Genomic DNA, 72,089 nt, shown 5'->3' with positions numbered 1-72,089 from the left:
AAAGTAAGAGGGAGTTGGAAAAAATATGAAGTTTAATGTTCAAATGAAAAAATCCAACTACTAACACTTGTGAATCCTTGAAAAATTATATCTTCCAATATGAAGATAAACAAATTTCTATCACAAAGTTTGAAACTTTATGTTTCCAATCAACAAAAAATGATTAAAACAACAAAGTTCAACATAAAATTCATAAAATTTAGTAGCTTTTAAAGTTTCAATCACTTAACATAATTTAAGATTGAATCTTTAGCACTTTAGAAGCCTCAAAAACAAAAATTTCACACTTAATGCAATAAATTTGCAATTATGTGAAAAATAAAACCAAGCTTTCAAACACAAATTACCACCAAGTAATCATGCCTAAAGAGGTTAAAAAATTTTATATAAAATATGTATTGAACCAATTACATAACAACCATAAATATGCAATTCATTTTCAAGGTTAGAAAGACTTAAAATTTTCGTAAAAGTAAAAAACCCCTCGAACAATACATTTCTGGTCGTTTTTTGGCTACAACCCGAGCCCGAAAAGATAAAATCATTTCCAGAACGCCTTTTCCACCCAAAATTCAATATTTTTCGGTCGAAATCTGGGTTTGAAAGCTGAAGTCAGCTCTAATACGAGGTTAAAATGGATAAAACGAGCTACTAATCTAAATAGCAACTTATAACCAGAGAAATTAAGCCATAAAAATACCTTAAAAAATATGATAATAAAAATAAACGAGCGGGGCTCCAATACCGATGTTGGAGTTTGGTGTGTCCTACTCACCGCGGAAAAACCCAAGCCAAGGATCACGCTCGCAATAATTAATATCACTAATGCATAAAATAAACACAAAAGGGGAAAATAGGAAATATACCTTTGTCTTGTGCTTCGCCCGACCAATTGGGCTCTTACTTGAAAGCAAGCCCCGAAAACATGAAGACCTCCAACGGAAATCCACCCGCAAAACGACTACCGACTTTAAGGTCCGTTGCTCCGGAGTTAGCGAGGCCTGACCAAAGCCCGAGTATTATATGAGTTCAAGGGTTTTTATAATGGAAATGCCCTATTAAACTCCTATTCAAGCAAAGAATTCTCAAGCCATTCTTTGGATATTTATAAAGAAGGATAGCTTGTGAATTCCACTCATCTTTCAATGTGGGACTTTTTCACAAATAGATCCCACATGGAAATATTGATGAATTCAACCCTTAGTTAAATAAACCAAGGAACAAGTAACAAGTGTCACATGGTTAGGTGAGGACCACTTTCCCACTTGGTCCCCAAGGTAACTCACATGCATTGTGAGCTAACCATGTGTCACACAATCTTGATCCCCAAGTTGGGTTCGATTGGGCCACTTTCTTTTGGCCCGTGTCCATGACCCGTCACCCGGGTCCACGACCCCTTGCCACACGTGCCGCCACCGTGGCGCGCTACCACTTGGTGGCTGCCAACGTGGCGGCTACCACATGGTGCTGCCACGTGGCACGCTGCTATTTGGCGCACTCTTCTAGCATTTCATGTGGCTTGGATTTTACTTGTTACTTGATGCATTTTCTCTTCTTACCAAATCCTAAATTTTGGCTCAAAATTTGAGATTCTCCGACGCTCGGTTTTGACGCTCCAAGCTTGAATTTTCGACTTCTAAATATTAATTACTCGGGCGACTCATTAATTTCTTCCGAATTAATTCTTCGTTTCGGTTCGTTGCTTGGGTGTGACGCGAAGGGTTCAGTCAAGATTAAGCTGTAATATTAATTAAACATTAATATTACTGATCGGAAGCGGCCTTCACGCAGGCATTCCGATCACTTGACCTAACTGAATATATTAGCTTTCTAATAATTTTGATCTCACTATGAGAATAATACACTTGTTCGAAGGACACCATTCCTTTCAAAGGGGAACTACATTAGACTCTATGGCAAGAAAGGGGGTCGGCCTCAGATCCTAAAGACTCGTCTAAAGACTCAGACTCGGACTCGGACTCGGACTCGGACTCGGACCCAGACGATTCAGATTCATCAAACATAGGACCTTTGCCAGCGGTCACTTCCAACTTCTCTCCACTTGGCGTAGTGATCTTCACCATCTTGTGCCATCCCTTTGAAACATCATCGGTCGGGGCGATTAACTCAGAGGGGTCAAAATCTTTGCTTGATATGACAGCTTGAATAAGATAAGAATCGTCATTCTAGACAAGCTTGGGTTCATTCTTTTCAAGTCCAAAAAGAAGATTTATGTTCATATCATCAGAGCTTGGACTTGCTGGTTTCTCAGTTGTGAAGAACTCATCACCTTCATTGACGAAGTCAAAATCAAGGAACGTCTCGAAACCTAGCTCACGCTTCCCATCGTGGACGAAAGGCTCAGGCAATTTATAGCATGGAAAGTTTTCCCCTTCTTTAATGTACTGGCCGTTGAGAGTGAAGGGGTATGGATCCATGGACATTTCCGTCTTCATGGTTCGAGCATTATTGCGAGCCTTCATTTTCAGGAGATCTTGTTTCATATCTTCTTTTGTTGGCTTGAATCCCAAGCCAAAGGTATCCTTCTTAGGTGCACCAGGATGGCCCCAAAGTTCATCCATTTTGTTTTTGAGTCCGAGGGTTATTCCAGGGAAATGCCCTTGCTTCTTCATAATGGCATTAACATTAGTGTTCAAATAAGGATCAAATTTAAGGTGACACTTCTCCTCTTCTTCGATCATGAGAAAATCATCTAACGAAAATCCCTAGAAGACTTCATCTTCCTCGTCATGTTCGACATGGACGATGGGAGTATCAATAACTTGAATGCGCATGGGGAGGCATCAATGGTGATTGGAATCCCACCAACTATAGCTTTCACCTTTTGGTGCAACGACGATGGGATCGCCTTTAGTTCATGAAGCCAAGGACGACCTAACAGCAGATTAAAAGAAGCCTTGATTTCCACCACCTAAAACTTGGTGCGACGTTCAATGGCTCCAGTAGTTATATTTAGCATGATAGTACCCACGGCTTGACGGCGAGTATTATTGTAAGCACGAATCCCTTGAGTAGAGGGGATCAATTCTTCATCTTTTATGCCCAACTTCGTTGCAGTGCGGAGTGGGCATACATTGATTGCGGAGCCATTATCAACCAGGCTCATTAGAACATTCATCTGCCTACACACCACAATGAGGTGTAAGGCCTTGATATGTTGGTCCCCTTCCGGGGGCAGATCCTTGTCAGAGAAGGAAATCATATTATTGGTACTTGGCAATTCAGTAGTGAGAAAGTTGACCAGTCCTTGAGGAGTCATATCATTATCAACTCCTATTTTCACCATAGCATTCATCACAACCTTTCGATGCTTGTGGGAGGTAGCCAAAAGCTTCCATACATTCATTTCCACCTTAGTCTTTTGTTAGTTTTTTATCACATCGTTGTCCACAGGGTCGATGGGATCAACTATTGGTTGTGATTGCGGTGGAGGTGGAGGTGGAGGTGGACTAGGATGTTGCAACCGTCCATTTTTAGTGAGAACCTTAACCTCAAGGTCTTCCCAAACATCTTCACTAATGCCAAGAGATGAACAGGCTTTATCTTTGAGATAGACGTCTTCATCGTCACTATCCCAAATTCCATTCACTTCTTCACAGTTTTAAACAAATGCAATTTTTGGTAGAGGTTCATTCACAAGTTGAATGAGTATTGACGGATCAAAGGAGACTTAATCTTCCATGATAGCCAAAGCATCAAAAAGTGGACCAGTTTAAATATTGGGCTTATTGCCCCCTAGAGGGACAAGAAGTTTATTAGCATCAATAAGGTCTTGGATTACATCCTTCAACCTCCAATACTTTTCAGTAGTATGACCTTTGCCTTGATGAAACTTGCACTAAGCATTGGGATCATAGCTAGCAGTTCTCTGGTCGAGGTTCAGGAAAGGGTCCAATTGGCATAATCAGTCCTTGACTATGCAACCAATCAAAAGGAGCATTGTAGCTCATTCCCAAAGGTGTGTAAACCCTCCTTTGCCTTTGGAATCTCTTAGTGGGAGCATTAAGAGCTAACACATCATTGACATTGACGTTGTTGGTAGCTTGGGCTTGGAAGACGAAGAAGAAGGAGTGTCGTTCTTCTTGTTTTTCCAAGTGTTGTTGTTGTTGTTTCTACCAGCAGTCTTCATCAGTTCATCTTCGATATTTATCCCAATATCGTACACAGCTTCGAAAGTATTCAAAGGCAGAAACTTCAAGTGCTGCTTGTACTTATCAGTTAGATTTGCAATAAATAGGCGAACCATCTCTTTCTCCTTAGGAGGATTATACACCAAGAGTGCAGCTGTTTCTCTCCAACTCCTTAGAAAAGTAGTGAAGCCTTCATTCTCCTTCTGTTTGAGAATGGAGAGTTCACGTTCAAAAGTCTTGGCTTGGATGTTACACTTGTAAAGGTTCATGAAGCTTTCAGTAACATCCTTCCAAGTCGCAACATGTTTGGATTCCAGATAGTAGAACCACTGTTGACAGGCATGCTCTAAGGAAAGAGGGAACACAGTAGGGAAAAGTTTCACATCTAATCCCTTAAGAGCCATGGTCGCAGAAAAAGCCTTCAAGTGGAATAGCGGATTATTAGTAGGCTTGAACTTGGGAATGTCACCTGTGAAAAACTTTTTGGGAAGTTTGTCCCTTATGGACGAAGAGGTGAAAGGTTGCTCCACATAGGTGAACTCTTTAGAGATCTTACTCATCTGTTCTTTGATCTTGTCCATTGCACCGGCAGTGACATTTTTTTTATTGTCTTGCTCTACCGTGTTGACCCTGATGGTGAGTGTTTACATCATGTTAGACAACATCTCAATGGTCCTGTTAATGTTCTCAATATCCTCCTTAGTAGCCATTGGTTGAAAGTAGACTGGAGACGGACTTTGTGGAGATGACTGTGGTGGTTTCCTTGTATGCCTCTTTTGTATAAGAGTTTGTTGAGGTATTGACTCGAACCGTAACAATCTACCCCTGCTTCTTGACCAATTGCTATGACATCGAAACAAACACACCTTTAATGACTAGACTTAACCTTGACCCATCCAGAAAAGAAAAAGTGAATTTTTTTTTTCGAAATTTTCTTTAATATTCTAAAAAAAAGTATGGGAGGATACCATCCGACTTACTCCGAAAAAAAAAACAAAACAAAAAACAACACAAGACCATCCTAAAGTACGGTCATAAAATGGTGCACGACTAAAGTAAAAGTGTGTAAACTTGACACGACATGTGAGTGATTAAGTGAGTTTATGGACACGTGTTATGACCGTACAGCTAGACATGACATCAAACCAGACATACGAACCACATAAGCACGCATAAAGACAAAAAAAAAGCAGACTGGACAAACCTCCTAGGCACCGTGTCACGGTGCTGACTATCGTGACACGGTATAGTGCACCGTCAGACGAGACATTGCACCGTGTCACAACATTGCACACCGTGGCGCGGTAGGCCTGCCGTGACACGGTGCACATTTCCAGGCCTAAATTTGCGTAATTTCTAGGTTTTAATCAATTTTAAGTCCGTACTAATTACTATGTGGAAATAAAAATCCCCGGTCATAGGTTAAACAAAATGAGCAAACACATGTGGTTTAGCACCAAATAAACAATGTAGCATTTAGTCACGATGATGTAAAAAAGAGTTCGCAACCTAAGGTTAAGATCTATGTTAAACTATTAGTCAAGATTTGGGTGTCAAAAGAGTACAATGGTTAAGAGTTTGGACGCGTTAGCAAGGAAGCCTCCCTTGAAGGTGTATGCTAACGGGCGGCTCCGCGAGTTCGTGATGAAATCAAACTTGACTCCATGGTTTGGGTGGATTTAATAACTGGATGAATCCTTATTGCCATGAGCGTTTTTGGGTTGATAGAGCTCAAATCCCCCGAGGCTAAGACGTATGTAGAACACACACGTTTTTTCAAAAAAACGAAGGAAGTTGACTATGAGAAATGAAAATAAGCCACTAGACGGATTTAAAGACTGTTGTGATACGGCAGCATCTGTCGTGGCGCGGCAGTCAGAAAATATGAATGGTGCCCTATTTTCCTTCGTTCGCAATCAAGTCATTCAATTTTTTCCTACGGGACAGACCTAAATGCGACGTTTAAACGTCTATGCTTATGCAAAAATGCCAAATTAATCACAGGAATACTTTTCAAGAATCTTTCAAGTCTCATCCACTCATCTTAATTAAATACCGATCACTCAAATCGATAAATATCCAAGAATCCTCTCAAGTAGGGTCGCCAAATTGTAGGCGTCGTTCGAAGTGCGCCTACGTTAAAGCATGTGGTGAATATGTTTGGCACTCATAGAAAGTAGGAATTGACATGATGATTAGGGACAAGAAAATTAGGGAGTCGTAAACAAGTTTTTAAGGAACTTGTAAACCGTTCACGGATCATTTAAGGCAACCACGAATAAAGGGACAACGATAGGCAACAACGATTGACCCGTGAAGGTTACACCTCATTCATAATCCATGATATTACTAACTCCATTTGGTTCGGAACCACGAAAGGAGGATCGGGGATGATGGTACGAAGTGAGTCATGGAGTCACATTTTACCGTATTGGCCTATAGTGAAAAGTGATTCCAGCGATCTCAAAGGCATACAAACAAAATATTCAATTTGCTCCAAACTATAATTATGCTAAATTGGTTGAATATTAATGCAAAACATAATTCTAAAAAATTTGTGATCACTTGATTTAACAACAAGATTAAAAAGGAACCTAAACCGGTCGTCCAAATTATCTTAAGCGTGACTTTCAATTACATATTCCCTTTAACATGCAATATGGTGATCAATAAATATAATAGAATAAACATTAATACTGGAAGCAATTTAACAATAAATCCAACAATATTAAATCGTTAGAAAAATAATAGAAATAAAAGGAACATAATTCTTACTTTGATTCTGTTTTCTTGCAGCTATAAAATAATAAACGAGTTAGTAACTTCAAGGAAAATTAATGAAACAATAATTAAATTAAATTAAATTAAATAGAGTTGATTTGGGGCCAAACCCTCAAAAAGTTCTACCTTTCACGCCTTGGTTTAAGGACAGGACCTCGAGTAAAGTATGGACTCATTCGAGTGCTTGAAAAGAGAATTTTGAAAGAAAAAGGGTAGGCTCGTGTTTAGGCTAGAGCATAGAAGAGAGAAAAAGAGAGTTAATTGATGGCCCGTACATAAGAAATGAGGTGGTATTTATAGGGAAAATGAGTAGAGGGAACACACGAAACCCTAAAAAAATAAAAACCCTAAAAAAATAACACCGCGACACGGTGCCAGGTACCGTCACACGGGGGAAAATTGTGTGACGTGGGAAATAATTACGTGATGTGAGATAAAACACATGAAGGGTTTACGTGGAAAGGACACGGAGCTTCCCCGTGGCACAGCACTAGCACCGTGTCACGGGAATGCACACCGTGGCACGGCATTGAGCCCCGTGATGCGGAGCTTTTTGCCATGACGTAGGAACTCTACGTTCGTTTTTCCATCTAAATACATTCTAGCCCTAGGTACGGCCTCTACTAGCTCTAGCTACCTTTTTCACAATTTCATCACCAAACAATATATGCAATGTGATACCTAAAACTAAGTTAGTTGATTTTATTTACACGCATTGATCACATAGGAACTACATTGCAAAGTCATTATTCTTTATTTAATTCAAATTCGTGAAAAGAACAAAATAAACAAGATTTTCCTTGGCTTAAGTGATTAACCAACAATTAATTATTCAATTCTATTCTTTTTTAGTGCAAGATACTATGTGGAATTAATTAATTAGAAATCCTTTTAAAGTGATCAAACAACACTAATTAATTAATTAAAGTTGTTTTAAACAATAAAATAAAGGTGATTGATCTAAGTGCTCGGGAATTTACCACTTCTCTTTGCTAGATCTTCGTTTAAAACACTTACGGATTCCTTCTTGTTTGGGAACCTCCAGCGTATTAACAAATAATAAAGGGAGTGAGTGTTTAGGATAAGAGGGTTTGGTAGCACACAAGTTCACAAAGTTTCTGCCAGAGTTTCAGGTTAATTTCTGTCTGTATGAGCCTCGTATTAAGCCCCTATTTATAAGAAATGGGTATGATTAGGGTTTTGAACATTCTGCCGCAGCAGGTGTCGCGCGCATCTAAATGGGTTGCGCGCGACAGCCGAGCGCAAATGGATAAGTTGCACTGCTATAGGCAGTGCAACTAATTGTCTTCCGCGCGGTATTATGGTAAGATCTGATTTCATATTTTTATGAAATTCTAAATCTTCAACAAGCGCATCACTGGTAGTTGCGTGCGCCAGACCTACGCGACTCATTGAGATGCGCACGGAGTTATCTACGGCAGCATTAATTTTAACCTAGGCGCCTCTAAATCCTTCATTTTAAGTGTTTAAGCTCGGGCTTAGTTGATTGGACCTTAATGCTTTTGTTTTTGGGTTAGGCTAGCTTATTTTTATGTTCTTGCAATTCAATAAGTTATCCATAAGTGTTCTTCACGTTAATGCAACACGAAGATGGTTTTATTTATCGTCATTGCATTACAGGAGGCTAAAAGTAGATATATATATATATGTATATATATATATATATATATATATATATATATATATATATATATATATGTATATATATTAAAAGATAGATATAAATGAGATTATGAGTGATCGATCACCTTTATTATATTTTAGTTTCTTTTTTCTTTTCGTTTTTTTTTTTTTGACAAAGAGAACTAACAAACAAAAAACTAGAAAGTTAAATAAAGCAAATCACGGCGCCTAGCTGCCACAGCAAGAAAATGAGAATTAGCAACCGAAGCCCTTGAAACCTTTCGAACATGAAAAGTAGAAAAGGAGGGCAAAATATCCTTAATTTCCTAAATAATCCAAACCACTGAGATATCAGAAGATCCACTTTCTAAAAGCTGGCGTTGGATAAGCATACAGTCAGTAAGACGGCTAATCCGCATAAACCACACTGGCTCGCATGCCAAAGCCCCCAGAAGGCAAGCCTGCAATTTAGAATGAATTGCAGAACTTGCCATACAAGCCCAGGCACCCCCTCCCACAAACTAGGAACAATCGGGATCCCAAAAACACCATCCGGTACCGGCATTATAATTCTCCCAATCCTAGTCCCCATCAAAAAGCATAACAATATCACAGGTCTCCTGAAGATTACCCCGAAGAGCATGGCCCATAGACTAGCAAGAGAACCTAGGGGGAAAACCAATATAACAATCTAATAAATCCCGAGCTTTTCTACTTCTGTTACACCAATCACAGCAAGATCTAAAACCGATAAAGCAGAGTAGACCGCCGATCAAAACCGCACATTATTCCTGGTTAGCCAGATGGCCCAACAAATACCGAAGAAATGATCTAAAGCAGACTAGTTCTTTGTTGTAGCATAATCGGAAATAAGACCCGAGAACAATATAGGAAAAGCTTGAGGACAACTAGGAAAGAGTAGTGAATCTATAGGACAGGAATGCCACATTTGACACTAGAAATAATAATCCCGAAATAAGTGTTCCACCGACTCAGAGGCATCGTGGCATGTAGACACCCATTTGTGTCTCCCCAAAACCAAACCCAGTGATGAATTCCTTTTATGTCATTTGATTATTGAACAAAGCGAAAGTGTGAAAAGTGTAGTGATGAGGATGTTTTTATTAAAATATCTCTTCTTTATGTTTTTGAAAATATTTCTTTTCTTACCCTATTTTTGAAAAACGTGCATTCCAATTTAGTTTGGTTAATGATATGGGTCCAATAATGGTGTATTTGGATGGGGCTTAAAAAGACCTTTCCAACGATATATTATAAGCCCAATTCCGATGAATGATGAGAAAGTTATGGCCAAAATACTAAACTGGGCTCAAACCAGATTTTACCTACGACTCAATGATCATGTGGAGGGCCCAAAGGTTTAATCCTATTTCTAAAATAATTAGGATTAATTAGAAGCTTCTATAAGTTTCTAAAATATTTTAATTATCATTTTTGAAAAGAATTTGAGTTAAATAAAAACTTTCCTTTTTTAAAAACTTTTCTTTTCTTAAATCCTAATTCTATTCGAAATTAAAGATGTTCAAAGACAGTCAGATTTTATTTTCGTGCCTCATAATCTTTATCCAAATTTTATATGGTTGCATAGATCTTGAAATTATCTTTCCAATGACATATTATAATATTAAATCCGAGTTATAACAAAAAAGATATGAATGAGATATGAAACTCTATCCAAAACTGACACCATCCTACTATTTCGGCCATATATTTTTATATACAAAAGATTTTAATTTGATTATAATTGGGTTGAAAATTACACTTCAAGAGCTTTCCAACGACATATTATACGCCTTATTTAGAGTTCTGGATCAAAAGATATGATAAAAACAAAATCCGCAAAAACTGTTGTCCATCGAGTTCTATTTCGATTTGAATTCGGATTCTCTTCTTATTCTTCGACCCTCTTTTTTTCTCTATAAATAGAGGTCATATGTCCCCTTTTTCAATCATCAGTTCTCATCAATTCTTATTTTTTCTAATTCTCATCAACTCTCATCAAGAATTTCTTGATTCTCTCTCTTTTCTAAACCAACCCTTTTTACAAACATAATTCCTCATACATTAGCACCAGACACACCTAGCATAATTCGAAGTTGCCTTCGCCCTAGACGTGAAAGAAAGAGGTACGAGGCATCCAAGTAAGTGCTTTAATTGCTTTATTGATATTATGATATAAAAATCATGTCTAGGTTGTTATTTTGATTCCTAGTATCATGTTAGGATGCTTTTCTTAATATGATGTTTAGGGTGACAACAATAAGTTCCTAGTGTCATGTTTAAGGTAAAGAATATAATGTCAATTATGATTTCTATGATGCCTTTTATTGTTTTTCTATTTGCATGTTAGTATCATGATAGGGTTAAAGCTTTTATTTTTATTGCTTAGTGACATGCTAGGGTTTGTTATTAATCTTATTAGTATCATGCCTAGGATCTTGCTATTATTATGCTTTAACATGAATATTATGATTATTTTAATTATTATTTTTATAATTGTTATAATTTATTATGATTATTATGTTGCTTGATATTATATTTTACAGTTATTGCTTGATCATGCCTTTTATGCATGTTTAAAGGGAATTTGTACTTGTAATCACGCTTAATAAGATAATTAATAATCTTGTTTAGGGTTAATTTGATTATAATTTAAGTGATCGCCAATAATAGTTTTCTTTGTGCATTAATATTCAACCAACATAGATAAACAGGTCTAGGGTTAAACTTATTGATTGCATGTTAGTCAGAAAGCGCACATGAATACGATCAGAATAAAGTAGAGGCCTATTATTAGGGCAGGTTCAATCTCTTTTAGGTTGGATTTGTACCTTTATCCCCGAACTCTATTTGTTTCAAAACCTTATTGAGTTAACGATCTCTTGGATCGTTAAGGGGTGTAACCTTCACCCTGTGAACGGTTTACAAGTTCCTAAAACTTGTTGGCGACTCTTTTGCTCTATCTTCTTTCCCTTTGGACGCCACCGTACTTTAGTGTATGATCACAGTGGGGTTCAAGCTAGGGGTAATGCTTGAAATATTCCCTACAGTTTTTGGCGACTCCACTGGGGAGGATTTCTATTTTAATTCCTGAAATTTATTTCGGCAATGATTTAGAATGAGTGGATGAGACTCGAAAAGTTCTAATTATTTTATGTGCGTAATTTTGATTAACATTATTGTCATATGCATAAAAAAGATCTCATTGGAAAGACCATCCGTAATGAGTTAAAACATAGGATTTTTTACACGTAGGAATTTTGAGGAATATCTTTCACAACTAGGATCGAAATAATGCTGCCCGAAACTGGAAAATTTTATCGAGCACAGAAAGCTGCTGAGGCATGTAGGAACTAGTGTCAGGAAACAAAGTCTAGCGCCACTTATTTGACTTTAACGCCAGGCGACAGCTTCTGTCGCCAGGCGCTAAAGCCAAATTGTGGCGCCGGCCTCTGTTTGCTGGCACCAAGTTCTTCCAATACCGAGCCAGAAATATGCGTTCTAATTTTGACCAGTTTTTAGCACTGTTTGCTCGATCCTACTTCCTGATTAAGTTTTTCTCACTTTTATAAAACCCATATGTGTTCTACATATGGACATAACCCTCTGGGAATTCATGCTCCATTTACCTGATTGAACGCTCTGTGCAACAAAGGGTACATCCGAGAATGTTGAATTCACCAAACCATGGAAGCGAGTTTTTCTTCACTCGCGGTGTCCCATCCACTCGCGCCAACCCTTCACGGTTAGGCTTCCACGCGGTGCATCCGGACAATTAACCATGGACCCTCTTTTGACTAACCCATATCCCAAACTTTAGAGAACTAGAGCCATGGTTAGGTTGCAAACTCATTGCATCATATTGTGACTACTTGTGCATTCTTTGCTTGTGCATACTCTATGTGTTTTTTCTAACCGTTTGTTTGACTTGTGATTAAATCTTAATAAACTTATTAATGACTAAAGGACTATGATTAATTAATTAATTAATTAATTTGAGCTAATAAATATACCTAAAATCGAGTCATAGCTCCTTTAAGTCAGCCCGGATTTTTATTCCCGTATACTGCACAAGCATCAACTTGTTTTGGTCATAGCCGGAGTTCTATCAAGAACTACGAGTCGTACAGCTTATGGGTCTGTAGCCCCAAGTTTTATCTTTAATTTTGCGTTGGTTTCATCCCAATCAGAGTCGCAGATCAAAAGTTATGACTAAAATACCACAGCCTCTCTAGTTTAATGCATATACGTGAAGTCTTAACTTAGTCTTTGCTTGAGTCTAGTCACATAGTCTAGCCACATGGTCATGACCCGAGTCTTAACATTTCACCTACACTCACTAGTCTTAGCACACACTTTGAGTATATATCACCATGACCATGTCTTAGGTTCATGCATGAGTCGGTTTTTTCCGTCATTTGAGTTGGAGGTACATTCTATTCCTAATTTTCCACATCTCTCCATCTACATGATTTCTCCATATCACCACCCTCATTTCTCTACCTTCTTCTATCCATTGCATGTTGAATAGAGTTTGAGTCAAATAATTAACAGTCGATATCCCTAATTTCCCTTCCCACGGTACTTGGTCAAGGAGAGAAGGGCGATTAATCAAGGACAACACCTTTGTTCAAGTCTTACTTTTTGATAAACCGATTCGTCAAAAGAGGAAAGCTAAGAAGATAATGGCAACTCAAGAAGAAGTCAACGAACTCAGGAACCAATTGGCTGATGTGACTGAGGCGTTGAAGGCTTTAACCCTCAAAATCAATAACCCTGTGAAACAACAACAAATGCACCTCATGCAAGAGAGCTTGAGTGAGCTATCTAGTGACTACAAATTTCAAGGCATTAGTTCACAAGGGGTCTCGGTGGACAAGGAGCTTCTTCCGCAGAAGTTCAATTCCAACGACATTCCGAAATTCAAGGCAACTGACAACCCTTATTTTCATCTAAGAGCTTTTGAAACAATAATGAGTATTAAGGGTATTGATAAGAAAGTGTTTCCCTCTATATTTTCTCTATCTCTTGAAACCATTTGCCAACAATGGTTCTTCTCCCTTGACAAAGAAAGAACCTCTACTTGGGAGTCAATAGTGAACGCTTTCATTGATAGGTACAAGTGCAATATTCAAGTTGAAACCGATTATAGACAACTTGAGATGCTAAGACAAAAAGAGAATGAAGGTTTTACTTCTTTCTTTAATAAGTGGAGGGAAACTTCCGCTAAGATGATTGAGGTGCCCTACGAAAAAGAATCTGTGAGGATGTTTATCAAGAATCTCCAAGAGAAGTATTCGAAGCATTTAAAATATCAACATAATTTGAATACTTTCAAAGCCATTTATGACATCGGAATTGAAATCGAAGATGACCTCGCAAAACAAAAAGCTACTAACAATAGTAACCACAGTGGCTGGAAAGGAAAGAAGAACGACAATCATTCTTCTTCCAAAAACGCCCACTCTAGTAATAATGTTAGTAGCTTTGACCATAATGGTGTCTTAGCCATGGACGATCAAGGATCTAAAAGGAAACCAAGGAGAGAGTTCACACCCATTGGAATGACCTATGATGTTGCTTTCGATCGTCTCTATGATCGAGGGTTAATCAAACCTATTGGCCCTACCGAGGATCCAACGCCAGAAAATCGATCTTTGAGATGGAATCCCAACGACTCTTATTGCAAGTACCATCGAGGACGCGGTCATACTACTGATGAATTCTACAGGTTTCAAAATCTCATTCAAGATCTCATAGAAGCAAATAAGATCTCATTGCCTCTAGCTAACGAGAAGACTGGGTGATGATGAAGCATACGACACAAGACAGAGGCAAGCTTCAACGACGAGATTTCATGACCTCTTTTTTCTATTTCTTTTTTTTTTATTTTTCCCCCAATAAGTCTAGCATAGGCACCTTTCTTTTCCCTTAGATTAATTTTGTAGAATCTTTCTTTTTTCCTTTTAATAAAATGAGTATTTATTTCCTTGCATATGATCATTACATTGCATTAAAAATAAAAAAAAATAAAAAAAAATAAAATAATCATTGTCAAGCTAAGCACAAGGTATACCAATGATTTGAGGCACCCCTTGTAGCCACATCATATTGTCTTTCACCTCTCTAATTTACAATCCTTTCTCCATAAACCACTTTGAGCCTCGTCTAACGATAGACCTGTCATTTTTCAACCTATATCTACTTAACCTTGGGGTAAGGCAGTGTGCAACTTATGCAATTTTTTTTTTTTTAAAAAAAAGCTTGTGTGATTTCAAAAGATCAAAATAAATAAAATAAGCAATAAAAAATAATAATAAATAAAAGTGTACAAAAGGGCAAGTGTTCCAATGTCTTTGATATGAACACGTCTCGGATTGCGTCTCTTATCGAGTGCTCGGTACCGTGCCTGAGAAACATGAATTCCAAGTGATTGATAGACCGCATGATCGGGATTTCCCACACTTATAAAAATAAAATAAATGCTAAAGCAAAAAAAAAAAGAGAGAGAGAAAATAGAGCTAAAAAAGAGTAGAAAGCCTCAAGCTAAAAAAAACAAAGATTCAAAAGCAAGATTGCACACCTTGGGGGCTTATCTAGGGTCTTGAGCCTTTTACCCCCTTCTTCTTCAACCTTTAGCCTAACCACGTTACAACCCTTAAAAAGACCTTTTTGAGGTATACACACACTTGTGCGAGGTTCGGCTAGAGCTACGTTCAGCCTGATTCCTAACGGATATGTAGGCAACCTCACATCGAGGTGCGACCGTAATAAACATGCATTCATATTCACATTCACACATCATGGTCATATCAAGGGATCTCCAATGATCATCCCTATTCATGTATAGCTAGACTTGGGGGCTTGATCCCTACATCATTAGCTTACCTAGCCTAAGATTCACCACCATTTGACTCTTTTAAAAAATAATATCTTTCCACACACTTAGCCCTTGCGGCCTAACTTTAGTGTCACTTTCACACACTGCACAGATACATGACCAAATATACTTTCCCTTAGGAACCCTTTGTCATGAAATCTTAACACAACGTTAAAGCATGTATTGTCATATCAAAATCACTCATCAATCATAATCATCATTGCATCGAAGTATGAAGTGCTTAGCCTCCGTGCCTAAGTTACCCAAATACTTTCATCATGGAGTCAACAATTGAGATAACCTAGGATGAATTAATTCATTGCAAAACATTTGACTAAGATCATTCAACATGCACCTTCAAAAACTTCAATTCTTTTACGCGTCTTTCTTTTTCGGGAGAAAGTTGGTACCCTCCACAAAAATGACGAAATTTTTTTTCTTTTTTGCATTTTCGAGTCCCGCGATCACAATACAATGCACACACAAGTCATGTACACGTTGATTCATGTCATGATATCACCTTGATTTGAGTAACACATGTGTCAAACACTTTGAGTCGAGTCAACCTCGAGTCAATCACAGCGAGTCAAGTTCATACATTGAGTCATGACAAGTCATTGAGTCAAGAAACACTAAGTCTTAGGTCAACCCTAAAGAAAGATAAGCAAAGTCCTATGGTCAAAGATATAAATGCAGGTGCATCCCAGCAAGTGAGGACATTCCTGGATTTTTTTCGAAAAAAACCGTGAATATGATACAGGAGATTCCTCCAAGATAAGAGGAGTTACATGGATCAGTAAATTAGAGATGAAGAACTTTAATTTACAAAAGATTTGAGCGGATTTGGTTGAAAGGAAACGACTAAGCTCAAAGTTCGGAGCAAAACCAAGCAACAGCGGCAGCAAGTGCAGATTAGGGAAGACCCGACTCTAGCACCAGACGACAAGGCTGTTGTCTGGCAACAACATCTGGCGTCTAGCAACAGAGTTCAGCGCCTGACTCTAGATCCCAGCGTCTGGCGACAGAGCCAATTCTTGACACCAGAGATATTTCAGCAGCGACAGAGCTTGAAGCCTCTTAGAATGGTTATTTCGACCTCATACAGCAATTTCGGGTTCCTTGGTACGCCATTTAGCCCCTCTAAGCAAATTGACATTATTAGTAGTCGGCTCGATTACAATCGTAGTAAGTGATTGACCTGACAAAAAATCGTCTCACTTAGCTTAAGCGCCTAAGCATTGGCTCATTACAAACACCAAGGCATCGGTTTAAAAGCAAGCACTTAAACGACAATATTTCCAAATACGGATTGCCGCGCATTCTTCTTAAACGACAATATTTCCAAATATGGATTGTCACGCATTCTTCTTAAACGACAATTTTTCCAAAAATTAGATTGTCATCCTCAACTGACAATATTTCCAAAAATGGATTGTCGTGCATCTTCTTCAACGACAATTTTTCCAAGACTGGATTGTCATCTCTGGCAAAGTTTCCAAGCGTGGATTGTCGTGCTCCTTCTCTGTTTGGAAATTTTTTCCAAGTTCGGATTGTCATCGCTGGCAAGTTTTCCGAGATTGGATTGTCATACACCCAGTTCCCTATGGCAAAAATTCCCACAGGATTGTTGTAGGTATCTATTCATCATAAATTTCGGCAAAGGTTCCTCAACATGGATTATCATTCATTTCAGTAAGTGGCAAATTTTCCCGAAGTGGATTGTCGGTCGATTCTTTTTTGTAAATGTTCCAAGACGCGGATTGTCAATTGTGGAAATATTTTCCTAAAAGGATTGTCGCATAGCGTTGGCAAATTTCCAAGGTGGATTGATTTCAAGAGTTATATTCCAAGATGTGGATTGTCGATCGTAGCAAAGTTCTTATGATAGATTGTTACGAAGCATTGGCAACTTTTCCCAAATATTCGATTTTGGCAAATTTTCCGAGATATGGATTGTCGCTTCATCGTAGCAACATTTCCAATGACGGATTGTTACGTAGCATTGACAAAATCGGATTGTCATACATCATACAAGATTTGTATTGGCAACTATTCCCAAAGAAAAGAGGATTGTCATCACAGCAAAAGCACCGACATACTGGTTCACAAGCAGCAAAGCACCGACGTACTGGCATAGCAGCATTAAGGATCAACAAGCAGTGATCTTTTCGAAGACTATCACGGTGGAAATTGGAGGCAATTACATGCGTAGCAGTCTTCAGGCGGTATTCTCTAGCTTGCGGAAGATCGTCACAACAAATCGGTTACTTCTAGAGACGTGTGCTCGACGGTGCAAGATACGCGTTTCTTAACTCTTTTATCTGTTTAACTAACGCTAGTTTGCAGGTATCGACATTACAAGAATGATTTAGGATTGCAGAACTTTCTGAATCATTCTCCGTCCCTATCGATACTTTGACTTTTGTTTTCAAAACTTGCGTTTCTCCAAACTCAATCAAAGTGGGGGCTTCTTTAGACACCCATTTGTATCTCCCCAAAACCAAACCCAGTGATGAATTCCTTTCATGTCATTTGATTATTGAACAAAGCGAAAGTGTGAAAAGTGTAGTGATGAGTATGTTTTTATTAAATTAAAACATCTCTTCTTTATGTTTTTGAAAATATTTCTTTTCTTACCCTATTTTTGAAAAACGTGCATTCCATTTTATTTTTGTTCATGATATGGGTCCAATAATGGTTTAGTTGGATGGGGCTTGAAAAGACCTTTCCAACGATATATTATAAGCCCAATTCCGATGAATGATGAGGAAGTTATGGCCAAAATACTAAACTGGGCCCAAATCGGATTTTACCTACGACCCAATGAACATGTGGAGGGTCCAAAGGTTTAATCCTATTTCTAAAATAATTAGGATTAATTAGAAGCTTCTATAAGTTTCTAAAATATCTTAATTATCCTTTTTGAAAAGATAGGATTAAAGAATTTGAGTTAAATAAAAACTTTCCTTTTTTAAAAACTTTCCTTTTCTTAAATCTTAATTATATTCGAATTTAAAGATGTTCAAAGACAGTCAGATTTTATTTTCGTGCCTCATAATCTTTATCCAAATTTTATATGTTTGGATAGATCTTGAAATTATCTTTCCAGTGATATATTATAATATTAAATCCAAGTTATAACGAAAAAGATATGAATGAGATATGAAACTCTATCCAAAACTGACACCGTCCCACTATTTCGGCCATATATTTTTATATAAAAAAGATTTTATTTTGATTCTAATTGGGTTGAAAATTACACTTCAAGAGCTTTCCAACGACATATTATATGCCTTATTTAGACTTCTGGATCAAAAGATATGATAAAAAAAAAATCTGCAAAAACTGTTGTCCATCGAGTTCTATTTCGATTCGAATTCGGATTCTCTTCTTATTCTTCGACCCTCTTTTTTTCTCTATAAATAGAGGTCATATCTCCCCTTTTTCAATCATCAATTCTCATCAATTCTTATTTTTTCTAATTCTCATCAACTCTCATCAAGAATTTCTTGATTCTCTCTCTTTTCTAAACCAACCCTTTTTACAAACATAATTCCTCATACATTAGCACCAGACACACCTAGCACAATTCGAAGTTGCCTTCGCCCTAGACGTGAAAGAAAGAGATACGAGGCATCCAAGTAAGTGATTTAATTGCTTTATTTATATTATGATATAAAAATCATGTCTAGGTTGTTATTTTGATTCCTAGTATCATGTTAGGATGCTTTTCTTAATATGATGTTTAGGGTGACAACAATAAGTTCCTAGTATCATGTTTAGGGTAAAGAATATAATGTCAATTATGATTTCTATGATGCCTTTTATTGTTTTTCTATTAGCATGTTAGTATCATGATAGGGTTAAAGCTTTGATTTTTATTGCTTAGTGACATGCTAGGGTTTGTTATTAATCTTATTAGTATCATGCCTAGGATCTTGCTATTATTATGCTTTAACATGAATATTATGATTATTTTAATTATTATTTTTATAATTGTTATAATTTATTATGATTATTATGTTGCTTGATATTATATTTTATTGTTATTGCTTGATCATGCCTTTTATGCATGTTTAAAGGGAATTTGTACTTGTAATCATGCTTAATAAGATAATTAATAATCTTGTTTAGGGTTAATTTGATTATAATTCAAGTGATCGCCAATAATAGTTTTATTTGTGCATTAATATTCAACCAACATAGATAAACAGGTCTAGGGTTAAACCTATTGATTGGATGTTAGTCAGAAAGCGCACATGAATACGATCAGAATAAAGTAGAGGCCTATTATTAGGGCAGGTTCAATCTCTTTTAGGTTGGATTTGTACCTTCATCCCCGAACTACCATTCATGGTTCAATACCTATTGGAGTTAACGATCTCCTGGATCGTTAAGGAGTGTAACCTTCACCTCGTGAACGGTTTACAAGTTCCTAAAACTTGTTGGCGACTCTTTTGCTCTATCTTCTTTCCCTTTGGACGCCACCGTACTTTAGTGTATGATCACAATGGAGTTCAAGCTAGGGGTAATGCTTGAAATATTCCCTACATGGCACAACACACACACTGAATCAATGGGAATGCCCTTTTGTCCCAGTAACTCTGCTGTAGGAAGAGCATTATGTAATATTTTCAAAGTCAACATTTTTCGGAAGCACCGGTAAACCCCATAACTTTTTCCACCACGCAGGCAAAATTGAAGAGCAATGCAGGGGAGCAAGCCATCCGGGTATATTTCTAGTAAACAAAGTCATCAATATTTTGTAACGGGCGTTCCAAACTAAGAATTGCCGAAGCAACCGAATTGGGGAGCAGTTGTCTAACCTGAGATGCATCCCAAGCACCAGAGTCTGGAAGTAATAACTTAGAAACCACCGAATCACGATCCTGCTCGGGGATACAGTCCTTAAAAATAACCCGAACACTAGGCACCTAGCAATCTTGAAGAATACTTACATTCTCACCCGAGCCTACCTTCCAAGCTAACCCCTTGGATAAAGCTGAATCTCCCTCTGCCAGACCACGACTTCCCCAAGAAGATTGTGGACAAGTAATAGTAGGATTAGAGGAAAATAAAGAAGGATACTTAGCTGAAGAACTCGAGAAGCTAACAATTGAGGATTCAATCTCATACGTCAAGCCTGATTAGCCAACAAAGCTAGATTAAAGGAACGAAGCTGACGGATACCTAAACCCCCTAAGCCTTTAGGGAGATGCACCACCGCAGAAGAGGCCAAGGTCAAACCCTTGGAATCTTTGTTGGTTCTCCACCAGAATCGAGTAAGAAGCAATCCACCCGATCACAAATAGTAGAAGGGATCTTGAAAAGTGAAAGAACGTGATTAAAAGTGGCTACCAACACAGAATTAATAATAACCAACTAGGCAGCAGCTGACAAGTGGAGAGACGCAAACGAAGACAATCGTTGGGCCACCTTGTCAACAACAAAAATAATAATTTAAATCAAACATCATTTAATCAACATGTGATTGTCATTCTATTTTGTTTTTTTACAATAGCCAACAACATGTGATTGTCATGCATTCCTGAAGTAATATTTGGGAAATACATACATGTAAAATCACTAAAGTTTAGAATTAGCAATAATTCTATAGTACTCGTTTGAAATAACTACCGCATTACTGCATGTATCATCTGCCTTAAATAAAATATTTGTCATTTTAAGTTGCTCTCTAACACAGTTTCAATATCCCCTTATCCTCTACATTCTATAAATTGAAAAATAAATTTTCTTTAACTAACCAAATTAAAATAAGCATGCAATCAAATTAATTACTTGTGATGCTAGTTGAATTAATCTAGTAAAGCCTAAAACAGCATTGAATATATGTTTCAGGGAATATCACCTCATCGTAAAAATCATATCTCATTGGCAGAGCAAGAAAATTCAATCAACGCCAGGATATATACAATACCTGCTGGAAGAACGGAATTTATTGCTTAAAGAGGTAATATAATCACTTCTAACTGTTGGAATATTTGCTACAAATTGTTAGTGGTTATTTGTTAACTCATAATATATAGGAATATGATCTACCAAGTAAGTTGTGGGTTAGTTTGTTTTAGTGGGGTCATAATAGTAGTGGGTTAATATTAGCATGATCATTGATCATGGATCATGTTCCTTACTTATAGGTTTATAAATTAGTTATTTTGCACTATATATATGTTGCTATAATGTATTTCAATAGATTGAATACAACTTTTATTATTCTTTCCCTTCTCTCATCTCTATTTATTATTTCAACATGGTATCAAGAGCTTCATGTTAGATCCGGGAAAGGAAAAGCCGAGAAGAGAAGGGAAAGAGATGAAGCCAAAAAAAACAAAAAATAAAAAAAAATAAAAAAAAAAAACAAGAGAGAGAGAGAGAGAGAAGTAATGCAGCTTGATTTTATTGTTTATGAGAAATATATGTATTTTCGAGTGAAAATTTTGTGAGTGTTGTTTTTTTTATTGTGTTTAACCATGAAAGTAATGGTTGGTTTGGTGTGTTAATGGATTCCCTTTTAGCCCATGAAAAGGGATTTTAATCCTGTGAAAAAAAGGAAAAAATTGTTTGAGGTATAGATCACAATTTTTACGGGTGTGGAAGTCATAATCAATGCAGAAACAAATTCCAAGATAATACCATAGTTTATTTGGTATGATGCAAGGGGACATGGTCATTGGAGGATAATGTCAAAGATAGGTTAATGGGGAGATGTGCTCAACTGAATGTAAGTTAGTGAAAATGTTCATTAAAAAGATCGAGTAATTTATGAGAAGCGCATCAATAAAAAAAATGTTGAGGATTGTTTATGTAACACCCTAGAAATTCCTTTCTTTTAAAATACCTGTTGTGCCCTGTTTAAAAATTTAAATAGGAATATCTAAGATATTACCGCCACCGTGAAAACGGCTAAGGCAACCATCAAAGACACACAGCGGAATACTAATTTCAAAACCATTCAAAACAAGTCAACTTGAAAAGTCAACCAACGAAAGTAAAGTCAAAACCAAAGTCAAACGAAGTAAAATAAAACCATCCTAAAACTTGGAACGATTGTAGGCCCTTATTAAAACCAAATCAACTTTAAAACTTTTGCGTTAGTTATGCATGATAATAATATCATAAATAATTAAAGCATTAAACACATCATATACTTATAGAAACTAGCATGATTCGCTCTTCACTCATGCCCATTCATGAATATGCTTCATCACCTGAAAACCTCCTCTCTACTTGTCCCCACTACTCGCCATTAGAAAATGGGTCGTCGTAGGGCCAAAGTAAAGACATGGCCAAACACACAAACACACACAATCAACAAAGCTGAGTACATAAGCGTAATTAAACACACTAACATGCTTTCACCTATCAACACACACTTACCTCATTGAACCTGTTTACAAGCACACACAACAATCAACAAGACACATTAACTAGACACTAAATAATTCATTTAGCGTTGATTACGCATCGAACGGGTTTCCAACTATACCACCCCCAAATAAATTGAGGTTAACTGACACGGGAGCTAACCTTGCCAGCAACAAAACCACTCAAAGGTGGCGGAATTCCTGCGCATAATAATAAATAAAAAGGAATGTACAACGTCCTGTACTCCATTACAAATTATGGTTAAATATAAAACCCCATAACTCCCCCCATTTTTCATACTCAAGGTATATACGTTCCAAGAGTTTTGGTGCGTAATCTCTTTCACTTTACGTTATTTACATGTTATTGGACTTGGTGATGACTCTCAAAGCATAATAAATCAATTAACCATAATTATTCAGTCAACCAAACATACCAATTTAATTCTTGAATAATTAGAGCATCTCCAATGGGAGTACTCTACTTCCATACTTTTTCCCTCTCTCTCCCATTCTCCTTTTGACACATCATCTACTTTTTCCTATACCCCACTTTCCACTATCATAATACTCTTCATCTTCCTCCTCCTCCATAATTTCCCACAACAAGAGGATCCTCTTGTCATACTCTTTTATTCTCTATCTCTTTAATATATATATATATATATATATATATATATATATATATATATATATATATATATATATATATATATATATATATATATATATATATATTTGTCACTACATTATTGTACCTATTATTATATATATCACTACATTATTGTACCTATTATTATTTAGTATTAAATTAATTTTGTTTAAATTTTAATTATAGTAAAAATATTTGTTAGTAAAACGTAAACATATAGTTAACTTTCTAAGATAATAAAATAGTAAATATTTGTAAAATAGTATAATCAAATAGTACGCTTAATTTGCATTAATAATAACATTCATTAATAGCTGAAATAATAACAAACCAACATGAAACTAAAAACAACAATAACTAGAAAATAACGACATTAAATTAAAATTAACATAAAAATAAAAATAATGATAACAATACCAATCTCCTTTTCTTACACACATTGTTTAAGTTTAATTTGGTCCTTGAAACTTTCTCCAAACATGTTCAACCAAATCGTTTTTCAACGACACATGTATTTGTTTGTTGTGAAGCTCTTCCCTTTTGCCCATAAATCTGCTTAAATCTCGATCCATGTACTCGTATCTTCCGCGACTAACAAGGATGGGCCCGCGATTAGCGTTTTCACTTGATGAACTAGCTAGTGTCTCGGGTTGTTCTTCCGCAAAATCAATACACGGATCTTGATAATTTCGATACATATGACGTTCATCTTCTACAATCATGTTGTGCATTATAATACATGCCATCATAATTTTCCATAATAATTCAGGGTGCCATGCCAAAGCAGGATATCTTATTATTGCAAATCGAGCTTGAAGTACTCCAAATGCCCGCTCCACATCCTTTCTAGCACTTTCTTGTTTCATAGTAAAAAGTTTATGTTTAGCAGTCTGGGGAGCAGTTATGGCATCAATGAAACCAGCCCATTTCGGATAGATACCATCCGTTAGATAGTAACCCATATTGTACGTTTTTCCATTTACGTTGTATTGAACTTCTGGAGCTCGTCCAGTTAGTAAGTCATCAAATACCGGTGATCGCTGCAAGACATTGATATCATTATTTGACCCAGGTGTCCCGAAAAATGCATGCCAAATCCATGTATCCCAAGAAGCAACGGCTTCTAAGATTACAGTTGCCTCTCGAGATCTTCCTTGATACATGCCTCTCCACCCTGCTGGACAATTTTTCCATTGCCAATGCATACAATCAATGCTCCCAAGCATGCCAGGAAAACCACGACTTTCTCCTTCACAAAGGAGACGATACACATCATCAGAATTTGGCTTCCTCAAGTAAACTGCAGAAAAGCTAGTAATAATTCCGTCAACAAAATGAGTAAGACACTCTCTTGCCGTACTTGCACCCAACTTGAGGTACTCATCAACATGATCAGCCGAGGTGCCATATGCTAACATTCTTATTGCCGCGGTGCACTTCTGCAAGTTTGAAGCACCAAGTTTCCCAGTGGCATCTGCATTTTGCTTAAAGAAATCGTCAACTTCGGTTAAAGTATTCACAATGCGCATAAAAACTGGCTTTCGCATGCGAAATCTTTGTCGAAATTTTACATCATTATAGAGTGGCGTGGTACTAAAGTAATCATCTACCAAACGTTTGTGAGCCCCTTCACGATCTCTTGGCACATAGTCCCTCGATCTTGGTCGTGAACTCTCAGTTGTGGGTTGTTGAACAGCAGAGGTAACCACTTCTCTTATTACATCCTCCACCTCTTGTATACGTTCACTCTCCTGAATGAAATCCATCAACATCCAATCATATATTTCATCACTAGAACTTGATGAACCTGAACCAAAGTCAAAGTTCATTTTTTTTTTGTGAAACTTTGAGTGTTTTTACAATTTGTGCAAAAAACAATGATATTTTCACAGAAGGAGAGTAAATATATATATGGAGTATAATGTGAAGTGAACTTATATTGTGAAGTAAACTTATAATTTATCAAGTGAACATAAAATCACGGATAAGATATTGTTGGATATAGAAGATAAGAAAGTAAAAGTTAATGGTTGAGAATTACTAGATATCTTCTGAAGATAAGAGTGAAGATATCTTATCCAAATATGTTGGATTTCAATTATATGAAACAATAAGACTAGTACAAGTAACGTTAGGTACATCATCATGATATGTCAGCAATTATATGATAGGACATGACATATTGTAATGGTAAAGCTTACAAGATTTTTTTTTATTTTGTTTTTAATTAATATAAAAATTAATATATTTCACATAAATTAATTAGAGCAATATATTACAAAGAATCTTAATTTGAACTAAACAACATTATATAAATTAACTAAATATATATTACAATAACAACAATGGAATATATTACAATACAATATCATTTAAACAATAAAATTGTAACAATTAGGATATAATTATTCAACTTTTTATAACTAACACTAAATAAATCTACCCCTAAACTCATTTTTCAACTTCCGATACAATTCTTCATCATCGCTATCACGATTAGGATTTGTCGCTAGTATGCTGAAAATTCTAATTTTTGCCTCCTCCTCCTTTTGTCGTTTTCTATCTTCACTTCGCTCTTTGATTAAAGAATACATCCTTTCTCCTTGTTCATGTCTCTTAAGGTTAGACTCATCAAGAGTAGAGGTCAAACTATCAATGTTGACAAAAGAAGAAGTAGCCTTCTCCTTACCTTTATTTTTCATCTTCTTAACCCCATAAGGTCGATTTTCTTCACTATCACCTATTAAATACTCGGACTCTGATCTTTTACTTCCTCGACTATCAGAAGGTAGTAGCATAGTTCCGGCACCCCATTTCTTTTTTTTCCTCATAATTTGCCAACAATGTGTCAACACAAAATGTTTACCATATTGTTTGTGAAAACTCTCGTGAGCATGCATTTCAATATCTTCCTCCGATTCTCCACTTTGTGGTGGGTTACGTCGGATTAATGAGTAACATCCAACCCATTTTCCAACCAATTCATTAATATGATTCCACCTAACTTGCAAAGCTTTCTTGGTCCTTTTACTAATTTTCCAATCGGGATTTTCTTCTCTTGATTTGTTGTAGAGAGCTTCAATGTTATCCCACAAATTAACTTTTGTTTGATAAGTACTCTCTCCGACATCTCCTCCGGCATTAATATACCCGGATACTAGCGCTTCATCGTCCTTTATGGACCACCCCTTTGATCATACAATAATATTCAAACTAATTAAAACAATACAATACATAAAGTAATAATAAAACTAGTTAGCCATAATAATATTAATTGATTATATGCACTATATAATGTAATAATATATCTCTTAAAATAAATCTTAGATCATCTAATCTTTACAAGAATGCTACACTACTGTAAGTTTTGCTAAAGATTCTTTTTATTATTATCATTTACAAAAATTCTTTTTATTATTATCATTTACAAAAATTTATGTGTACAAGTGAGAATAGTATATTGTTTGATGGGTTGTAATTAAATTATCTATAATAATGTTCGTTATTGCTAATAATAATTTTAAAAAAACAATCATACCTTAGGTTATTGCTAATAATAATTTTTAAAAAACAATCATACCTTAGGTTATTGCTAATAATAATTTTTAAAAAACTATCACACCTTAGGTTATTGCTAATAATATTTTTAAAAACTATCATACCTTAGGTTGTTGCAACTCATTCGTTTGTTGCGACACTTTTGCTTGTGACGTCTTCTTTGCTTGCTTTTGCGTTTTTTTATTGTTAACGATGACATTTGGTTCTTCGGGAAACAATTCGACGGCAACATCTTCAATTTCTTCAAGGTGGCGTGCCGTCCTAATTTCGGAAGTTGGAGTTGCATTGCTACTAGCATCTCCTCCCGGAGAACATTCCATTTGTTGAAAATGTTGAGACATTGGAAAAACAAAATTTGGATTTTGTGAAGTGTTATTTGGATTATTAAGGTTAGATTGAGTAGTAAATAATTGTACCATAGCTTGAAATTGAGGATTATTAAGAAGATTAGGATCAAATTGGAAATTATTTGGTGTATTTTGTGAGTTTGCACTATTATTATCCATATGGGATTTTCTTAGTTGAGAATAATTAAAGGAAAAAAGTTAATTAGTTGTGAGAAATATGGAATATGTAGGAATAGATGAATGAAAGTTAATTAGTTGTGACAAATATATAATGTAAAATTTTTTTACCGTTACAAACTTACAACAACATATAAAAATTACTACAAATTCTTCTTGTTTGAAATCCCCTAGAAACTAGCCGTTTCAAATTTTTTTTTTTTTTTTTTATTTTAAAATATATATATGTATATTTTGATAAAGTTCCGTTTGCATTGTTGACTGGGTAGAGTATTGCAATGTTGTTTATTTTTTTTAAAGTACTGCATTATTGTTGTTGTACTACAAATTAGAAAAAAAAAAGAAGAAAAGAAGTGGGCCAACAATGTACAAGTGTCAAACATTAATAGGATAGTTGGGGGGTCCACTATACAAGAGTACCATGGGAGTACTACTCCATATTTGGAGTATGCTTCCAAATACTCCTATATGGAGTACTTTGGGTAAATTTACCACAATGGGAGTATCCTCCCAAATTGGAGAAATATGGGGGTAGAGTACTCCCATTGTAAGTGCTCTTAGTGACCAAATATTTTTTAATGTTGAACCCTTTTTAATTCTACCTCAGTGTCAAAGACACCTTAAACGCATAAAGCGCCAAAAATCCTATCCCTCGGTGTTAAAAACACCTTAAGTGCACAAAGGCACCAACATACAATTTATCCCTTGTGTACATAGACACTTATATAGCTCTTTTCTCATGCTTAAAGCATCAATAAAAATTATTTGAACCATAATAAAATTCCTTTTCAATATTCCAAACATAATTAAACATGTAGTTTAATTAATCATGCATTCTAACATGCCATAAATAAAAGTGTGGTTCAAACACAACGTGCCCAAAATATAATTTTCCAATCCATAACCATCACAAATAATTCATGCTTCGCAATTCAATCACCAACACCATTAATTCACAATTCCATACATAAACCTTAGCATGATACTACTTGTAATTGATTGAAATCAAGCCTAGCATGATTTTACATCATCAAAATATGCTAAGTACGCGAACATACCTCAAATAAGCCCTTAAAGTAGTCGATTACACTACAACAATTCCCAAATTAAGTCTCCTACATAAATGGACAATAATACTATATTAATTCTCCTTGTATACACAATTTCCAGCAACTTAAATTTACTTTAGACTACTTAAAATAATCTGAAACTTATTTTAAAACCCCTAATTAAACTCATTTTTAATGGCTAATCACACCCTTTTATTAAAATCACAATTATACTACTTTAAATAAAATTCCAGCATTTTAAACTAATCAAAAACCCTTTAAAACATCATCAAAATACATCTTTATACTTAAATTATCCATAGAAACATTAAATTATCTCTTACCCCTTTTAAACTCAAGGATAAAATTTAAAGCATAAAAAAAAAAAACTTCGTTAAAAATCAAAAACTGCCCGAAAATCATATTTAGAGGCTGAATTTTTCCATGAGAGGATGGTGCTAACTACCAAAAGTAGTGAGTCTTTCTTAAAACGTTGTTTCCACATGGAAAACACTACTTTTATATCAAAATCGGACGAGTTCAGAACCTGATCAGGATTAAAACGGGATTAATATTAACGAACGGAAATCTAATTATTAAAACATGAATTTACGTGTTCAAAATAATCTGGAATTAAGCTAAACTAATCAGTAGTTATAATCACCAAAATTTCAAAACATCATTACTATAAAAGCTCTAAATCAATTGTTCATAAAAACCCTAAAATCATGATTTTCAATAATTAAAAACCCTAGGTTATAAAATTTACAAAATCTGAAAATTATGACATTTATAAAATCTGAAATTATAAAGTTTAATCATCAAAATACAATTTGATACTAATTAAATTAATTTCAAACAATAAAATCAAAACCCATAAATCAATAATTATAATTACACAAATTAATAAAACAAAGGAGAGAGAAAATAAGACTAACCTTTTTGTGTGGGAAATTTTTGGGGATTCATGGGGTATTTATAGAGTAGAGAGTGTAGGGTTAAATTTGGGCTTATAAAAATGTGGGCTTGAGTTATGGGATAGGGCTTAAGTTATGGGTTTTGGAATGGGTTATTCCAATAAGAGTATGTATGAATAATTTACATTGCCCAATAATTAATAAACGTTTGGCCCAAAACATATTTTACTTTTATAAAACTTTATATTTAAAATACTTTAACCCTTTAAAATATTCAATTAAAATACTTGAGCCCTTGACAATACATTTTATTAATACTTAAATACTTTATAAAAATACAGGGTATTGCAGTTTATGCAGAGAGAAGTGTTCCGAGAACATCATGTTGGTGATAATGTGCACCCGCAAAATTTTATGGGTGATGAGATGTGCATCACAGAATGCTATTAGAGAAAAAATAAATTTCGTTGAGGTTAAGCGTGTTGCAATCCAATTTGAAGCAAGGGGGTGTGTTCATGGGCGGATCCAGGGGGGTTCAAGGGGGTTCATTGAACCCCCAGATTTTTTGAAAAAAAATTATAAGTTTTGGTTTTTTTTTAAAAAAAAAAAAAGAAAAAAGAAATAAGGTTAAAACAAATTTTTGTGAAGTAAATAAACAAATATGTAACTCTGGCACATTGGTAAGGGAGTGACTAATAGAGTAATGAGGCTCCTCTTGATAATAGGTTCGAGACTAGCCACCCTCATTTTTTATTTTTTTTTTTGCCTTTCGATTTCTTCCGTTTTTCTTCATGAGTTAGTCCATAGTTGGGTCAATAATTTTAGGAGTAGTATGTTGGTCATTTTGTTAAGTTAGAGAGTCAAATGAATTTAGAAGTTAATGAGTTTATTTAGTGGGTTTAATCATGGCATTATACTTTCAGTTTTTTAGCTTATTATTTGTTGTTTGTTAGCGTACCTATATGGCTCTTGTATTTGGTGAATTAAGCATGAAGAAATATTATTGAGTTCTTTATTTCACTTGCTTCATTCTTATCTAATATTATTATTGTTTTTATCCTTTAGTACGTATTTGTTTCAACAGTCCTCTTATTCTTCTACTCCTTTTAATTCTTAAATCTTTATTTGTTTGTAAATTAGTGATAATTAGATTAATTATTGATTTGTTTAATTAGTTTTGATATATTGTTGACGTACAAATTGAATTTAGAAACTTAGAATTTAAAATTTTACTTGGCCTTTTAATTGATAATTAGAAAAATTTTACATTGTCAAATTTGTGTTTATTGGGGACTTGGGATTTTTGTTTTTCCGTGTAATATTGATTTTTTGCAATATAATTATAGATTTATCATTTATAGAAGTAGTAATGTTTTAGCACGCTTTCAAAGTATAAAACTCGAAAAATGCTTTTGTAGGTTTTTTATTTATTTATTATTTTGTAACTGTTTAATCCATCCATTTGTAATAAAAAATTTGAACATATATAAAATATTTAAGTAATATGTTAGCATCTTTTGTTTTTTAAGATTCCGAACCCACAGTTCGGAATTCCTGGATACGCCACTAGGTGTGTTGGAATATTCGCTTTAATTTGTTAGTGGTAAGTTAACTCATAATGTATAGGAATATGCTCTACTAAATAAGTTGTGGGTTAGTTTGTTTAAGTGGGGTCATAATAGTAGTGGGTTAATGTTAGCATGATCAATGTATATTTCCGTGTGCAATTTATATGCTAACTAGATGAAACCCGTGTGATGCACGGCTTGTTTAAATATTTTATAATAATTTTTTTAATTTTTTTATGTGCTAAAATTTGCTATATATTTAGATAAAATTAGTTAAATCAAAAGATAATATTTTATATTTAATTTATTTAAACTTAGAATTCTCATTCGCCAATTTTCCTTACATGATATTTGAATTATTTAATTCTAAAAGAAATAAATAATAACTTATTTAATTGGCTACAACTAAAATTTATAATCCTACATGGCACGCTAAGAAAATTAAATCCTATGTGGCCCTCTAAAAACACAGGAAAAAACTCCTCTTTATAAATGTATACTAGTTTGTGCCTGTGCAATGCCTGGATTGGAGAAATACTTCCTACGTTTTGAACTACTTCCCATGCTCCAAAAAAACATATAATATAAAAATAAATTTAAATTATAAATTATTTAATTGTTTTCTACGTGGCCTGGCATGACATTGGAGAAAAAATGCTAAGTATAACTGTCTCGTGGTCTAGCTAAACATACAAAGTAATTTATTTTGTACCTATGAAATATTGGTATTTTATATAGAATAAAACTCTAAACAAACAATTTTATCCTATAAATCTTTTCAAATTTTATTGAAAATAAAATTATAAACTAACCTTTTTTATCCTACAAAATCTATCCAAGATTTTATTCTAATAAAAAAATACTACTTTTTTATTCATAAAAATATATCCAAACAAATCTTACATGTCATATTTATTTTTAATTGTTGTCTATGTAGAGTGACACTTGGCGAAAAGTTGAAACGTCAAGTGTCGGTGCCTCGTGACCTGGTTAAAAGTTTAGCTTTATAAAATAGTTATTAGTTTTGTGCCCGTGCGATGTCCGAATTGTTTATTAAATTTTAAGATAAATATTTAATCTATATATCAGATTTTAAAATACATCATTAATGCAAAATTAATTAGGAATTGATGTGCTTTTATGACGATTAGTAGACATGTAATGACTAATAATAATGTTGGTGGAAATGTTAGATTTAAAAATTAACAAAAAATAAATTAAATAAAATAAATGTTCAAAGCCTGTAGGGTTGACCCGAACACAAAACTTTGGGCAAGGGTTGAACATTTCTTGTCTCGTAACCTGAAATGAGCCAATCCAAGATAAATCATGGTCCGACCCTAATTGACAGGTCTACATAATTATAATAACTGATTAGTATATATATTATAAATGTATGTTTTAGGTTTTGAAGTTTGAACAGCTATCTTCGCTCCAAAAAAAATTATGATATGGAAAATAAATTTATATGATAATTTTTTAGAATTATAATCTTATAAGTTTTTTTTAATAAAATGATAATTAAATTTGTACATCTGAAATATTTGTATTTTATCGAAAATAAAATTCTAAACTAACAATTTTATCCTAAAATTATATCCAAATAAAATTCTAAACTAAATTTTTTATCTTATGAAGTTTATTTTAATTGTTGGAATTTCAAGTGTCGTTGTCTCATGACATGTGTAACAGTTTAGCTTTATATATTAGTTATTTGATATGATATGATTAAATTTATATTTATTTTTTTATATCAGGTTTGTTTTTTAAAAAAAATTATAAGGTAATCTGTGAAAAAATTGTGTTTTATAATGTGGTTTTGACACATGTTCCAACACTAGGCATTAATGCATAATTGTCCACGTAGAGTAAAGAAGAGAGAAAAGCATGGAAAGATGAGAGAGAGAATAGATAGGAGAGAAAGCCTGAGGGAGAGTAATGGACGACTCCTTTAATTTTAGGGTTTGTGCTTCTGACTTTTACATACACACAAATATGGGTTCGGCCTCTTACTTTTTCTTTAAATTGGCTTGACCGACGGTTTGGGCCATCAGTGCTACCGACTGGTCCAAAAGCCATAGGTATTTTAAATTCACACTGACGATTTAAAACCATCGGTGATTTTACGTCGGCCTTTTAAACTGTTGGTATTACAGGTAGCACCGACTGTTTTTGGTTGTTGGACATAGACAGTTACATTACAAGGAGAAGCGACAATAAACGGATGTTATATTAGGCCTAATATAATGGTTCTTGACTTAAAATGCAAAGGATTTAGGGGTTTATTATATAAAAAAAAATGTAGTAGTGATTCACTATATATTTTTTTGGATGTTGTTATTTGTCGCTCCCATTTTACCGGGTAACGCTCCCTTTTTGTCTTGAAATTCCAATTTTACCCCTAATATATAAATACGGTTTTTTCCTTCCCGACCAACATTTCTCACTTCTTTACTTCTCTCTCTAACTCTTTTACTCTCAAACTCTCTTACTCTCTAACTCTCTAAAACAATTTTTTTTTTTTTTTAAAAAAAATTCAAAAAATTTTCTTCATTTTTTAAAAAAACAACAATCATCATAAACACAAAAAAAAATGGGTGATTCGAGGCGGATTAGGCTGAAATTCGGAGGGAGGACCTTTGGCGGCACTGGTGGCAGCGGCGGAGGCGGCGGCGGCGATGGTGGAGACGAGGTAAATTTTTTTTTTTTTTTTTTAATTTCGGATCCCAAGAACTTCCGCCCAAAAATTCCGGAAGTTCCATGGAGGATCCGCCTAGAAATTCCGGATCCTCCATGGAACATCCGGAATTTTTGGGCGGAAGTTCCAATTTATTTATTTTTTTTTTTTTTTCTTTGCCCGTTAATAAAATTGTTAATTTAAATTTTTTTTTTTCGGATTTTGTTTTTTTTTTGTTATTTAGAAGTGTTATGGTGATTATTGTTATTATTATTGTTGATATTATTATTATTGTTGTTGTTATTATTATGGTTAGTATATTTTGTAATGTAATTATTTTTAAAATATGATAATTTTTATTATTTTGTTGATATTAGGTTTTTATTATTAATGTTAAGGTTATTGTTGTTGTTGTTAATTTTTTTTTTTTTTTTTTTTTTTGGATTTTGTTATTTTTGTTGTTATTTTGAAGTGTTATGGTTAGTATTATTATTATTATTATTATTATTATTATTATTATTATTATTATTATTATTATTATTGTTATTATTATTATTATTATTATTATTATTATTATTATTATTATTATTATTATTATTATTATTATTATTATTATTATTATTAGTGTTATTATTTTTAAAAATATTATTAGTATTATTATTTAACTAATTTGATATTAGGGTTTTTATGGTTATTGTTGTTGTTTAATTTTTTTTTTTTTTGTTGTTGTTGTTGTTATAATAATATTATTATTATTGTTATTAGTAGTACTATTATTAATATTTTTAATTATGATTAGTATTATAGTTGTTGATATTAGTGTTATTATTATTGTTATTATGGTTATTGTTGTTGTTGTTAATTTGTATTTGTTGTTGTTGTTGTTGTTAGTTATTGTTGTTAGTTATTGTTGTTGTTAAGTTTATTTGTTGTTGTTAATTTATATTTGTTGTTGTTGTTGTTGTTGTTGTTAGTTATTGTTGTTGTTAAGTTTATTTGTTGTTGTTAATTTGTATTTGTTGTTGTTGTTGTTGTTGTTGTTGTTGTTGTTATTATTGTTATTATGGTTATTGTTGTTGTTGTTAAGTTTATTTGTTGTTATTGTTTTTATTATGATTATTATTATTATTATTATTATTATTATTATTATTATTATTATTATTATTATTATTATTAGTATTATTATTATTAATATTGTTATTATTATTATTATTACTAAAATCGGATTATTTTTTTATTTTATGTAGATCGAGGGTTCTGGTGCTCGACATGCAATATCATGACCTCTGAATGCGTCTGTTAGGAGACAGACATCTCGATCTTCACCGCTTCAGCCCGAGCAGCAGCAATACGGGTCTACTAGTGGTTTGTCGAGAGACCAACAGTCTGGTAGTAGTCGGCCCTTGTACTCTGCTAGTGGAGCACCCATATCTGACGAGGAAGACGAATGTTCGGCTAGTCATGCTGGTGACCGGGATGAAGAACAGGACCCTCAGGATTTCCATATGGTATATAGGGGTCAGTCTGGGAGATTTGTTGGTAGTGGATCGAGTCAGCCTACTTCCAGCTCTGCAGAGGCATCAGTCCATATGGTATATAGGGGTCAGTCCATGGAGATTCACCAAAGAGCACTAGCTGAGTATCCTGAAATGTCGAGTGAGACTCGAACAATGACTGAGCAACTTGTATTTGATTGGAAGTCAAAAATAGGACTTTAGATTAATTTGATTAGATGTTCTGTTAGTGGTTTTAATTATGTTATGAACTTATTTTTAATTTTTGTTTTTTAAATGTACTGTATAAACTGGACACTTATTTTATTTTATATTTGATGTTTTGTTGCATATCATGTTAGATTAAAAGCAAATACATTTAAAATTAATTTCATAATTCTAATTTTCTTACAAATGTTCAAAGTTAGTAAATGTACATTACAAACTACCTAACTAATGCATCCCACATGTCCCTTCTCAACTGATATGCTTGATCCCATCCATTGACACTATCCTCGTGGTTTTCCGTCCACCAACCGGCGATCGGCGGGAGTGGTGAATCAGGTACAAGGTCAAGACGGATAAAATGTGATCCACCAACTGTAGCAATCACAAACTCTCGAGTCGGTGACCGAACCCCGTTGCGTTCCCTAAGCGGTAAGACTGTGATGCATGGGTAGTAGCAAGTTGGTACTAGGCCTACTCCGAGACAAATCACCCTTGCGTTGAACCACGTAGCAATAGGAAATAAATCTTGAATTGTAACCATCCAATGCCGCTCCCCGACAGCCCCACCATCCCATCGAATACGCTCCACGTTCATCCAAAGTCGCCCAAGCCCGTAAATCCGTTCGTACAAATCATGATGACCAGCGATCTCGTTCGCTATTGTTTCCCGAGCGTCAAACCACTTATTTTGATCGCCAAAGAAGAAGTCGGCGACACAACGAAAGCCACAGTTCCCATCACCGATGACATCCTTCCAAGACGTAATGTACGGCAACATTGGGGCTGGAAGCAAGTTCAAATACCTGCATTGACTAATGTCACTTGGACCTACAACACAAAATTAAAAGATAAATTATTAGTAAAGCTACAAGTATTAAGTTTACATATTTTTATATTAAATATAGAATTTTAGTATTACCTGGTTCTGGGTCACCACCACGTTGAGTGTGTTGACGGTTCACATGCTCGAAATAGCTACGATCACGCCTAGTGTTATTTCTCTTCGGTCGACCACGAGTGTGTAAGGTTGATATGTGGTTCTTCAAGGTGTGAATGATCTGGATGTAGCTCCTCTTCAATGATTCGCGTTACATTTCGACGTACGGCCGGGTCACTTTCCATGACTTCGTCGATTAGGGACCGAAAATGTGCAGCCTCCTCGGTCGAATCATTTACCACTTCAGGAATGTTAACACCATCACCAATAACCAGTATCTTCCAGAAAGAATGAATTTGGCTGCTATACAATCCTGTCTGTGCAACTATCGAATCATGTATCTGGCAAGCACATGGAAGACCATGGGTCACACGCATAGCACATCCGCACCGTTCATGGACCTGGTAACTCAAATCCCGCATCCTTTTCATCTCCTTATCTAGAACTTTCAAGCAATGTTAAGACACTTTAACATTTATACGTGACAGTGGCAACTGTCTGTACATCTGACCAATTTTAGACCTTGATGCCTCCAAGTCATGACGAATTTGTATGATGCGATTACCGATATGACAATGGACTCGGGCCCATACGGTATCCAAAGCACCTGCCAATGATTCTAATTAGTAAATTCAAATACAATTACAATTACGTAACAACGAGAACAACTAATAAAATAATTTAACTAACCTGTGGATGATTCAAACCAAGTTTTCACTGCTGAATGTTGGCTCTCAACTCTGCAGTTGGTGGTGTTACCAAAATGAAGAATCTGGTTCGTCCAAAATTTCACAAATTTCTCCTTATGACAAAGCCATGTTCTCTGAACATACTGAATCACTTCCGGATATTTTCCCCACCTCACTTGCATGGCAGTTAGAGCACGATCATACTCCACCTGTGTTGTTGCATTTACGATTTTGAACCATCTCCCAGCTCTAAAACTGACACCAACTGTCTTGTTTCCAAACATCTTCGTCACCTTAGCCTCCACATCTCTGTCGATGTGCCATAGACAGAGTAAATGTGACGTCCCTGGAAAGACTTCTCTCAAAGCCGCACATAGCCCAAGATCACGGTCTGAAATAAATACAGATGGCTCTATATCAAACCCAATCAACTCCCTTAATCTCTGCAACACCCACCGATAGCTAGCCGTGCACTCGTCGCGCATGAAAACATATCCAACTAGAAAATTCTGGTTTTTCGGTGTCACGCCTACTATCTCAAAGAAAGGCATGTTATATCGATTGGTCTTGTAAGTAGAATCCATACCAATGACATGTGGGTATGTGCGGAGTATGTTGACCATGATCGGGTGCACCATAAATGCATGTTGCAAAACGTTGTGATCATCGTTCGTGACCTAGTAAATGTATTTACTCTCTCTCGCCAGATGAAGAAATTGCTTAACAACTCCTCTTCCTTCGGACATCTCCATCCTGAAGTCATTTCGGCAATTGTAAATGTGTCGGATGTTTGGATGATCATCAGGAAATTGCTCGGCAATAGTGGACATGATGTTACGGGGAGCAACCTTGGACTTTGTCATGTCCCGCACAACCTATTTTGCACCCGGACTCAATCCGCTCACTTTCCGGTGACCCTCTGGGTACACAGTCATTGGGTGGTTATGTGTCCCGGTGTGATCATTTTTCGCAATGATCTTCCAACTTTCGGTGCTCACATTATAATATATCTTGATGTAGAATGGACAACCATTAGCTTTGGTTTTGGTGTCCTTCCGTATCGCGTTCTCCAAATATCTCGGCTTGCTCCTTCGTGACCGATCACATCGCAAATACTGATACGACCGACCATCTCTGGTTTTGTTATAAGACGATTTCACCAATATAAATCCCAATTTTATGGAAACACCATCAGCCCATGTAACTGCATCGTCAAATGTAGGAAAAAACGTATCGGTGACAAAATTCCCACTATAATTCACACCATCACCGCCTTCCTCAGATTCCATATCCTATACAAATTAAACAAAACATGCTTTATGTCAAAATAATAATAATAAAAACAATAATAATAATAATAATAATAATAATAATAATTATTATTATAATTATAATAAAAATAATAATAATAATAAAAACAATACTAATAATAATTATAATAATAATAATAACAATACTAATAATAATAACAACAAATACAAAACAATAACAATATTAATGATAATAAAAAATTATAATAACAACTACAAAACAATTTATAAGACCATAACATTAATTAATTAATAAATAATAATAATAATAATAATAATAATAATAATAATAATAATAATATTAAAATTATATTTCTACTAATTAATAATAACAATATCAACAACAACAACAATAAAAATAACAGCAACAACAACAATAATAATATCAACTACAACAACAACAATAATATCAACAACAACAACAACAAATACGATAATAATAATAATAATAATAATAATAATAATAATAATAATAATAATATTTTCAATAATAATAATAATAATATAATTAATAATAATAATGATGAAACAAAAAATAAACATATTACTAATAATCATATTAATACAACAAAATTACATTAATTATCAAATACTAAATCACAACAATAATCACAAGACCACGAAAAAAAAATACATAAAAAAAAAACTTGATAAACATAAAAAAAATTAAATAAACGTACTTAAAATTAAAAAAAAAAAAAAAAAATTGAATAGGGACATCCGCCTAAAATTTCCGGATGTCCCTTGGTACATCCGCCTAAAATTTCCGGATGTACCATGGAACATCCGGATTTTTTAGGCGGATCCCATCTTCCGCTTGAAATTTCCGGATGTTCCATGGTACATCCGGAAATTTTAGGCGGATGTACCTAGGACATCCGGAAATTTTAGGCGGATGTCCTAATTACCGAAAATTAAAAAAAAAAAACTTACAGAATGATCTGACGCATTCTCCGGCGTACGTATGTTCCACTCGCCGTCCATGACCCAAGACCCGTCGGAAAATTTCACGATTTTTAAAAATAGAAAATTTAGGTGGTCGTGGGGACCGATTTGGTTGCAAGGCCGTGGGGACCGATTTTGGGAGGCTCGGGATAGCAATGTTGTGAAGTGAGGGGACCGTTTCATGTATTGTGTCCAAATGGGGAACAAGGTCCTTTTTATAACACAAATTGCATAAAGGGCATAGTGGTCCATTCAAGTAAAAAAGGGAGTGTTACCTGGTAAATTGGGAGCGATAAATAGCAGTTGAGTATTTTTTTTATTCGTGTCAGTGCTAAACGTAGGATGTGACAAAGTAGTGGCAGATCTATAGTGAGGTCTAGGTGCACTGACCCTAATAAAAACTCTTTTTTTTTTTTCTTTTTCTTTTAATTTAGGTAAAGGTGTTTTATAGGTTAAATACAATTTTAATGGAATAAATAAAATTAATTAACTTTGTCATTGTAATAACTAGGTTAGGTCCTGTGCCATGCACGGAATATTTTAATTTTCATTATTAAATTAGCATTATATTTAATAAAAAAATTTCTAAAATTATTGTGAACAAATTTTTACCAAAATATAGTTATTTTCTTATTATTTCATGTCTTTATAAAAATTTAAATATTGAATATCACGTGAGAGAGTTGTTTAGTACTTTAGTCAAATGAGTATTTTAAAATTATGTCGAATGACTGCTTTTTAAAATAATCGATAATTAGCAATTGACTATCATCTTAACGGTCGGTAATTAGCGAATGTTTTCAAAATTATTTGCTAATATTTCATTTAACTGATTGATTTGACGCCCACCGTTAATATTGATCTCTAAAAACGCGTTTTCTTGTAGTGATATTTGATCGTATGGGTAATTTTAATTTTCAAAGACAATATTTATATTCATATATAGAATATTTTTTTCCTAATCAAGTAATTATTATTTTCAAGTACATGAAGATTATATATTTTTTTATAAAAGATTCTCAAAGTTTGCATATTTTAAAGTAGTTATATGTTGCCATTACACATACTTATAGACTTATAGTAGTTGCATATACGTGCTTTTATAAAATGTAAAAGATCTTTACTTATTTTATATAGTTATTTATGACAATTATTATTGTACATAATATAATTTCATAAAATATAAAAGTTTTATGAAAAAAAACCTAAGGACACCCCAGAAATTGACATGTGTCATTGCTGGTGTGTCTTTTAATATATAATTATTGAAGTTTAAGGTTCAAGTCTTCATCATACAAGGATTTATTTTTTATTTTTACTAAGTGCCCCTCCACACTACAAAAGGATTTGTTAAAATTTAAACATAACCAATTGATTAGAAATCGGTTCGATCAAAGCTTCATTCAGATTTTGATCTGTTTAGACAAAATAATTTAGTTTGATTGACTTAAATTTGAAATAAACTTGATTCAAAAATATAGAACCCAACCTAGACACTCAAATTAACTTCTCTAGTTGCGAGTCTTGCGACAATGGCAAAAGTTGACATCAACAATTTATGAACGTTAGCTTACTGAAAATATACAAGTACATTTTTGGTTATATGATAAAGAAGAAACACACAAATACAACTGATATCTCGACATAGGCCGGCTTATATCGATCTCTCCAAAAAGAAATTACTACGTAAATTGCGACACTCTTTTTTCTTTCTTCCTTTTTTTTTTTTTAGTTTTTAGTTTTATTTAAAAGGAACACTATTACACCAATACTCTATTTATGTATGCGTCACACTTTATTCTGCTTTCCCCTTCTATCACTTATTCTTTATACTCCGTAACAATCTTTGATATTTTTTTGGCACCTTATCACTTATTCTTTGTAATCAAATTGATTTGCCCTTGTCTTTCTGTGCTGAATTTGTGGGTTGAGAACTAAGAGGATTCATCGCATCATCCTTTCTAGATGTAGATGCTTGCCCCTGAAATGAAAATTCAAATAAAATTAATCATACTCAGGTTTTTTTTTTTTCCTACCTATATTGTATTTCGCTTAGGAAAATTTGAAAAATACCACCATGGATTATAGTCATTTTTTACATTACCTCATGTTTATTTTTTTATTGTATTATACCACCTTATTTTATGCGAAATACTAAAAACTACCAACAGTATCCTACATGACATCATGTTAAATGGACTCCTTTTCATTTTCCCTCCCTTTCTGTAGACACCTAAAAATGTCTCCCCAAAACCAAACCCGATGATGAACAACCTTTCACCGCCATTATTGGTCGGGTTGAGTATTTAATCTTGGAGTGCTTAAATTCATATTTACATTTCATAAACCAACCCAACTTCTAGCCCATTTCCCCAAACCATAACTTATTTTCCTCTTTTCGTGCCTTTAAACCCAAAATAATTCATTTCGTGTCCTTTAAAATCATTCACTTCATGTCCTTTTTATAAAAATGTTTAATCCATTTTATTTTGGTCCATAATCTGGGTCCAATGATAAAATAATTGGATGGGGCTTCAAAAGAGCTTTCCAACGATATATTATAAGCTCAAATCCGAGTTATAACAAATAAGTTATGGCCAAAATATTAAACCGAGCTCAAACAAAACCTAAGCCCACCTTACCTACGACCCAATAATCACATGGAGGGTCCAAATTATTTAATCTCATTCCAAAACCAACTAGGATTAATTAGAAACTTCTATAAGTTTCTAAAATATCTTAATTATCCTTTTAGAAAAGATAAGATTAAAGAGTTTAAAATTGAATAAAACTTTTCTTTTTGAAAATCCTATTTCTATCCGAATTGAAAGACGTTCAAAGATAGTCAGATATGATTTTCATGCCTCCTATTTTTTATCCAATTTTATATGGTTGGATAGCCCTTGAAATTATCTTTCCAATGATATATTATAATGTCAATTCCGAGCTATAATGGAAAAGATATGAATAAAATGTCAAACTCTATCCAAAACTGACATCATCTCACTATTTCGGCCATACCTTTTAGGAAAATTTAGAAATAATAATCCCAACTTTGCTCCGTTTTGTTTTAATAATCCCAACTTTGGATTATTCTACAATAATCCCAACTTTGGGGGGTGTTTTATTTCTTCAATAATCCCAATGACCGGTTACCGGTTGAATGGGTTTTTTTTTTTCTTTAAATGACATGTGGCGCAGTTTTATTGGTTAAAAAAAATTTAAAAAACAAAAAAAAATTTAAAAACAAAAAACAAAAAAGACCCACCCATCCAAACCCCACGCAGCACCGCCCAGGCGCCCAGCCACCAGAACCTTGACGCCGGCCAACCGCCCCCACCCCTGCATCGCCGCTATTCCCCCACCCTTGAAGCACCGCTATTCCCCCTCCACAACGCCCGTTTTCCCTCTCCCTCCGCGCGACCCACCAACTCACCACCTTCCTTCCCTCATTTTCCGGCCCTCAAAACACCTTGAAAACACCTTCCCCACCATCAAATCTCCCTTAAAACACTCGATGGGCCTTAAAACCACCTTCCCCACTTTCGAAAACCCCAAACACCCCTCCCCTACCTTCGAAAACCCTAGCCGCTAGGGTTTTGCGGTGGTGGAGGAGCGGTTTGGAGTTTTTGGGAGTGGGGGATGGGTTTGCTTGGTGTTGCGTGGAGAGTGTTTCGAGGTAGCTAGGGGAAATCGGCGGCCGCTCGCCGGAAAGAAATGTAGCGGCGGGCTGGGTAATGGTGGGGTTAAGGTGGGCCGGTGGTGGAAAGGGAGGAGGGCTGGTGGGCGTGGGGGCTGCTGTTCTGATTTTTTTTATTTTTTTTTATTTTTTTGGACCAATCAGGACTTGACACATGTCAAGTGACCTGATATAAAAGGTCATTGACTTTTGTTGACCGGTTTGGGATTGAAGAAACAAAACACCCCCAAAGTTGGGATTATTGTAGAATAATCCAAAGTTGGGATTATTAAAACAAAACGGAGCAAAGTTGGGATTAATATTTCTAAGTTTTCCTACCTTTTATTCTACAAAATATTTTAATCTGATTCTAATTGGGTTAGAAACTAGACTTCAAGATATTTCCAACGGTATCTTATTTTTTTTATTCCGATTTCTGTATCAAAAGATATGATAAAAACAAAAATCGCAAAAGCTGTTGTCTATCGCAAGAGTTTTATCCGATTCGAATTCTTATCTTTTCTTGATTCTTCGACCCCTCTTTTTTCCTTATAAATAGAGCTCATATATCCCCCATTTCAATCATCAACAAGCTTGATCATCAAATCCTTCTCTCTTCCTCTCTTTTACACCAAAAATCATTCTATTCTCTCTCTCTCATATTCTAAGCCTTAAACCTATATTCCTAATTACAACATTCTTCCCCTAAGCACTCCAAGGAGTCCGTACTTAACCCAAGGTTCCGCCCTTAAACCAAGGCGTAAAAGGTATAATTAACTGAGGGTTTGGACCAAATCAAATCTTTTTATTTAATTTAGTTGTTTCAATTTGATTTATATTTTTATTGAAGTTACTAACAGTTTATTCATGATGTAGCTATTCAAGGAAACGCGGAAAGTGAGTAATTAATTCACTTAATTACTCTTATTTTTATATTGCTAGTATCATGATTAGGGTTATTATTATTTGATTTGAATAACGATATTATTGTTGAATTGCTTCCAATATTAATGTTTATTCTATTATTATTTATGATCACCATATTGCATGTTTAAAGGGAATATGTAATTGAAAATCAAGCCTAATTAATTCAAGTGATCACGATATTTTAGAATTATATGTTGCATTTATATTCAACCAATTTAGTTTAATAATAGTTTAGAGCAAATTGAATATTTTGTTTGTATACCTTTGAGATCGTAGGAATTACTTTTCACTATAAGAATAGAGTAGAGGCCAGTACGGGCGAATGTGACTCCATGACTCACTTCGTACCATCAACCCCGATCCTCCTTTTGTGGTTCCGAACCATATGGAGTTAGTAATATCATGGATTATGGATGGGTGTAACCTTCACGGGTCAATCGTTGTTGCCTATCGTTGTCCCTTTATCGTGGTTGCCTTTTATGATCCGTGAACGGTTTACAAGTTCCTTAAAAACTTGTTGGCGGCTCCCTACTTTCCTTGTCCCTAATCGTATGTCAATTCCCACTTCCTATAGTGCCAAGCATATTCACCACATGCTTTAACGTAGGCGCACTTTGAACGACGCCTACACTTTCCCTCTCTCTTCTCTTGATTTCACCCGTTCTTCCCTCTTTCTGTTTCTTGTTTTTGCACATTTTAATTTACTTATCGCATTTTCATTGTTTAGGGTTTCAATTTCTGCAATTACAACTTCAATGAATTGACAATTCAAAAAGGGGAAAATCATGTGTAATTAGTGTTAGTGAAATCATATTGGGATTTTTCTCAATTCAAACTAGGATTTTACGAATTGATTAACCGGATGAATAATCGGACAATAAGATAAGAAATTTTTCACACAATTAAAACATGAAATTTGGGCGAAAACACTAACATGGTAGTGGCGATTACTCATTAAGATGATCATGTTCATATGCAAAAAAAAAAAAAAAAAAAAAAAAAAAAAAAAAAAAAAAAAAAACCCACCACCATAGCCCATAATTTTAGGTCCCCCTCTCTACAATGTAGCTAATTTGGCATATCAATTGGTCTCCCCCACGGCGCTTTTACTTAGAAAATGAAAATACTGCACAAACCCTAGTTATTAGAATGAAATGAGAGATATGGAAAGAGAAGTGTTGAATATAGAGTTTCGCATTGAGTTTGGGTGGGTGAGAGTACAATAATGGGCAGAGGAGAGAGAATACAGAGGGAAAATCGAGCAAAAAAGAGGGAAAGAGAGAAATTATATACTCCTAGACTCTAGTGTAGCTATCTATTCCTACACCTCCTTCCTAAACAACCCCAATAACACCACTTTCTACAATTGTGTAGTAACCGCACAGTAACCACACTTTTTACCTCCTTATACATTTTTAAAAAAATAATCATAAATTCATTTCATTTCATTTTCTTTCTCTTTAATTGTTTTTCTCCATTTTCTCTCTCTACACTTATTTCCTGCATTTTTTCTCTCCAAACCCATTGATTAACTTTTTTTAATAAAAAATTCTACGAATAAGTGACAAAAGAATTTAACAAAATAAGGTCGAAATTCGAAAGAATAAGTGATTTTTTTCATATTTGGTTAAAAAACGAGTATGAACCCTAGGTTTTATTTTATTTTATTTTATTTTTGTTATTGTATTTTAGAGCAATAATCGAAACATCAACAATGGAAAATCCATCAACGTAAGTATTTACTTTGGTTTTAGTAATTTTTGTTCAAAAACTAGTAAATCAAATAAGTTTTTAATTTTTTAATTTTTTTTTTTTGGGTACAGCAAAGAAAACAGTTTCAGAGAAGGAAAACAAATATTCTGTAAAAATTTGAGTATTAATAAAATTAATTCGTAGTGAATTTTTTCTTTTGATGAATGTTCATTTTCATTTTGATAAATGCTCATTTATACATTAGTATACTATTATTTACATGTTTTTTTTTTTGTATTTTTTTTTTATAAAACTATCATTTACATATTAATATATAGATAATTAATAAAAATGCTCATTTATTTATAATTCATAGTCATTCGTGTAATAATGTTCATTTTTTTCATAATCTGAAGTGGAAAATTATTTTGACGAATGTTCATTTTTATTTTGGTAAATGTTCATTTTTATTTTGGCATATGTTCAATCACATAATAGTACATGGTCATTCACAATTTCACATATTAACACACGATTATTAGAATTTTGATAAATGTTCATATTCTTTTGTTATGTACTTCAAATGTTTCTTATACATTTTAATTTTAAATTGTTTCAATATATGCTTTTTCTTAGAAATTACATATTGATAGCTTCAAGAGTTCATTCACGTATACATTTCATGTTCATCAATTGTTATCTTTCATGCATGATCATTATCAAACTAATATATATGCTCATTTATAAAGAAATAGTTGTTCATTTTATTGAAATACGTAAATATGTTCATTTATGTGTTAATAGTTGTTCATTCTTGTATCGATAAATTGTCATTTCCATACTTATATATATATATATATATATATATATATATATATATATATATATATATATATATATATATATATATATATATATATATATATATATATATATATATATATATATATATATATATATATATATATATATATATATATATTCATGTATGTTCATTTAAATATTGATAGATTTTCATATCGACATGTCAATTTTTATATTCACTTATTTTCATATTCATACAAATATTGGTTCAATTTAACACTTATTCTGATATTGCTCAAATCTAATACAGTAATTTTTATGGTTTTTTTTTCTATTATTTAAAAAAAGAATCGTGGATTTAGTGAGTTAGATCACACAATAACAAGAAAAAAAGGAAGAAATAAAAAAATAAGGATATCATAAAGGCATGAATTCGTTAAGCAACATGAACCAATAACATGAACTTGGATTTTTCGAATTCGGATAAAAAAGTTTATTGTATTTGATAATATGTGTGGAGTTGTATAACTTGTATTGTATATTTTAATATTTACTTTCATATTAATATATATCCATTTTCATTCTGATCATTTCATTTTAATAGATAAATGTATATTGCATTCTTATGGCATAAGATGTTCATTTATTTAAATACTTGTTCACCCTCAAATTGAAAGATGTTTGTTTAAGTTTTAATATATTTTATTATATATTGAAAAATGTACAATTAATTTTGAATATTTATTCATTGTCATCCATAAAGTTGTTCATTTTATAAGATACATATGTTTACTTTTAAATAATTATATGTTCATAATATATTTATAAACATCTATTTTTAATTTTTATAGATATTTATTACAAAGTACAATATTAATACACATGGTTTTTTTTTTTTTTTTTTTTTTTTGTTTTTGTTTTTGTTTTTTTTTATACCTATACTCATGGGTATTCACATATTTATGTATATATGTTCATTTTCAATTTAATACAAGTGTTTCTTTTATTTTTATAAAGAAGACTAAAAGACACTCAATTAAACTACCCAACAATACCAATAAAATAGTGTCCCTCCTATAATATACATGCATCATATGCATGTAATTATAAAGCTACTAGCTATTCAAACAAAAAATTATTATATAAAAAATGTTCATTTTTATATTAATAAATGCACATTTTCATTATGATTCATTATCATTTTATTTTTAACAAGTAAATGCATTTATTTTAAATAAAAATATACATATACTTAAATGTTCATTTTGATACTAAAACACCTATTATGTCATGAACTTGTTACTTTTTTTATAAAATTTATTATAACATGTAATAGTAAACATTTACGCATATATAAATGAACATTAAAATAGTAAATATCCATATTTATATATGTTCATTTTCATATTAGTGAATAGTCTATAACATATCTTATTACTTATGTGTTATTTATTTTTAGATACAGAGTTATTAGTTCAATAATAACTTTTGAAAATTGTTAATTTTTATTGATCACTAATAAACATGCAAATGATACGTTAATTATAATAGGTGAATTTTAATGCTCCATAATTAGATGTTCAATTATAAATAATTAAATGTTTATTTACAATGATTAAAAAATATTGTTCATTTAAAAAATGGTACATGTTCAATCACGGTGTATAAAAGTTTCTCAATAATTTTTTCATATTCAATTTTCGTAAATCACGAATACATGACTGCTGCAAAAATCAATGATAATCAATTATTACCAAATAGGACCTAATAACAATCATTTAAAAAACAAAAACAACAAATAATGCAAAATTAACATCCTACATTGCCAATAACAACAATGATAACAAATATAATTGAATAGGGAAAATACAACTAAATGTAAATCAATAAAAGAAAAAAAATTGCAATGAAATCAAAAAACACAAATACATAAATCAATTGGATAGAAGAAATTGCAGTCAAACTGTAAATTAAAACTAGATAAAAATCAAAATAAAAATACGGAGTAGAGTAAGAAAATGGAGCAAATAAATTTATAAAACTCACTCCATGGAGTTGAGCTAGAAATCTCCATGGAAGAAGAGGGAGAAAATTGGAAAAAAAAAATGGAGAGTGAAGATGAAATTAGTGAAAATAAGGAGAGAGGAAATGAAATTGGTAAAAAAAGAGGAGAGAGAAAAAAAAAAAAGCAATTTGGGTCTGTAAAAATGTTTACATACTTGCTTGGTTGAAAAGTAATGAAAGAAAGATAAAAAAAAAGGGGAAAAAAAACTCATGCAAAAGGTGTCACTAGATGATGAAATTGACGTAATATAGAAGGGGGTGTAGGTGAAGCTGCATACACTAGAGTCTAGGAAAAAATTTGTAGAAAGATAGGGAAAATTAAATAGTGAGGCCCAAGATGACGTCATATAGGGAGGATGGTGTGAAGTCGTGGTAGTTTTTAGTGTTTTGGACAAAACTAGGTGGTATAATACAATAAAAGAAAAAACTTGAGGTGGTAATGTAAAAAATAACTATAATACATGGTGGTGTTTTTTAATTTTTTCTTTCTTTTATTATAGAAAATCTTTCAATTATTACCTCTAAAAAGGTTGCTTTGTCACTTACAACCCTTAAAAACTTAAATATGTTAATTAATACTCTTAAAAAGTTAAAAGTGTATAATAACTACTATTATTACCTCCGATCATTCTAGTGAATTAGCCTAATTAGACAAAATAACATAATTACATTTAGGCCCTGTTTGGTTTAATGTAAAATATTTTCAATAGAAAATTAGTGTTCATGAAAAACATATTTTCAAGGAAAAACACAATTGCAAATTAATTTTCCTTTGTTTGATTGCATACAAGAAAAGTTCAAGAAAAATAAAAAATAAGAGTGGAAATGTAAGGATGAATGAGAGGCAAGTAAAAACAAGAGGGAAGGAGGAGAGAGGAAAATGTGGCTTTCCTTGTTTTGGGAAGGAAAATGTTTTCCATTATTAAGGATGGAATTTTCCACCCTTGGAAAAATTGTTTTCCACCCTTAACAAACCAAACAAAGAAAAATGGGAAAAAATAAAAAAAAAATCATTTTCCATGAAAACATTTTACATCAAACCAAACAGGCCCTTAGACTGAAACATAATTACATACTCTTTTTGGAAACCGTTGCTAAGTGAATTAAATGATATAAATTACAACTTTTTGGTTAATAATTGAGCCATAACATTCATTATTTTCCGACTAATAATGATGTGATTATATGTCACAAAAATGAGATCGATCAAAATGACATAATTACATTTAGACTGAACCATGACGTCATAATTAGACAAAAGTTCATGAAAAGTGTATCTCTTCTCTCATTGTTCCCATTCATATTTACGTTTTTTTTTTTTCTTTTTCTATTATACTACCTCCATTAATGGTTATTTGCAACTTTGGAATTTTTTATATCGGACATATAATACCCAAAATTTGCAAATAACCCTTCATGGAGGAAGTATTTAAATTACCAAATTAACACACTTAATTCCACTCAAATGTAAAAAGTTTCGGAGAAAGTATTGCATTTTAATAAAACGGCTTGAGTGCTTGACTATCCTTTCTTACAGGAATTGCATCCTTTACTTTATAAGGCATAATAAATGATTAGCTCCACATTCTTTTCTTTAATCTTTTTTTGTTGCTAAAATTGCCTGCTTACATCTTGTTTTATCAAGTCAATTAATCTATCTACAACTGTGCTAGTCAAATTGTAACATTAAATATATATGGATTAAGTATATATATATATGCTTAGTTATTGGGTGAATTACCTCTTTAAGCAATGGAACCAATTCGCGATTTTCAGCATTGTTGCTGTTTTGTTCAGCTAGTGAAGTTGTATATTGAGGAGGGATGGTACTATACATTCTTGACAGAGAAGTTTTTCCCTGAAACAAAAATTGAATATACACTATTAAGAAGTAAATGAGAATTGTCGAGTGTTTAAGTAAAGAGTGATAAGATTCTCCGCTTACCTCTTCAAGTGTTCTGACTTGATCATGGGAATCAAGATATCGGATTCGATTAGCTTGGAAATGATTTGCAGCGGCAGGGACAAGCTTGGAAAGTACGTAATCCAGTAAGGTCCTTATCGCAAAAATAACAGGGAGAGAGCAGATGATGAAGACAATTATGGCTACCCACAAGGACTTATTCGGTAATACAGTGTAGATACCGGTCATAAAGGCCAGCATCGTACCATATAGGGAAGTTATCAGTATAAATATACTGCGATCAACCAACAAATATTCCATAGCACGGTTCGAAGCCATAGACCATATCAAACCAAACAAGACCAACATCGACGAGCACAGAGCATATGCGTCTGCTAGTAAGAACACTATAAATGATGCCTTGGTTGCCTTATTCGCCATGTTATCTTCTTCATCCACACCACCAGGGAGTGTAAATCCAGCAGCAAATGTAATTGTTGCCAAGAGTGCTGCTACAATGAATAGTGCACTTCTTATTGGATCCAACTTCATATCGTAATGAATAAATGATAATCTCAAGTGCGGATTTATATTTAAATCATAGCACATATATTCCTGCATGTCCAACGATTCTTTGTAATTAGCTCTATGATATTGCACATGTGCTTAGAGGTATCAAAATCAAACTTGACCAGATCCGATCTAAAATTACCTCGAAAAATTTATGATTTAAATTCGACTCGTATGAACACAATAATTTAATATGACTCAACTTTAAAAATTGACCTGACTTCCGAATTGACACTCTCTGCATGTGTTAAAAGCATTCTCATAGGCTAAAAAAATATTTGCCCTTTCTACCCACTTTCTGTTGGTCATATTTTTTCTTACCATTATCTCTTCCGTTTTTACTTATACCCCACCAATATTTACCTCTACAGCATATCATCAAATTAAAGTTTTGTAATATATTTAACTAGTTTTGTGCCCCGGCGATGCCCGGGTAGTTTATGGACTTTTAAGATAAAATTATACTACCTCCGTTAAATATTATGTGTAACTTTGAAATATTTTATATCTCTCAAATAATATCCCAAATTTGTACATAACATTTAACGGAGGTAGTACTATAATTCAATTTGATTGAAAATAGAATTCTAAATTAACTTTTTTTGCTACAAATAAGTCAATCTATATTTATCCAACGTGGTACGATACTTGGCGAAAAATTAAAACGCTAAATGATGTTGTCTTGTGGCCTAATTATAAATTTATTATTTGGTATTTTATCGAAAATATAACTCTAAACTAATAATCTTTTTCTAAAATTCTATCCTAATTTGATTGAAAATAGAATTCATTTTTTTTTTATCTTATGAAATCTATCCAAGGTGGCGCGACACTTAACCGTTTTTTTTATTTATTTTTATTTTTTTTATCATATAAAGTTTATTTAAATCTATCCAAGATGGCGCGACACTTGACAAAAATTTAGAATGCCAAGTGTCGCTATTTCGTGACCTGGCTAAAAGTTTAGCTACGATTGTGCTGGAACTTGGAAGAAATCAGCCACTTTTTTATTGGTTAAAGATCTATTTGAGTGGAGCCCACTAGTAAACTATTCATTGTAAATTATGTCCATATTAAAAAAAAAAAAAGAAAAAAAAAAAAAAAAAAAAAAACCTTAACAATGTTATTAACCAACCATCATCATTAACAAATAACCAACTGAATATCTTAAGTCTAACATTATTGTAGTGCAATTTATGGGAACCAAATAACATTCACTTCCTCTGTCTTATCTTCATACCCCAACTTATATCTTTTACTACATTGAATTTCCTTTAATACTCTTTAATATTGGTGCCCAATTGCACAAACCAATAAAGCACATTAAATGCATTTGTACGAATTAATCATGTCTCTTATAATATTATACCCAATGTATTTCACACATGATTACATACTCCCTCCACTTTCAGCACTTTCGTTAATTTCCGTACAAAATGAGACACGAACACAAAATTATGGGATGGATCGGAGTAATTCAAGTACAATGCAAAAAAAAAACCTTATACGTAGTTATCATTGAATAAATAACAAAATGCTTGGAGGAACATACCCAATCGCGATCTTCGCATAGTTCGGCAAGCAAAGACATGGCAGTATTGCCTTCAGGATCCTTAATGTTTCTCTCTACCCCCTCGTCGCGGAGTAGTGCTGTAGCTAGATAAATATCATTCCTCTCTAATGCTCGATGCAAAGGCGTTGCGCCATTGGAATCTCGTGTATTTTTAAGTTCCGCAACAAATGGTAAGTTCAACAAGTCCACACAATCTTGGTAATTTTGCAATTTTATGTGGTGTAGAGGAGTGTCATTTTCTTCAAGGCAAATCTTTCGAAGATTTGGACAACTATCAATGAAGGCTAGTACAGCCCATGACGTCTCCTCTTTCTCACACGCTTTTAACCAATCGAAAGGTTCTAAATTTTTTGATTGTCGAAAACTCTGTATCAAACTTATAAGCCACTGTTGGTGTTTTTTTTTGGCTACTTCAAGGGCAGTTTCACCGGCAGCCTTTCCTTCGGAATCACGCATCTTCATCATCCACCAATATCTCTCAAATAACTTAGTTCCAGTTTTCTCTATATTCAATACAGTAAAGAAAAAGATATTGGTCATTAGCTTTTTAAGATAGAGTTGTGTGATAAGGTATAAGGGCTTGAAACTTTTGTGTACAATAATATTAGTGTACAACGTACATCAAACAATTAATGGTTCCTTTTAATCAATCTTGAGTTACTTGTCAATTAATTAAGGAAAATTTTAAATTTGATATGATATTTTTGTAGGGATTGGATAAAATAATAAGTTTTAAACAATAGATTTATTTGATATATAAACAATAGATTTAGGTGGGATACCCAGTCAATTCCCCATATAAATTTTGTTTATTGGGGGGTATAATTGTCTTTTCAAGTAGCAATGAAGGAATATATGCGTCTTTTCATGTACTAGTTGAGGGGTATCATGTGTAATTTCCTCACCAAACAGTCAAAGCAAAAAAGCAAAAAGTAATTGAACAACTCATCAAAAAAACTAAATAAATGACCTTGTTTTTTCAACATGTTTACAAAAATGTTATCAGATTAACAAAAATTCATTTATATGGAAGATTAAATTGTATTTTTCCTAGATTTAGTGTTTTTTTTAAATAATAATTTTATTTTGGTAAGTTAGTTTTGTTGTCCAAAGGAACCTTGTCGCCGGATTCCGGCATTTGACTTTTTTTCTCCGACGTTGACTCTCCACGTGAAATGTCACGTGACATTAAATAATCACCCTCTCTCTTATATTTTTCCCTTTTCCCCTCAAATTCCCCTTATTTGCCTAGAATTTTTCCCCAAATTGTTTCTCTCAACTCACGAACCATGGTTCTTAATCTAATCCATTGTCTGCCCTAAATTTTTAAAGAAATTCAAGCAAGAATCTTTTGATTAAGTCCTTTTTGCATTAGGTAAGAGCTAGCAATGCTTACTGTTTTACAACAATTCCAACCAAACAAAACCACATAGACCAAGAATAAAGAATAAAAAAAGAGGCAACTTTTCAACATACACAAATTTTCAATTCATGAATCCAATTAGCAACAAGTAATTCAACATAAACGCATGCCGGCAATCAATTTTCGTTCGCAAAATATGGCAAAAACCATAGTTTTTGTTCGCCAATTACAATATTATTAAGTTCAATTTAGTTAATTTAGCTAGTTTTATAGATTTTTTGGGTGGAAAAGATTAATTTCTTGCCACGTTTTTGCCCCTTTTTCCCTTTCGCCATTGGAGACAAAAAAAAAAAAAATTAAAGTACAAAGAGAAAATGAAAATGACAGATGAGAGGAAAAGAAGATATTCGTACTAGGGCCAACAAACTCCTCTATTCTCTAACTCAAATTTAATTTGGTGGATGAGAGCAATAATTTCTGGACTTAATCATCACTCTTTCTTGTTTTTTCCTCAAAGAATACCAGAGGAGAGAGAAATTTAGGGTATTAGAAGAGAGAGAAAGAAGAATGGAGGCAGAGCGTGAAAAAAATTGGGAGGGGGAAGTTTTTTAAGTCACGTGAGAGTCACGTGACTAGTCAACGCCAGATTAAAAAAAGTCAATCATCGGATTGTGACGTCAAGGTATTTCTAGACAACAAAACAAACTTATAAGGTCCTTTTAGACCACTTTGAACATATAAGATCCTTCCAGACAAAATAGTGAACATATAAGTCCCTTTCAGACAAATTTTTCTTTTGGTAATAAATTAATTATTAGTGTAAAATTTTGATTATTTTTAAGGCTTAGGGACTAAAATTAATCTTTAAAGTTTTGGAGCTTTTGATGATATTTATTATTGTTTTTAAAGAAGAACTTAAAAAAAGGGAAAGAAATACTTCTTAGTCCATATCTTAAAGATAAGAGCAAGGGATAGAATATAAAAGCTATAAAATTAGACTTTGATTGTCTTTGAAACAATGGATATGGGCATCATTTGTGCCCTTGTTAAATGGACATTCCATCAATATTTTCAATTTTTCCGACAATTTGATCTTCGTTGGCCGTTCCCAAATACCGATAGTCATCAGCCATCAATAAACGTGATACTGACGGCATTTTGATATATTTACCGATGAATTTTTACAATAAGTAGTTGGTTCAAATCTTGTAGTGGTAGAGCAAAACTAATATGATTATATATTTCCATACATACTTATTTACGTGACTACGGAATAATATTATTATATGACTACATAATACTATTAGTCAAAGTGAATTAGGTGAATAGCCAAAAAAGTCTGACATCGCATTATTAAAATTTAGTATAAGTAATTTGTGTGGATGATGCGTGAAAACATAAAAATATAAAAGAACAAAAAAAGTACCTGGCATTTTCCATAAGCTATGAAGAATAGTATTTCCCTTAGTTTTACGCAACATGTTGAAAGTAACTTCCTGATTATTCAAAATTTCTTCAACAACGTTTTCACAACAATCACCAACAGCAGCAAATAGAGGGCTCTCTCCACTATCGCTGAACATATGACATAATGTCCAATCGAGGTTTATGTAATACAGTGCAAGTTCTTCGTTTTGTTGCTCATATATAGCAACAAGCAAAGGCGTATGTATGTATATATTCCCTATTCTCCAAGGTGGAAAGTAATCAGTTGACTCATCCATATTTCCTGCTTTCATTTCCTGTTCTAGCTTGTAACCATTTATAATTGATTTTGTAATTTCGACATTCTTATGTGTTCTAGCTGCCGTATGTAAAGGAGTATCATACAGATTTTCCTCCGTTGCCTTCATTGTGATTAAATCCGTGAAGACTTTCGTCCTCGCAGCCGGAAATTCTCCCCGTAAAAGGAAATCAATTGGCCAAACTTGATTCAATTCTGCCCATTGGTGAAGCATATTGTAACCATTACTGTGATCCACGGCATCTATTAGCTCAGGATGTTTCTCTAGTAGCAATCTTAATACATTTTCTGCATCCCAAAAATTAGATTGTATTAAATAATATTTGTGTATACGTACTACTGCAGTATTATTCAAAGTATTGTATTAATTAAACGATTTGTCTTATGTATCTCTTAATCTCTATGCGGCACATGTAAGTACAAAATAATGTAATCCTGTCAAGTGTAGTAATTAATGGCTAAATCTTGTATGCAGCCACATGGTGCAGCCACATTGATTTATAAGAGTAATCTTCATTTTATATGTATTAGTAACCTCATTTTTTATATAAGAGTAATTCCATATTGTCCATACAAGTAACTCAAATTCATTATACGAGTAAAATCAAGTAATTTAGATATAATTAACCGTATTTGTTCATTCGTATAACCCCTATTATTTTGTTTTAAAAAATTAAAGAATAATTCCACTTATTTAAGATAGTAACCCTTTTTTTTTTCCATTTAAGTAACATGCATACCTTAAGGTAACCCCATTTAATTTGCTCATCACCATAAATACGTATTACTTAATTAATTGTCTTATAAATAATTTGTGAAGTGGTCACACCAAGTGGCTAGTCACATATAAGACTTTGTGATTATGTAGAACACAAATTCTTCAAAATGGCGAGTATACGACAATTTATTGTAAGACGTGTTAAACTTATCTTAAATGTATTTAAAGTTACCCAAGCTATTAAAAAAGTTATCATTTTTCTAATAATAAATTTTATCTTACAATAAACTTATTATGTACTTCCTCCATTTTTTTTTTATAGTTGTAACAAACACTTTATCGGGCTATTTAAGAAATGTTGACCTCACATGTTATAATACACTTAAAATAGGGTTGAAATTTTGTTAGGATTATAATCAAAGGGTCATGTGCTTAAATTAAAGGTAATAGTACAATTTTCACCATAAAATCCTTCCTTTTTATGGTGTGTTGCAACTTTTGTGACATTTCCATTTTAGGGAAGTGTTGCAAGTATAAAGAAACGGAACGGAGGAAGTATTAGATTAATCTTATAAACCTTCATAGTTGTCATCATGAATTTATATGAAATTACACATTAAAATATAATTCAAACCAATAATAAATTAAAACTTATCCTTTAAGGAGTTAAAATTAGTATATAAATAGTTAAAGTTACTAACAAAGTGACTATATATCATACAATAACATTAATGTACACCCGGCTTACACGAGAATCATTATACGGAGTATTTGAAATCCATCTCAATGCGTTTTTTTGTTAAAAATTAATTATTTACAATTAATGCACAGATTTACAATCATATTAATTCATTGACTTTGACTTTCTCGTTACATGTCAATATGCTTTAATTAAAATGGGATGTATTTTTTGAAAGAAAATGTTATCCATAGCCCTTAGGGCTACTTATAAGTATTAAATTTACACTTGAAAATTGTAAAAAGTTAAAAAATCATCAAAATTTAGACACAAATAACACTGATTTGCACGTGTTTTGTCATGAATTCCTAATTTTATACAATTTTCAAGAGTATATTTAATGCTTATATATAACCCTTAGGGCCACATATAACATTACCCTTTTTTGAACTATCTAACTTGATACAACTACGAGTATATAAAATAAATAATTTAATATAATAAATACCAAAAAAAAAAAACACAAACCAACAAAATATAAATAATTAAATAGATTGTCTTAAGTTATGCAGAGTACAATATACTAATTATTTCTTATGGCTATTCCTTCTTTTTTAAGTTTTTACTATACAATGGACTCGTATTTGAATAGCGCGTTTACAGTATGGCTAGTTGACACGCATCAAAATACAACATGGGTAATCCATGACCAATCGAATAACCCCAACCAAACGGTACAGCCTGCCATATATGAAACTTTATGTTAAAAAAAATAAAAAACATTTAAATTAATTCTCTTGTCTGTTTTATTAACAATTACCAATTTTTATATTTGACTAACCACAACATGTGAACATCCATTATAGAGTTACTTAATTAGTGTTATAGAGGTCATTCGGTTTGTGTTACAGGTGTAAATTTCAAGGGGAAATCCAGGATTGTTTAGGCCACCCCATGGCAAGCCCGATGATCACAAAATTTATAATTAAAGCGTTGAAGATTATTTGTGACTTGCTTGGATTGTTGTCTTTTGAATGTTTTGGTTTAGAGATCGAAACATATAACCTACAATTTGTTTGTTTCAAGTAGAGCTGTCAAAAACTGACCCGACCCGAGAACCCGATCTTAACCGGCAATAATCTGAACCCAACATGTACCCGAAAATGGGGTGAAACTAGTGACCTGTAACTCGACTTAAAACTGGCATGTAACCCGATCTGAAACTGACCTGATGTTGACTGACAATCGATTTGATCTTACACTTTATGACTTGAACCCGAACTTGCACCCAACCAGATAGTAACCTTCAACCGATTTAATCCGACCCGACAACAATCCAAACCCAAACTAGCTAGTACCCGACCCAATTAAAACCTGTATCCGAGTCATGGAAGGTTTAATAAAACTTTATATACTTTTTGTTCAGCTAATGTACTGGTACAATCTGTAAACCATTAAGCTTATTGTGCTCTATTACTCGTATACAAGTTTAATAAAATCTTGATAATGCTTAATCAACTTGACCACATCGATATTTATTAGATTTGAACTTGAACCAAAACCCAACTCAACACTAACCCAAACCCGAATATATTATCTATTTATCCAGCCAAATTCGATACAACACAACCCGAACCTGAAATTGAACCCGATTTGAATTTGACTCGAATCGAACCCGACCTATATCCAAAAAAGATGAACTCCCCGGAATAATAACCTAAATTGAAATTGACCCAACCCTAACCTGAACCTGATCTGAGGCTTAGTTGACCCGACATAACATGATCCTGATTCAACCCGAGACTTGATTTGACCCGATCCGAACTCAACTTGAATACCCAAATTCAGTTCTAGTTTCAAGTACTTTATTTATTCTACATATTGTTGTTTCCGTTTATATCTCAATGATTCCATTTTCTTTGTATTCTTTTTATCGGTCTAAGGAGTTTTACCTCTTATAATAATTCTTAGTCTTTGCTATTTTTCTATAAGTGAACTTATGAATATGTTTTAAAGATCTGGCTCGGTCTATATGTATGGTTAGTGTTATAAGAGTTACTTTATTATTTATAAGAGGACACATGGCGTGGCAAGTTGTACACAAAACGTGGTCAATATATGAATTGTTTTAAGATCACATGTAACAATCATGAAATTTGGGAGTATAATTCGATGAAAATGTTGAAATAGTTAGAGTTAGGGGGCATTTGGTATAAATTTTGTAAATGGAATGGAAAGGATTTATATAAGTAACGGAAAGAATAATGATACACGTTACCTTTGATATATGTTTGGTATCTTAATAGAATGGTAACAAATTGAGGAGTTTATGATTAAGGAGGGAAACACATTTTGTTTCCACTAGTTGGATAAGGGTAACAATTTGGGGGATTTTGTTACCCTTTGGAAATGGTATTTGTTACTTGTAGCTCACACCAAACTAATAGAAAATGGAAACACTTATTTGTTTACGTTTCCTACATTATAAATTTTCATACCAAATAAACACCCCCTTAAGGTGTACCAAGAATTGGTAGACATGAAACAAGCCTGGAAGGAAAGTGGTCATTTCAGTTGCACCGATCCCAACAAGCTAAAAAGGATTAAAATAAATTAAAGGCTATTTTGGTAAATAACTTATTTATGCAGAATTAATTAGCTTATTCATCATTAAATAAGCTAATTTATGGTGTTGGGTGGAAAGCTTATTCAAAAAGCTTATTCCACTAATTAAACTCTTGTTCAATAAGCTCAATTTTAGAAGCTTTTTCAAATTGCTTATTCAATATCTTGTGGTGAAATGACACTAATTCCTCAATTTAATTTAAAATTCTACCTAAATAACTACCTACCCCAACAATTAACTTATTAGTCATTTCACATACTCAAACAAGTTTAAGTAATCAATTATTTATCAAACACTTTTACACATTCATCTAATAAATTTTAATACATTCAACTAGTCAAAATAGGCTAACACCACTAGTTCAGCTTTCAGCTTTTTACCAAACACGGTCAAAACCAAAATTGGCTCCATTCAATTCGAATGGACTCTATTTGACCTGAAACAAAAGTTTCCTCATTTAGTTGTGTTGGAGTTAGTATATTTTTAATGCAAATCGGAACCCAAGCCGTCTATCGTCGTCATATGCAAGCTAAATATCTAGTGAAGGAGCTATAGCTCTATAAAGGATAAAGAGCTTCGGCAAGGCCGAGCTATAGCTGAGATATAGCTCGGGTAAGAGAGAGCTATAGCTCGCTGCTTTTTGTTGGTCGCAGCAAGGTCGAGATATAGCTCGGGTACGAGAAAGCTATAGCTCGCTGGCCATTTGGTTGCAACAGGGGCGAGCGAGAGCTCGAGCGATAGCTTGCGCGCTAGCTCGCTGCCTCTATTGCTTGTGGCTAGGCGAGCGAGAGCTCGCTGCCTTAGTTGCTCACGGCTAGGCCGAGCGATAGCTCGCTCGACTGCGAGCAAAAGCTCGGTCGCTCGGTTTGCTTTTGGGCGGTGGGCTTGCGTGGACTAAAGACCTAATTTCTTGGCTTATTCTTTATTCCACTATTCTCATATAAATACCCTTTTACCCCAAAAATCAATGTACGTTAGTTTCATGATTGGAAAATAAAACCATACAAACACAAACCTACCCTTTACAGATCTGAATAGTTCTTGAGCAATTCTAACCTTCGAGTTTGGGTACACGGATTACGGAGGTCGTTGTGTAAAACTAGGGGGGCGTGCGTCACTAGGAGATTTGTACTGGTGGTGGCGTATTATGTTTCTAAGTCAGTGGGTACCAAACCACGGCACAACAGAAGGAGGTCGGATCTTGATCAGTTATAACAGTTTTTTTATTTATTTTAACAGGTATTTTCCAACAATTTAGAAGCGAAATAATTATTATTAGATCTGTTGCTATCATGAATAGTAATTCTCAAACTCGTTTATACCTAGATCTGTCTAAGGTTGAGTCTCTTGATGGAATTAATTATAAGGGATGGTCACAAAGAATGTTGATTGCTTTTGAACAAGTAGAATTTAACTATGTCTTGTTTAATGATGCCCCGAAACCTATTACTCAGACCAATGCTATGATTCATATTCCTAGTACCCTTGTCGCTAGGAATAAAGAATATGTCCCTATTCAGACTACTTCCACTGTTATTGCTAATGAATCTGAAATCAAGAAATTTGAACGTGATAACAAGTTTGTTGAGGGTCATCTTCTAAACCACATGAAAAATAACATCTTTGATTTGTATATTAAAGTAAAATCATCTAAGGAGATTTGGTTGTCTTTGGAAAATAAATATGGGGCTGATGATGCCGGGAAAAGAATTATGTGACTGGAAACTAGTTAAATTTTAAGTTGGTTGATACGAAGTCTATCATGGAGCAAGTCCATGTGTATGAAAATTATGTTGCTGAAATTCTTGCTCAGGGTATGAAAATGTGTGAGATCTTGCAGGCTAATGTGTTAATTGCGAAATTACCTGAATCTTGGTGTGATTATCGAAATCATCTTAAGCAAAAGAAAAGAGATCTAACTCTTGAAGAATTGGTGAGTCACATGAAGATTGAAGAGGCTAATCATCTTAAGGATTCTAATTCTAAGTCGAAAAGACGAAAAGCGCGGTAGGCCCGCGCCGAGGGAGTTTGGCACCTCGATGTTGGCTCTTCACCACCAGGGGCAATGAACTAGCTGTGAAAGCTAATTTGGTAGAATTTAATTCTGACGATAAGAGGAAATCTGGTGACAATCAAGCTAGCAAGGGGAAATCTGAGAAAAACAAGGGTAACCTTAAGCCTAGAGGCAAGATTGATAAAAAGAACATCACATGTTGAAACTGTGACAAAGTGGGGCACTTTGCTTCTCAATTCAAGGTGAAGGGAAAGAATGATCGGAAAACCAACGATGGGAAGAAAGGCAATTCAAGAATCAAGCTCATCTAGTTGAGAATAAGGATCATGATGTGATCGCTACGGTAGTATCTGAGGTCAACTTGGTAGAGAATAACACTAAATGGATTGTTGACACAGGAGCTTCCAAACACTTCTGTGCCAACAAGGATCTGTTTTCTAGTATGGAGGAAGCCAAGGAAGGCGAACAAGTTTACATGGGGAACTCTAGCAGTTCTGAGGTGCTAGGGAAAGGAAAGGTGACACTAAAGCTGACTTCAAGAAAGACTCTAGCCATGCACAATGTTTTGTATGTTCCTTCTCTTTGCAGGAACCTTATTTCTGATGCTTTACTTAGCAAAGTAGGATTTAAATTACTTTTTGATGCTAATAAACTTGTATTAACTTGCAATGGGGAATATGTTGGCAAAGGGTACCTCAATGGGGGTCTTTTTGTTCTTGAAACTGTAACTGAATCTTCGATTAATAAGAGTTATTCTTCTGCTTATATTGTCGAGTCCTTGATTTATGGCATGCTAGATTGGGTCATATTGGTGTGACCAAATTGAAACATTTGTATGAAGCATTTAAATTTACTCCCAAATATGTCATTAGATGGACTAGAAAATTGTGAAGTCTGTGCAGAGTCTAAGTTTGTGAACAAACCTTACAAGTCTGTCACAAAAAGGGAAACTGCATTGCTAGAGCTAATTCATACTAACTTAGCTGACTTTAAGAACTTGGAGAGTAGAGGTGGTAAATAATTTTATGCTACTTTTGTTGATGATTACTCTAGATACTGCAGGGTTTATCTTTAGAGGTCAAAGGATGAAGCTGAGTTCAGGTTCCTTGTGTATAAGGCAAAAGTTGAAAATCAATTAGGTCGGTAAATTAATAGGGTTCGATTTGACAGAGGAGGAGAGTACGGCTCAACTTTCCTTAAGGGCGTGTGTGAAGTTGAGGGGATTATTCATGAGATCTCAGCTCCATACACGCCATATCAGAATGGGATCGTAGAGAGAAAAAATAGGACTCTGAAGGAGATGATGAATGCAATGCTCTTGAGTTCCGGGTTGGAAGATAACATGTGGGGGGAAGCTGTATTGTCAGCAAATTTTGTTCAGAATAGAGTTACTCACAAGAAGTTAGGCAAGACTCCATACGAGCTATGGAAGGGTTATGCCCCAAATCTGAGTTATTTGAAATTGTGGGGGTGTCTAGCAAAGGTGGGATATCCTTCCTTTAAACGATCAACAATTGGTTCGAGAACGTTTGATACGCTTTTTATCAGATATGTTGAGAATAGTGCGGCATACTGATTTATGAGTCTGGGTGACATCATCATTATCAAATCCCGTGATGCAGAATTCTTCAAACAAGTGTTTCTTTTGAAGAAAACTGATGTTACTAGCAATGTTTCTTCAACTCCTTTGTCTACAGAGCAGGTTAAAACTTGTCCCGGGACTGAGGAGTTATCTCATCCTAGGAGAAGTAAACGACAGAGCACAGAAGCAACATTTGGCCCTGATTTCCTTACATCGTTCCTAACTAAGCTGGAAGATGAGGATGTTCTGGATGGGGTCATGGTATGTCTTCATGTTGTAGATGAAGATCCAAAAACGTACGAAGAAACAATGAGCTCGGTAGATGCAATCCTTTGGAAGGAAGCAGTTGACAGCGAACTTGAGTCCATTATGAAAAATGGTACTTGGGAACCTGTTGATTTGCCAAAGAGAAGCAGACCTATAGGGTGCAAGTGGATTTTCAAGAAGAAAATGAGAACCGACGGTACTGTAGAAAGGTCAAAGGCCAAATTGGTGATTAGAGGGTTCACTCAGAAATATGGCATTGATTATTTCTACACTTATTCTCCGATGAGTAAAATTGCTACTATTCGTACTTTAATTGCCTTAGCCTCATCATTTAATTTGTTTGTGCATCAGATGGATGTCAAGACAACTTTCTTGAATGGTGATTTGGAAGAGGAAATTTATATGGAGCAACCTCCAGGGTTCGTAGTTCCTGGAATGGAGAATAAGGTCTATAAACTCAAGAAGTCCTTAGATGGACTGAAGTAAGCACCAAAGCAGTGGTATGAAAAATTTGATAATACTATTCTTGGTTTTGGTTTTGTTGTTAATGGTAGTGATGCATGTGTTTACTCTAAAATGTTTGGTAATCACTGTGTGATCATATTCCTATATGTGGATGACATGTTGTTGTTTAGTGTTGATATGAGTGTTATAACTGAAACCAAGAGAATGCTTTCTTCTAAGTTTGAGATGAAGGATTTGGGAGAAGTAGATGTCATTCTTGGTGTCAAAGTTTAGAAGACCAAGAAAAGTTATTTCCTAACTCAGTCTCATTATGTGGAAAACATATTGAAGAAGTTTGAAAGCTTTGATGTTGCGTCTTTAAGGATTCCGTATGATAGTAGCATAGGTTTAATGAAAAATCAGGGAGAAGCTGTTTCCCAAGGAGAGTATGCGAAAGTAATAAGTAGCCTGATGTTCTTAATGAATTGCACTCGTCCAGATATTGCATTTGTTGTGAGCAGGTTAAGCAGGTACACTCATTGTCCTAGTAATGAACATTGGGGAGCCTTGAAGCGAGTGCTCAGATATCTTCGAGGAACCATGAATTGGGGGTTGGAATTTGTTGGTCATCCATTGGTTCTTGAAGGTTATTGTGATGCAAATTGGGTGAGTTCCAATGATGAAGTGAACTCCAGCAGCGAATTTGTTTTTACCCTATGTGGGAGTGCTATTTCGTGGAACTCTGCAAAGCAGTCATGTATTTCCAGGTCGACGACGGAAGCAGAGTTCATAGCGTTGGATCTTGCTACTCAAGAAGCCGACTGGTTGAGAAAGTTATTGGCAGATATCCCATTGTGGGGGAAGCTGACACCACCGGTCTCTATGCATTGTGATTCACAGGCTGCTATCTCTGTTGCTAAGAATAATGTCTATAATGGCAAGAAGCGGCACATACATGTTAAACAGAAGTCAGTAAGACAATTTACTGTAAATGGGGTTGTTTCTTTGGACTATGTCCGAACTGATAAAAACCTATCTGACCCTTTTACAAAGGGTTTATGCAGAGAATGGTAATTGAATCGTCAACAGGAATGGGTTTGAAACCTTATTTTGATCGAATGTGAATTGTGTAAGTGTTTATTAAACATTTGACATGTTATGATATGAATAAATCCTAACCTATTGGTTATTGTCTAATTGGTGAAGTTAGCTGGGTTTATTGTTGTGTTTATGATTACATTGAATTGAATCTAATGACTCTTTTTGAAAGGCTATTGACCAGGTAGATTCAAGAGACAGGTTGAGCGTAGCTCTTAAGGCCTCTAGCCTGGCCTAGTGGCTCAAGAGTAGGGAGTTATAGTAATCTAAAGTGATCAAGAACTATTAGCCCAGACACTACTTGAGCTGGGACCAATAGAGACACCAAAGATGAGTGCACCTTGCCCTAAACCTCGTTGAGCTGCGGCTAGATGGTGCACTGGTGAGTGCATCTTTTCCGAAAACTCTTTGATCTGCGGCTAGATGGTGCACTGTTGAATGATGGAGGTTGAACTTAAATGTTCTTAATGTTTAGTTCCATTGCATGAATGGTCCTTGGATTTGCAAGGTACATGTGAAGTTTCACATGTCTGTATGAATAGTCCTTGGATTTGCTGGGAATGTTGAGAAAACCTACGTGGGTACAAAGAGTGGCGCTCTTCTAGGGAGGATTGGGCGTGATCCTTCTGAAGTACTCATGAGATCCCAAGTGTAGCCAAGATTATATTTGCGGAGTTGCTTAAGCTATAAAGTCAAGGTATGTGTTTACAAGGTCCCTTCCTCGCTCCTAGGAGTTAAAATCTTAGGATACTCACTAGGGAAGTGTTGAACACTTTGTGCACTAATGTGTTAGTTAAAATCTTTGGATACTAGCATTTACGTACTAAGACTTTCATTTACCGTTCAGATCTCAAGTCCGTTTAGCATTAGTGGGGGATTGTTGGAGTTAGTATATTTGTAATGCAAATCGGAACTCAAGCCTTCTATCGTCGTCATATGCAAGCTAAAGATCTAACGAAGGAGCTATATCTCTATCAATGACAGAGAGCTTTGGCAAGGCCGAGCTATAGCTCGGGTAAGAGAGAGCTATAGCTCGCTGCTGTTTGTTGGTCGCAGCAAGGTCGAGCTATAGCTCGGGTACGAGAGAGCTATAACTTGATGGCCATTTGGTTACGACAGGGGCAAGCGAGAGCTTGAGCGATAGCTCGCGCGCTAGTTCGCTGCCTCTGTTGCTTGCGGCTAGGCGAGCGGTAGCTCGCTCATCAGCGAGCTAAAGCTCGCTGCCTTAGTTGCTCAGTTGCTCGGTTTGCTTTTGGGCGGTGGGCTTCGTGGACTAAAAGACCTAATTTCTTGGCTTATTCTTTACTTCTCTATTCTCATATAAATACCCTTATACCCCAAAAATCAATGTACGTTATTTTCATGATTGGAAAATAAAACCATACAAACACAAACCTACCCTTTTGAGATCTAAACAGCTCTTAGCTTGAGCAATTCCAACCTTCGAGTTCGGGTACACGGATTACGTAGGTCGTTGTGTAAAACTTGGGGGGCGTGCGTCACTAGGAGATCTGTACCGGTGGCGACGTATTTCGCTTCTAAGTTAGTTGGTTCCAAACCACGGCACAACAGAAGGAGGTCGGATCTTGATTAGTTATAACAGTTTGTTCTTGATTTCAACAGGTATTTTTTCTACAAGTTGGACCAGTCTAAGCTTATGTCTGTACTAAATTTTTCTTCCTTACTAATCCCACGGTATTATTTACATATATAAATGTTCACTTTACCGAATATGGATTGGAGCTTTAAGAAGATTAGTAGAAAATCATTAATTTATGAAAACTTACTACATTCAATCTGTCTCTTTGTCAAATGTTCATTAACCTTAGTTAAAGATGAAAGATAGTCAAACAATCAATCAAACAAGCGAGAACTAAAAGCCAAGAAATTCAGACATACCTGAAGAATTTGGTGCAAAATGAAGGGGAGTGGAACCATCTTTCCCACGAAGACTATAAGAGTAGGATGACAGCAATATCTTCTCAGCAACCTTATTGCACCCATTTTTGACAGCAAGGAAAAGTGGGCTGTCGTTTTCCTTCTTGTCTACCATCATGCAGAGCGACTCCATATCCATCGACAATATCTCCATTGCACTCTCTTCATTAACGACCTCAATAGCCAAGTGTAACGGCGTATAACCATTCTGGTTATGCTCTAACCATGGTTTATCAATAACCGGCACCCCTGATTTGTAAAACCCAAGGATTAGCTTCAACATTTCAAGGCTGATTTGCCTCGATTGCTTCAGCCCAGCGGCCGTATGAAGAGGTGTACAACCATTCTTGTCTTTCTGAGAGAGGAGTTCTTGTTGCACCTGTACCGGTAATATTTTCGTAGCTACTTCGAGAAATCCCGATTGCTCACACCGTGTCGCGAGGTGGAAAATATTTTCATCCATTGGTGAAAGTTTCTTAAGCAAGTAGTTAATTGGTTTTAAGCCAACAGCACTTCTCAGGAAATCAACGTTTCCCGAGCATGCGGCTTCTTTCAACTCTGGATCCATTGTATTTCAGGGTTTTGTTTTGGTTTTTTTTTGGATGAATTTCAGATGTAATGTTTTTGTACACAAAAAATATAATAAAATTCTGAATTGTAATAAACACCAAGAACAAGTGTTACGAGTTTATATCATTTTTTTGACAATGAAGGTTAACGTGTTGATATCGTGTAATGAATTTTTCTACGACTATTTGTGTTTTTGGATGTGAAGATCAAATTTATCAAATACAATGTTGTCACTACTACTAATAATAATACTACATCCGGATCGTATTATATGCAACTTTGGAGTATTATTTGTGAGATATAAAAAATTCCAAAGTTGCATATAATATGATCCGGAGGTAGTAATTATAATCCCTTGTCGTCCAACAGTTATGATATTTGGCTTTCACCCAGGAGACCCGAGTTCGATCCCCGGCAACAGAGATAATGATTTTTCCAGTTGTGGCTGAGCGGAAGCGGGATAAGTATGGGGCGCATTGCAAGGTCATTGGCTATGGTTTTCTAGTTGTACTACCGCTTGGGTGTTCCTTTATTCTCTGTCTCGACGCCATACTCTGCTTGTTTAAGGGTTTATGCTGGGGCTATTTTCGGCGATCACACGGTGTCGTGTGCTGGTATTGTGGGCATTAAACATCGGCATAATTTTGTTCGAAATACCCTTGTTGATATTTGCTATCGATCAGGGATTACAACTAGAAATGAGGTTGACATAGGATTGTCGGGAGGGAATGACGGGGCCCTCAGACCTGACGATGTGTTACTTTATTCATGGGATCGTGGTCGTGATGTATTTGTCCACTTCACAGGGTCTTCTCCTTTGACACAGACAGCGCTATCTTTCGTTCCTAGACGGGTTATGGCAGATGCGGCTCATCGGAAGCGGGTTAAGTATGAAGCTCGTTGTCGGGCGATTGGATATAGTTTCATTCCCTTCTCCTTTTCTTCGCTTGGGGAATTAGAGAAGGAGGTTGTTGCGATGCTGAAGCGGATTCAGAGGTTTTTGACGACGCAAGACATTGGGGCTCGTTGTGCAACTCATGTCTTCACTAGGTTAGGCTTTGCTATAGTTAGAGGAGTGGGGGCCCAGATTGTATCTCGACTTTCCACTAATTTATAGTAGGTTGTATGACTTTTCTTTTTGAGATATAATTATAATACAATAATAATAATAATAATAATAATAATAATAATAGAAAAATTAGATAAAAATAATAATAATGTGGAAAGACGACTTTAATAAATTAGACAAATATTATTAGGGTGTTTGGCCTATTTGCCTACTTGGGTCATGTCAGCCCCCATGTAATGGATTAATTAAAGTTTAAAATTACTTGTTGATCTTAAACTAAATCGGAATATTTTGATAAGTCAACTAGCTTTAGCCGTAGAATCAGTCATACGGGGTACTATTATTGGAAAACAACAATAATTCTCTTGATGTAAGCACTTTATTTTTATTCATTTTAGTTATTATTGTTGTTTTTGGATACATTTTCAATGGATAATGTGGAGTATTATTTATTTTTATATATATGTATTCGCAGAACTGATCCAATTATCTTTTAAAAATGTGAGGGAACCTCTTACTCGGTTACTTCCTGTGTCGTCATTTTTCCCCATTGCAATAAGGTCAAACTTCAATAACTTTAATCATAATTTTTTATCATTAATTAAAAGAGATAATATAGTTCTAAGGTGTCTATTAGATTCATCTTATTGTATATTTTATTAAAAATAAGTTGTTATAATTTTTTACATGTATAAAAGAAATGGTTATATACGTTTATCAATGCATCTTAGAGATCGTGAAAGTTCAAATAAGACAATATATATATATATATATATATATATATATATAAAGCTAAACTTTTAGTCAGGTCACGAGGCAGCGACACTTGGCATTCTAATTTTTCGCCAAGTGTCGCGCCACGTTGGATAGATTTAAATAGACTTCACAACATAAAAAAAAATAGTTAGTTTAGAAATCTATTTGGATAGAATTTTTGGATAAAATTGTTCGTTTAGAATTTTATTTTCGATAAAATACCAATATTTCAAATGTACAAATTGAATTATAATTCTATTCAAAAAAAATTATTAAATTTTAATTCTAAAAAATTATCATATAAATTTATTTTTAATATCATAATAGATTATGTAGACCTGTCAATTAGGGTCAGATCATGAGTCATCTCAGATTGGGTCACTTCAAGTTACGAGTCAACAAATGTTCAACCCTTGCCCAAAGTTTTGGGTTCGGGTCAACCCAACGGATTTTGAACATTTATTTAATTTATTTTATTTTTGCTATTTTTTAATTTTTTTAATGTAATTAAATCAAACATTTCCACCAACATTATTATTAGTCATTATATGCCTACTAGATAATAAATCGTCACAAAAACACGTCAATTACTAACAAATTTTGTATTAATAATTTTTTTAAAATTAGACATGTAGATTAAACAATTTATTTTAAAATTCAAAAAAAAAAAAAACCCGGACATCGCACGGGCACAAAACTAGTATATATATATTAGGAATACAAGGAGTACCAATTAAGCTATCTCTTAATTTCTTAATGGTAACATTCTTATTGACTAATTTTTGGCCTCAGATGTTAATTCTTGTAACATATGGTTTACTATATACAAAGTGTATAATCCCTTTTGATGATATAGGATATATTTAAATATTCGATGTCATTGATTCATACTATATGTCGGGTTTGTGCTTCCAAGTTGATGATGGTTATTGTTACCTTAATTTTATATTAGGATTATTAGTTTAATCATTATAAGTAATGTAACGTAGTGGGTTTTACTTAGTCAAAGTTTTGTTGTTTACCTTGACTGTTAATAGTTTGTGGTTTCCTAATATTTGCCTTTAATAATTTTTATTTATTTATTTTTGGTGCAAAGGAGGGCCAAGCCCAAACAAACTAAAAGCAATAAAACGTGGCGAGGCCACACCTATTATGTCCTCACAAAGGAAGTTTTTTATTTCAAAGGGAGGATCTTAAAAATAAATTGCCCCCTCTGATTGAGCAACCCCTAAATTAGCTAACACATCCGCTACTTTATTCCCGACACAATAACAATGAAAAATACGAAAAGGAATACCAAAAGAGTTAACTAATCTACGACAATTATTAAGAATATGCACGCATTCACCTAATTGGTCATCTAAAATAGCTTCAACACACGCCTTGTTGTCCATTTCAACTTCAACCTTTGAGATACCCAAGTTGATTGCCATTTGCAGCCCCAACTCAAAAGCTAGCACACTACTAAAATTCGGTCAAATTACGATCGTTTTTTTTACGATCGTCATTAAAACGGTCGCAAAATATAATATAAGCGACCGTTTTTAAGGCGGTCGTAGATTTGCGACCGTTTTTAGGCTATTTAACGGTCTCAAAAGTATTTAAAAATAATATACATGTTAAATATAATTCTTAATAAAAACAATTATATTGCGACCGTAAAAAACAGTCGCAAATTGTAACCATTACGACCGTTATAGAAACGGTCGCAAATTGCAACCATTACGACCGTCATAGAGACGGTCGCAATTTGCGACCATTTGCGACCGCCAAGAGCGGTCGTAACAGATTTATGATTTTTTTTTAATAAAATGGAGTATAAAAGTGGTGCATAACCCACCCTAACCCTATTATTTGTTAGAAGTAGCCGTTTTTCTCACCCCCAACCTATCTTTTTCTCTCTCCTCGTTTTCTCCATCTTCTCTTTCCTTTTCCATTCTCACGCCCTCCTTTCTCTTCATCTCCTCTTTCTTTCTCATCTCTTCATCTCCTTTCTTCATTAAGCCACCACGACCTTCAACTGCGTCACCACCACGACCTCCACCATTATAATCACTAGCCCACCACCACGATCTCCACCTTCATAATCTTATGGTTGAACATGTTAACGGTTTTTAAGCTCAAATTGGACCATGAAAAGCCTAGATCTAGACTTTTTATGGTCCAATTTGGCCTTCTAAACCAATTTTGAGATGAAATTCGAAGTCTATTTGGGGTTTAAAGTATGTTATCGTGTTTATACTTATTTGTTTGATTTTTTTTTTTTCGAATTTGTTTTGCATTTCTTGTTCGAATTTCTACGAATGTTGATTTTTTTTTGTTTGATTGTTGTTCATTTTGGGATTGATTTTCGATTTCGTTTTTTTTTTTTTTTTTTTTTTTTTGGGTTTGATATTTGTTATGTTTGGGTTTATTTTCGTTTTGAATTTGGGTTTGTTTTGTGGTTCATTTTTGGTGACTAATTTTGTGGATATATTTTTGTAGGTTATATTTTTATGGGTTTAATTTTCTTTTATTTTAGGTTTAATTTTGTGGGTTATATTTTTTATGGGTTTAATTTTCTGGTGTTTAATTTTCTGGTAATTTTGGTTTAATTTGTG

The 72,089-nt window shown here is 34.0% G+C and overlaps 3 protein-coding genes across 3 annotated transcripts; all 3 read right to left on the bottom strand.

Moving 5' to 3' along the window:
• Positions 1-25,906: 25,906 nt before the first annotated feature.
• LOC145556163 (glutathione S-transferase T3-like) lies at positions 25,907-27,560 on the bottom strand. Its single transcript, XM_081617805.1, has 2 exons — positions 27,177-27,560; positions 25,907-26,702 (listed from the first exon to the last, which is right to left on the bottom strand). Exons 1-2 carry the CDS (start codon positions 27,489-27,491, stop codon positions 25,944-25,946), a joined length of 1,074 nt encoding a protein of 357 aa, XP_081473931.1. The 5' UTR covers positions 27,492-27,560; the 3' UTR covers positions 25,907-25,943.
• A 13,734-nt stretch (positions 27,561-41,294) lies between these two features.
• LOC145643078 (uncharacterized) lies at positions 41,295-55,837 on the bottom strand. The gene is made up of 5 exons (XM_081694241.1): positions 55,411-55,837; positions 52,601-53,124; positions 50,521-51,093; positions 50,317-50,433; positions 41,295-41,390 (listed from the first exon to the last, which is right to left on the bottom strand). Exons 1-5 carry the CDS (start codon positions 55,835-55,837, stop codon positions 41,295-41,297), a joined length of 1,737 nt encoding a protein of 578 aa, XP_081550367.1.
• Positions 55,838-67,029: 11,192 nt separating this feature from the next.
• Positions 67,030-67,662, bottom strand: LOC145643077 (uncharacterized). The gene has a single exon (XM_081694240.1). The coding sequence runs from the start codon at positions 67,660-67,662 to the stop codon at positions 67,030-67,032; it is 633 nt and encodes a 210-aa protein (XP_081550366.1).
• Positions 67,663-72,089: the final 4,427 nt, after the last annotated feature.

The sequence above is a fragment of the Chenopodium album genome, chromosome 8, assembly GCF_948465745.1.
Source record: "Chenopodium album chromosome 8, dcCheAlbu1.1, whole genome shotgun sequence".
NCBI lineage: Eukaryota > Viridiplantae > Streptophyta > Magnoliopsida > Caryophyllales > Amaranthaceae > Chenopodium > Chenopodium album.
The sequence above is the reverse complement of the archived record's forward strand: the minus strand, read 5'-3'. Positions and strand labels throughout refer to the sequence as shown.

Coding starts and splice junctions, on each gene's coding strand:
- LOC145556163 (XM_081617805.1), bottom strand. CDS start 27,491: ATGGTACAATTATTTACTACTCAATCTAACCTTAATAATCCAAATAAC. Junction 26,703..27,176: donor ATGAGTTGCAACAACCTAAG/GTATGATAGTTT, acceptor GTATGATCAAAG/GGGTGGTCCATAAAGGACGA.
- LOC145643078 (XM_081694241.1), bottom strand. CDS start 55,837: ATGAAGGCAACGGAGGAAAATCTGTATGATACTCCTTTACATACGGCA. Junction 50,434..50,520: donor AAGTCAGAACACTTGAAGAG/GTAAGCGGAGAA, acceptor TTTTTGTTTCAG/GGAAAAACTTCTCTGTCAAG. Junction 41,391..50,316: donor TGGTTCCATTGCTTAAAGAG/GTAATTCACCCA, acceptor TTTTCATTTCAG/GGGCAAGCATCTACATCTAG.
- LOC145643077 (XM_081694240.1), bottom strand. CDS start 67,662: ATGGATCCAGAGTTGAAAGAAGCCGCATGCTCGGGAAACGTTGATTTC.